The sequence below is a fragment of the Rhipicephalus microplus genome, chromosome 6, assembly GCF_043290135.1.
Source record: "Rhipicephalus microplus isolate Deutch F79 chromosome 6, USDA_Rmic, whole genome shotgun sequence".
NCBI lineage: Eukaryota > Metazoa > Arthropoda > Arachnida > Ixodida > Ixodidae > Rhipicephalus > Rhipicephalus microplus.
Genome location: NC_134705.1, coordinates 96,781,608 through 96,842,555, shown reverse-complemented (window position 1 = coordinate 96,842,555; position 60,948 = coordinate 96,781,608). Strand labels below are relative to the sequence as shown.

General features: G+C 45.9%; 1 protein-coding gene and 3 non-coding genes across 6 annotated transcripts; all 4 read left to right on the top strand.

The window, feature by feature from the left end:
- Window positions 1–21,608: 21,608 nt before the first annotated feature.
- Window positions 21,609–41,744, top strand: LOC119167461 (iris). Of its 3 annotated transcripts, none has more exons than XM_075866242.1 (2): window positions 21,609–21,925; window positions 23,638–25,282. In XM_075866242.1, the coding sequence occupies exons 1-2, from the start codon at window positions 21,893–21,895 to the stop codon at window positions 24,790–24,792; spliced, it is 1,188 nt and encodes a 395-aa protein (XP_075722357.1). In that variant the 5' UTR covers window positions 21,609–21,892; the 3' UTR covers window positions 24,793–25,282. The 3 variants fall into 3 exon arrangements, with proteins under 3 accessions (XP_075722357.1, XP_075722358.1, XP_037274833.2); XM_075866243.1 differs by lacking the exon at window positions 23,638–25,282 and adding an exon at window positions 40,441–41,744 and having other exon boundaries at window positions 21,626–21,925; XM_037418936.2 differs by lacking the exons at window positions 21,609–21,925; window positions 23,638–25,282 and adding exons at window positions 36,038–36,403; window positions 40,441–41,744.
- A 9,604-nt stretch (window positions 41,745–51,348) lies between these two features.
- TRNAM-CAU (transfer RNA methionine (anticodon CAU)) lies at window positions 51,349–51,421 on the top strand. The gene has a single exon. It is a non-coding gene; the product is annotated as a tRNA-Met (tRNA).
- A 1,295-nt stretch (window positions 51,422–52,716) lies between these two features.
- TRNAA-CGC (transfer RNA alanine (anticodon CGC)) lies at window positions 52,717–52,789 on the top strand. The gene has a single exon. It is a non-coding gene; the product is annotated as a tRNA-Ala (tRNA).
- A 383-nt stretch (window positions 52,790–53,172) lies between these two features.
- TRNAA-CGC (transfer RNA alanine (anticodon CGC)) lies at window positions 53,173–53,245 on the top strand. Its single transcript has one exon. It is a non-coding gene; the product is annotated as a tRNA-Ala (tRNA).
- Window positions 53,246–60,948: the final 7,703 nt, after the last annotated feature.

Sequence of the window (60,948 nt, the reverse complement as noted above, 5' to 3'; positions counted from 1 at the left end):
CATTATTGGTGGATGTGGAAGACCCCCGTACATCGATGAAGACGCGCAGTGGTTGCACCATCGGCGAACTTTCGACTGCTGGTACTTCCGCTACGCCACCCTCATCAGTCCAAGCCACCACCTACGTCACACTCCCGCACCTCCGGGATCCCAGCACTTTCTCCGGTGATGGTACGATCGATCTTGACACTTGGCTGAACCGGTAAGAGTGCGTCAGTGCTCATGCTCATACTCATGCTCGCCCACGCTCATGCTCACCAACGTGCTTTTCTACCTGGACGGCACTCCCCGAACATGGTTTAAAGTTACGAAGCCGTCATAACGAGCTGGGATTTCTTCAAAGAAAAGATACGTGACCTGTTTGGCGATTTATCTGGACGTCAGCTCGCTGCCAAGAAGACTCTTATCACACGGGCCCAGTCTTATACCGAATCCTACGTCTCCTACATTCTTGACGTCTTGGCCCTTTGTTCCAAGGCCGACCAGTGCAGGTCTGAAGTCGAGAAGGTTAACTACGTCATCAAAGGCATTGCCGACGAAGCTTTCAACCTGCTGGTTTTTAACAACGTCTCGAGCATCGACACCATCCTTAAAGAATGCTGACGTCTCGAACAAGCTAAAGCCCACCGCGTAGCCCAAAGCATCGTGCGCCTTCAGAACACAGCTGCCACTTCTTCGTGTGACGACGCCTTCCACCAGGCCCTTCGATGTGACAATCTCACACGCATCATTCGTCGTGAGGTCGAGGCAGCACAACCTGTAGCCACGCCATTACCGACGCCTGCGCCTTCCCCGACTACGATCTCTTTGATACAATCCGTCATTCTTCAAGAGCTATCGAATGTCGGCCTACATCCTGTTCCTGCCGTATACTCTGCTGAGCCTTCTTATCGTCCCCCTTCTGCTCCTCGCATACAACGCAATCTGTCCGAATGGCGTACCCTTGATGACAGGTCCATATGTTTTATCTGTCGAAGCGTTGGTCATATCGCTCGTCACTGCCGCAGCCGCTGGGCTCCACCGTCCCAGAAACATAAAAATAATAAATATTACCTTGGCCAGTTCAAAATTTTCAGGAATAAATCCGTGCTCCTTACGAGGCAGCGAAAAAGGAATATTACTCTCGCCTAGTAGAACAAGCTCAGGGCAACTCTAAAAAAACTTGGGAGATCGTAAACGAAGTTGTTGGCAATCAACCACGACAACGCGTGCTATACCTGATTCTATTGATGCACAAACTCTAGATAACTTTAATCATTATTTCACTAAAATTGGTCCGACGTTAGCAATGCAGTTTTCTTCCTCCACTCCTCGATGTTTTTCGCCGTCTTTGCCGAATACGTTTGCGGTACACAACATTAGTCTCGACGAAACTCAAAACACTACTGCTGATTTAGCCACCAATAAAGCCAGCGGGATAGATGGGATCACAGCGAGGATAGTAAAAGACAATATTGACGTCTTAGGCCCTATCCTATGCTATATATATATAACCACTCCTTGCGTACGTCAACATACCCATCCTGTCTGAAAACTGCTAAAGAAGTACTGGTGTACAAGGAGGGTGATCGCTCTGATCCCTCAAGTTATAGGCCTATATCTGTTTTAAGCATAATAAATAACATATTTGAAAGAATTCTAGCAAAACAGATGCGCGTCTTCCTAGAAAAATATCGTGTAATATGTGCCGAGCAACATGGATTTCGGGCGCACCATTCCACCGCCACTGCTGTACTATCTGTATCACAAAAGATTAACGAATCATCAAATAATAACCTCCTTGTAGCAGTAGTTTTTCTTGATTTAAAGAAAGCATTTGATACAGTTGACCATGATATATTACTAATGAAATTAAGACACTACGGTTTACGTGGCAAAATTTTTGACTTATTTTCTAGTTACATGAGCGAACGTCAACAAATGGTGATTATGCATAATCTCACTTCCTCCCTGTTAAATATACACACAGGGGTACCACAAGGCTCCCTTCTTGGACCCTTACTGTTTTCACTGTACGTAAACGACCTACCAAACATATTGACATCGGCGGAGATGCTAATGTACGCTGATGATACAGCCGTTATTTTTACTGCAGACAATATAAGGGATCTCGAACATAAAAGTAATGCAGAACTAAAAAATGTTTGTCAGTGGTTTATAGCGAACAAACTAACACTGAATGCAAAGAAAACTAAATACACTATTTTCCACTCCCGTTATCGAGATATAAGTAATGAGTCCATTTGCATTACAATAAATAACTGCGTGCTTGAGAAGACGAAAGAATTCAATTTCCGTGCTCGGTGTAATTCTCGATAGCCAGCTAAACTGGCAAAGCCACATTAACTCTGTATGCGCTAAACTGGGATCTGGATGCAGTACATATTTAACCGCTAGAAATTATTTTAAAAGTAGTATTCTCCGAATTCTCTATTTCACATTTTTTCATTGTCACCTAACATATTGCATAGATTCATGGGGATGTACTTTTAAAAAATATCTAGAACCCTTACGTATACTACAAAAGCGAGCACTTCGAATAATAAACAATGCTAGATATGATCAACACAGCGCGCCATTGCTTCGTAATATGGAAATCATACCATTCGATAATTTACGACAGCAAAGAATTGCACTTACCGTCCATAATGTCATTTCTTATAACCTGCCCTCTCATAGATCAGTATTTTCATCCTCTTGCCGCCTTACCAGACGTGCCACATTACATAATTTCAATCTTCCGCCTACTAACAATGTTTATGGCAAACGATTGCTACAATTTGCTGGAGTAAAGGTCTGGAATGATATACCATGCCAAATAAAAGAAAGCAAAAGTTTTGCCTGTGCTCTTAAAAAATACTTTCTGCAGAAAAATGAACAGGTACACTAACACACACTTCGTTGTAATCTCCTCTTCGTTATATATAGATTATATGTCTAACAAAATCATACTTGACATGGTATACGTACTTTTACGTATTTGATGTATTGTATACATAGAATCCGTTGTTCGCATGAAACAATGCTGCAAGATACTGCAAATGACTTATCACAAATATGTTTCCTTCTTATATTTTGTTTAGATTTTTTTTCTTTTTTCTTGTATGATTAAAGTGTACTTATAAAATATCTGCTTTGTTAACACAATATGTTCCTTTAAATGCATATTTATTTAGACCCCCTACTAGCCAGTGGCTATGGGTCTAACCAGTGTTGTGTATTTTCATGTAATAAGAGAACTTGAAATAAAATAAAATGAAAAAAAAACAATTATGCACCTCAGTATCATGCCACTTCTGCCCGCCAGTCGTCCCCATCACTTTCTTCATCAACGCCGACCACATTTTCCGCTCCTGCAGCACCTCTGAGCAGACCTCGCTACGATCGGTCACCATCCCCAGCCCGTCGTCAGTCCCGGTCGCCCCCACAACGCCATGCTGCCTCCCCGATCTATTCGCAGCACCTCTGACCGGAAAACTAGGCCGTGCAGCTTCTGGAGGTGGAGCTGCGTTGACGACCTTCGTAAAAAATCCTCGATTAACAATAACAATGAACCGGAACCTATTGAACGTTACTGTCGACAACGTTCGCGTCAGTGCATTGATAGATACAGGCGCGCATGTGTCCAATATAAGTGCTAACCTTCACCGCCGACTTAGAAAAGCTGTCACGCCCGCCCTCAACCGAGCTGTACGAGTCGCCGATGGAGGAACTGCCGCAATTATTGACATGTGCTCTGCGCGAGTGTCTATTGGGGAGAGAAGCACTGTCGTTCTTTTCGCCGTTATCGAACATTGCCCTCATGACCTCATACTCGGTATGGATTTTCTAGCCACACACTCTGCCCTCATAGACTGTTCAGCTGGCTCTCTCCATCTCGATTTATCCCTCTTTTCCGACCCGACCAGCCCACCGCAAACCAGCCTCTGCTGCATTGATTTCAAGCGCCTCCCTCCTAACTCTGTCACACATGTCGACTTATCCTCCACGCCGCCAGTACCTGATGGTGATTACATGGTGGCCCCGATTCCTGCAGTGATGCTTACGCATGGAGTTGCTGTGCCGCATATGATTCTGACGATTAAGTGAAACCGCACCTTCCTTCCACTGGTCAACTTTTCACTCACCACCCAAGTTCTGCCACAGGGTATCTCAATGGCCAAAATTACCACTCTCCAACATGACCATGTCGAGCCCTTCAGCGTTGACGAGCTCAGTCAGTGGTTCCACTTCATCACGTTCTTGGGGCGCCGAGAACGAATGGTGTCATCGGACCTCACGTTTGAGCACGCTGCTGCGCTTTGCCATGTTCTTGAGGGCTATCGTAGCATTTTCGACTTTGCCAGCAACTCTTTAAGCTAAACGACCATTGTCACCCATCGCATAAATACTGGCCATGCAACTCCCATTCGCCGACGCCCCTACCGTGTGTCGGCGTTGGAGCGTGCAATATTACAACATGAAGTCAGCGAAATGCTTGCGAAAAACATTATCGAGCCTTCAAGCAACCACTGGGCTTCTCCAGTCATCCTTGTTAAAAAGAAGAATGAAACATGGCGCTTTTGTGTCGATTACCGTCACCTCCACAAAATTACAAAAAAGACGTTTATCTTTTACCTCGCATCGACGACGCCTTTGACTGCCTGCACGGTGCTACTTCTTTTTCAACTATTGACCTTCGGTCAGGCTACTGGCAGATAGCCGTCAACGAGATGGATCGCGAGAAGACCGCATTCATCACTCCGGATGGCCTTTATCAGTTTAAGGTGATGCCCTTTGGTCTCTGTAATGTGCCAGCCACATTTGAAAGAACAATGGACTCATTGCTCCAAGGGTTGAAATGGTCCACCTTCTTGTGTTACCTTGACGATTTTATTGTCTTTTCGCCCACATTTGACTCGCATCTCGATCGTTTGTCAGCTATTCTGGACGTTTTTCATCGAACCGGACTCCAGCTTAACGCCTCCAAGTGCCACTTCGCTCGTCCTCAAATTTCCGTGCTCGGTCACCTTGCCGATGCCCAAGGCGTACGTCCAGACCCAGAGAAAATTCGCGCAGTCACGAACTTTCCCGCTCCGAGGACCACAAAGAATGTCCGCAGCTTTGTGGGGCTGTGCTCATATTTCAGACGCTTTGTTAAGGCCTTTGCGACCATTGCACGCCCCCTCGCAGATTTCTTGAAGAAAGACGCCTCGTTTATCTGGGGCCATGACCAAGCGTCATCGCTTTTACCAACTTACGACACTGCTTACAATGCCGCCAATCTTGGCTCACTTTGATCCATTAGCCCCAACCGAGGCTCACACAGACGCCAGTGGACACGGCATACGAGCAACAACGGGGACACGACCGTGTTATAGCCTACGCAAGTCGACTGCTATCTCCACGAGCACCACGAGCAGGCAGTCTCTACGAACACGCAATCACTCGAGTGCTCCCGACCAGCTGCGCTGCCGACGTTGCGGACTTTCTGCTGTACGACATAATATTAGTGCACGGTGCTCCCCGCCAACTTCTCACCGACGGTGGCCGCACGTTCTTATCAGCTGTCGTTCATGAAATCCTGAGGTCTTGCCATACCAAGCGCAAATTTACTACTTCGTACCATCCCCAGTCAAATGGCCTCACGGAGCACCTCAACAGGACCCTAACCGATATGCTTGCCAACTACGTTGCGCCAGACCATCAAGATTGGCACATTCATTTGCCGTATGTGACGTTCGCCTACAATTCATCTCGTCACAACATTGCCGGCAATTTGCCTTTATATCTCCTATATGGCCGGGACCCAACTTTACCCTTAGACACTTTGCTACTTGCGGCCACTGAATATGCTAGGGAAGCCACTGCCCGCGCCGACCATGCGCGCCAAGTCGCCCGTATTCGTCTACAGGCTTCACAGGCACACCAACAACAGCTCTACAATTCTCACCATAGGGACGTGCACTTTTCCCCGGGTTCTCTCGTGCTCCTCTGGTCACCTACTTGGCGTGTGGGACTGCCTGAAAAACTGTTGTCGGCCGGTACGGTGCTTCTACCGCCGGGGGTTATGATACAAAACAGCCGCTAAACACGGCTGCATGAAAGAGGAGGACGAAGTGAGTGTCGTTTGATGCTGGACTGGCACCATCTTGTTCGTCGAGTTTTGTGCGTTGTAAATAGTTTACTAAAGAAGTTACTGGTAACATTATCTTCGCCAAGATCCCGTTCCCGTTACTTTGACTTGTGTACCAAGCACGTAAGTGTACCTATTTCCGAAAGCTAAAATATTGCTGGTAGTGTTCGCGTAATGTATCTACATGTGTGTGTATTTGTTGTCCTGTCTTCTACATTTGATCACGTCTTCGTTAAACTTATGTGTCACCGATTAATTGTTCCGACAGTGTTATCCGCACTGAATCGAAACTGTTCTTTTTTTGTGTATGGTTGGGAAGTCATGAAGTAAGTGATGAAATTGGCTAGACTTTTCAGTTTTGCATGTAATAGGCAATGTTCTACTTCCGTATATGCATTACAACCACGCCCGTCAAAGACTTCAAGTACGCCGTCCTTGATTTCACCGTAAGCCTGTACACTCCACATGAGGTCTGGAATAAAGTGTCAGCTACAGCCAGGAAACTAGACGAAGATGGTCTTGTTTCTTAGCACTTGATACATGGCATAGCTTAATCCAGGACATTGTTAAGAGTGCACAGTCAGCTGTCGCCAAAGGGTGGTCTCGAGGGAAACACGCTTTCTCGCCGTTCAGAATATCGGCCACCTAAACTATATAACGTAAGCTGACCTTTTGGCTGGGCTTGAGAATATAATTAGTACATCGTTGGAGTCAGTCCAGTAAATCAGGGTCAAATTAAAGATAGATGATTGTTCGGCACATGGAATAATAACAAGATTTGAAATCAACAACAGACAAAGAAAAAGAAAGCATGGGAGTCACGATTTTTAGTCTTTAACAGTGGTGTAGTATTTATGTCATACATACTAAACGATAGTTAAACGCTGCATATCATCTCCCCTATAACTTCGTCGATTTTGTTGTCTGTTCATTTCCTCAGGTTGTGCCTAACCAAAAACCAACTTTGAATCATTCCTCTTTTTTGAAAAGTAATATGAACTCACCCGACAGCACGTGTAGTGGCATCACAGAGTGGCCGAAACGAAGTGCAAAACGTTGTACACATCTGGGTTATAATATTGTAAAGTGTTTAAAGAATGCACCCATGAAATTTAAAATGGCGCGTCTCGGGAATTTCGAAAAAGAAACTATAGAGAATTCCTGTGGCTGGAGGCGTCGAGTGTAGCGGAATGCCAGTAGTCGTCTCATGCCTCCCTGCTTGTGTCGCTAGCATCTTTCGCCACTGTACGTGCTGCTGGAGAAAAAAAAAGCAATTCCAGACGCCAGCACACCCCGCCAAGTCGGTGTCAGCTGTCGCCAGTTTGTTCCCATTGTTCACAGTGTATTCCCCACACTAACCCCCGTATTCACAAACGCTCCTTGACTCGACTTTCACCCTTCACTTGACAGAGTTAAGCAGTGTGCTACTGCTCAGCTAAAAATGACGCTGCGCGACTCATGAATCACAGCAGATTATCCCTGATATGCAGTGACTAGCCGTTCTTAGAGATGGCACTGCCATCGACTTTTCAAGTGAAGGTGAAGCGTTGAGTGAAGGGACGTTCTAGAAGCAGGGGTAAAACTCGACGTCACTTGCAGGACTCATATTTTTCATGGACACCACCTTGTCATCAGGCAGAACAGTAAGCAGCGATAAAGGCGAAGCGGTTCAGTGTCTGTAGTTTTGCAAACTGCGGCAGCAGTTGATACGGATCTTGTATTGCACACGTCGAAGTTGGCGCCCGAGTTGCCATGCCATGTCGCACAAAAATTGCGAATCGCTTGAAGCAGTGAATGTGTTTTCGTTTTGTCTCGTGTTTGGTGATTGTTCTTTTTTAATTTGACCGATGTTGCGTAGGCCACATAAGAAAAATGGAAGAACAGCATTTCCCAATTGCGTTGATAGGAGACACGTATATATGCCGATACCACATACTTTTCCTGGACCGGTTTAACTCGTATGTTGTCGTGATTTCGCTTCTTATTCGTGGGTATTCAGTAAAAGGTCGTCCACAATCGATGCCTGGAATATTTTAGATGCGGAAGCATCTTATACTCGCGCCTTGTAGTGCGCCGTCTGCGCCGTCTGCGCCGTCCGCGCCGTCCGCACCGCTTCTCGAACATTCGACAGCTGACGCGCGCGCATGCGCCGTCGCGCCGTCGCCCACTCTTCCACCATCTGTGCATCCCTTCCTCCTCTACACACCGCGCGCGCTTCACTCCTCCACCATCTGTGCACCCTTCCTCCTCTACACACCGCGTTCGACATCTACAATTCTCCTGATTCTCCAGTGGACGCGCATGTGGCGTCGCGCTTCGAGAACATTCAACAGCTGACAGTGCATGCGCCGTCGAGCTGTATATATACTCAAGGTCGGCACTCGCTTGCTCAGTTGCCGCTCGTCGGTTGGTTTGTACGGCGCGTCGACGTCCAAGGTCGCGGTGAAATGAATTCCAACGAATCCACAAACACAATGATCGACGTTCCTTCGACCAGCGCCGCCCTTTCGCATACGTGTGTACGTGTTCACTCATTTAACACCCCCTCCTACAACCACGTTAACCAATTTAGCCATCGACCCAAGTAAGTCGCAATTTAACACCCCATTTCACAACCACGTTAACCAATTTAGCCATCGACCCAAGTAAGTCGCACTTTAACACCCCGTTAACCAATTATATGCTCCGCATCCTCCTCAGTGTTCCCCCGAGGGAAGCTGCGGGCAATTTTTTTCCTCTAATTTCTTTTAACTGCTCACACATATGTATGCCGACACGAGAAAACACTTTGTCCATGCTTCTGTCACGTGTGACTTTTATCGCAATAAAGAAATGAATAAAACAAAATAGGTTGTCTTGGTGGAACTGGATTGTAACCCTACCTTCAGCGGTGCGAAGGCGAGACTTCTAACCTAAGGGCTACGCATCCACGCGTGCAGAAACTGAGTGTATCTGATTCTACTATTTCCATGTATCTGCGGTGGAAAAAAATCTTGAATACAACACTTTCTTTGAAGGCTTCTTTCAATGTGACGCTGGTGGGAGTGCTTTTCGGAAAAATATGCAACATTGTCATTGAAGACCGCTCACGGGATTCGCGAACACTGAAGCGTTAATACGAACAAAACGTTTTTATAGGTACGTCAACTCCTTTCTGCCTTTTATATATTAATAAACACGCAAAACATTGTGCAGTTTCTAATTTATAAAACTTACAATAAACAAATTAGTTGATCCATAAAAGAATCTTTGGAACATGAGAGTTTTTTTTCTTCTCACGACTTCCTTAAAACACGTGTTTTGAGTGATCTGAAAGAAAGAAATGCCTTGCCAGATCCCACGTACAGTGGGAATTGATGATATGCGAAGCATAGAGGAGAAATGTTGATATGTCATTTTAAAATCAGCACGACATTCAAGGTGAAAATAAATGATCCCGTACATGGCTTCTGTGCCACGATTATCATGTTTGAATGTTTCTTTTACCTTTATCTTCTATTCACGTCACGTGATACCAAATTTAGTATATGTGGAGCTGGCGAAACGGCCGCGAGCACGCTATGAACGTACTATGTTGTCATGTTCTTACATGACACGCGTTTCAGGATTATCATGTTTGCACCAATCATAGATTTCATTTATTGACATCACGTAACACCACATTTAGGCTACGAGGAGCTAGCAAAACCGCCGCAAGTGCATGATGAAGGGCCCAATATACTCCAATGTAGCGTTGATGCGCGCGCACGCGGGGCACAGCGACGCTACGTTAGCAAAACGCAAGCACTCTGTAGTCTGACGCCAGGCATGACCAGCGTCCATCAGCGCGTCCGACAGCAACCAGCGCGAAATGCGACATGCTGCATTTCGCATCGATGCGTTACCCAGACATATAGTGAACTAGAATATCATATTCTACTTCACTATACCCAGACAACACTGCGTCCCATTCTTTTCGTGACGGAAGGACGCTGGACATGCTGAAACGCGCATGAGTCAAAGCAACGCGGTGCGGCGCGCGCTTGCGAGTATATGGCAGGACCGGCGCCTGGCGTGGCAACACTTGCGTGAAGCGACGAAATGAACGCCGGCGAGCACGCACCCAGCGTTACGTCGAAATATATTGGCGCCCTGATTGTGACATGTAGTCATGTTCCCACATGACACGCATCTCATGATTATTATGTTTGCACCAGTCACATACCTTCGTCATCCATTGGCGTCACGCAATACCAAATCTGGCAGATGTGAAGCTGGCGAAAGAGCTGCGAGCGCATCATTAGTGTGGCATGCAGTCATGTTGTTATATGATACGCATGTCGTGATTATTATGTTTGGATGTGACATTTACCTATGTAATCCGTTCTCGTCACGTGATACCAAGTTTGGTATATGTGAAGCTAGCGAAACGGCCACGAGTGCATCATGAGCGTAGCATGTAGTGGTGTTGTTACATGACACGCATCTCATGTTTATCATGTTTGCACCAGTATCATACCTTCGTCATTCATTCACGTCCCGTAATACCAAATTTGGTATATGTGAGGCTAACGAAACGGCGGCCAGTGCATCATGAGCATGGCATGTAGTCATGTTGTTACATGACACGTATGTCATGATTTTCATGTTAGTGTCTGTCACTTTTGTTCGCCATGCAATTATTACTCATGAATGCCTTTTCTAGTATAAAAACATACATACAGAATTTTGACGTGTTGTTTTGGTGCCTCAGATGAACGCAATAATTGATTTTAATTGACAATCGCACAAGTATGAACGCTGAAAGTACTGGTGGCCTCTGTGGATAAGGTTGGCCGTTAGGGTTATTGCTACAGCGGACAAACAGACAGAACGACAGACCAACAGAACAAATTTTTACGTCGAAGTACTCCAAGAACTATCGTCTCTAATAAAAGATGTTGTTGCCGCTAAAACAAGGCAATGCCGCGTGGTCGGGCCCCTATCAAAAGGCACCACTGGCTCTCGCCATCCTTTCAGCCCTCCTGACTAAGGAACTTTCTTTTTTTTCCATGCGAAGCAGCTTTTCCTCGGGGATGTGTTCGTCCTTCCTTCACACAAGTGCTGCAGTAGATCCTCGCAAATGTTCTGACAGTTTATCTTAATAGGAAGACTAATGCGGTCGATAACATTGTGTTCAACTACTTTGCACGGGAACTATTTCATTAACGCGATCAACAGGTTCTGACCACGCCCAATGCTGGGCAAAGGCCTCTTTCATGATGAGACGCGGGCGCTTCGCGAAGTGATCGGACGCGACCCTCATCGGCTCCGTCGATTTTCGGCTGGAACCGGGCTCTTTTCAATGTGGCTGCTCTAAAACTTGTGCGACTGCATCTGCAAAGTCAGCAAGATTCTGGAGACACCGATCTTACCCAGGTACACCCGATTTTGGGCCACTTCGAGCAACTTTGCATCACAACGTAGCGAACGAGCTAAGCCTCACGGCTGCGGCTCCGCCGCTGCTGGATGCGGAGACGCCGCTTGGCCAACTCCTCAACATGGCGCTGCCTGAACAACGTGGCTACGACCCTACGACTTTGTCGTGGTCATATATCCCGACAAATTCATCAGACGACGGCCCATCCACCATTTCGGCGGAGCAAGCTGACATTTTTCAACTCGTCGAGGGTCGGTGTCGCCGCCAAAGAAACGCGGAAGGAGCGACTGCACTGAAAACTCCTGTGAACAATCCAACCACTGGAGACACTCGCGCTCCATCTCCTAAAGCTTCACAAAAGACTTCACCAGTCTCCAAGTGGACGCCGAAACCAACGGTCAGGATGAATCCTGGCGACTACGTGATCGTGCTCAAGCCACGCATCACAGTAGCCCTCAAGGCAGCGTTTCAACAAGGTGAGCTCGGCGCTGCCATTTCCCAACTCATCGGAAGGCAGCACATGAATGACATCACCATTTCTCCCAATTGGGAGCAAAACATCATCATCTGTGGCACGCAGAATAACGAGGTGGTTCAGAAACTGCTGTCGGACTATCAAATCAACACCAGCAAAGGACCGCTGCCGCTTCGCGGTCACCTCAAGCTCACCGGTGACGTGTGTCCCGGCGTGATTTCTGTGCACAACCTCCAAACCAGTGCGTCCCTGAAACATAGTGTGCAGTGGCGTGGCGGTGAACTAGTCTATGCGCGCAAGCTGGGCAACTCCAACGTAGCTGTGTTGACTTTCGCGGGAAGGAACGTTCCGCGTTTCGTCCACTATAACGCAGAACTGACTCCCGTCAGGGAGTACAAGAATACAGTGCCAGCGTGCTACCGCTGTAGTGCACTGGGGCACCGGGTGGATATCTGTCCCAACTCGGTCACCGAAAGATGCAGCCTTTGTGGCCAAAACGTGGGTGATGGTCCTGAGGGGATGGCCCCCCACGAATGCAACAAAACGTGCATAGTTTGCGGGGGTCCGCACCTCACCAGCTCTCGCGAATGCACTGAAAAATTCATCAGGCTTCAGCAACCAGGGTCCAGGACATCGGGGACCTCAACAAAACCAAAGCGCCGGTCAACTGGCAAAGCGCCAATTCCTAGCAAAGCATCAACGGCAACGCTACCACCTGGCGCGGCGGAATCTCCAGCTTTCGGTGCTCCATCTGGCAACGCTGCACGCAACCAACCCAAGGTAGGCAGTTGGGTGGAGGTCGCCTCCTCTCCCTCCTCTCTCTCCTCTCCACCTTCTTCTGCCACAAGCACTACCGAAACACAAAAACTCAGGCATGAGCTCGCCCTTTTGCCATTTCAGAATGAAAAACTAGCCAGCTAACTTGACTCGCTCAGAACCAATCTCAGCCCTCGTTGAGTGACCAAGAGGAAAATATAACCGACAGGGAGATTCCTACTACTGTAGAGAGTCACGTCGCGGCCCTGGAGATTCAGGTGAATGCAATAGAAACACAATTTGCCGACCTCCCCAAAATTATCCACGACACCATCGCGCGTCATATGGAGACTGTCATCACACAGGTGACACAAACAGTAACTCACATTATCCAAAAGTGGATACAAGACAATCCACGCATCCTTAAGCGCGTAGGGCCCATTAGGGACGTTAATCGCCCCTCAAAATTTAACAGAGTGACTCCAGATGAGTCTGACTTTTCTGAAGACTCCATCACGTCAGCACAGGGTGCTAGTGAACTGAGTAATCTTAACAACACAACCCCACCCTCCATCTCCGAACATGGCCTCCAACCCTAGGTCACGAGCCAGAGCAACTCAGCCGTTGTTACTAACACAGTGGAACTGCAGAGGTCTCAAGAACCACAAGAAGCGGGCTCATTTCCGCCTCTATCTTGAGACCTTTGAGTTCCTCGTTGCCGTGGTTGCCCTTCAGGAACCCGGCACGGACGTCAAACTCACAAATTACACTACATTTCAACACAACCCGGAGACATGTATACTTGTTCACAAGCAATATACCGCCCAGGAAGTCACACTCCCCACAACACCGCCTTTCCCATACACGATGGTGTCGGTGCTGCCTATAAGGCGATCTGACCCACCTGTTCATATTTTAAACATTTACTGCCCCCCAAAGCTTAAGAACGTCACGTTCAGCGCAACTTTCACACAAGCTATGCAGGTGGCAGGAAGGGACCCCCTCCTGATCGTCGGTGACTTCAATGCCCCAAGCAGGTTATATGGTTACCCACGAGAGGGCACGCGTGGAACGAAGCTTGCGGAACTTCTTTCTACACTTGGACTTACCCTCCACACTGATCCCGCCAGACCAAAACGTGTAGGCAACTCTGTTCAACAAGAAACTTGCCCGGACCTCACAATTACACGCAACATACGCCATGCCGACTGGCTGAACACACAGGACACTCTCGGTAGTGATCATTGTGTATTTAACACAACCGTGTACATGCGTCCCTTAAAACGCCCACTTACACAAGCTCATATCCCAGACTGGACAACTTTCCGCACCACTCTACCTATCGTAGACCCTCTGCAATCGGGATACGACACCTGGTCTAAATCACTGACGTCTGCACTGAAACAACACGAACGGCTGATACACCTCACGGAAACTCAAACGGACGTGGACAACCACCTCCTTCATCTTTGGAAGGCCCGCCGCAGCCTCACCAAACGATGGAAAAAACAAAAACATAACAGACGCCTCAAGAAACTCATCCTAGAACTCACGGAGCAAGCTGCGGAATATGCTGCTCAGCTAGCCGACACTAACTGGGTGGTCAGGTGCAACATGACTGCACGCCAGATGTCTGGTCGCAACACGTGGCGCCTGTTTCGCGCTCTCATCGATCCAACACAAACACGCATGGAAACTCAACGTCACTTACATAAGGTCATGCACAACTTTACAGGAACGACAACACAGCTGGCAAACACGCTCAGGGACCGATACCTGTGCACCACCAAGGACCCCCGGACGGCCGCATACTCTTACGCAGGCAAAAAGAACACGCAGTTGGACACCCCGTTCCAGCTCCACGACCTCCAGTCGGTCTTACGCAAGATGAAGCGTGGCACTGCACCAGGGCGTGACCAGGTTACGGTCAAACTGTTGGCCAGTCTTCCCGACGCAGCCTACGCCACGCTCCTCAAATACATCAACGGCATTTGGGACGGAGAAACTCCTCTCCCTCTTGAATGGAAATCAGCTCTCGTGACCTTCATCCCGAAGGCAGGTAAACCTATTGACGTGGAGAACCTTCGCCCCATCTCCCTCACGTCTTGCGTCGGCAAGCTGATGGAAACGATGGTGCGCGACAGACTCTCCGAGTTTCTAGAAACACAGCACACTTTTGCGGACACCATGTTTGGATTCCGCCTTCAGAAGTCAGCCCAAGATATACTTCTACAGCTCCACCATGACATATTAAATCCTGTTGAATGCCCCCACAATGACAAGGTAGTCCTGGCCTTCGATCTTAAAGGGGCATTCGACAACGTGAAGCATGAGGCAATCCTTGACCACCTCAGTCAGGCCAACTGTGGTTATAAAACATTCAATTGTGTTAGACAGTTTCTTACAGACCGTCAAGTCTACAAACGCATACAAGATGAGGAACATGGGCCTTACGTCATCAGCTCGAGGGGAACTCCTCAAGGCGCGGTCCTCTCTCCCCTTCTATTTAATATAGCCATGCTTCATCTTCCCCCCAAATTAGCTTCTCTACCAGGGATACATCACGCTCTTTACGCGGATGATATCACGATCTGGGCCACGCAAGGTAACCTGGGTCACATGGAATCATGCCTGCAAGCAGCAGTGACTGTAGTCGACGACTACGCAACCTACTGCGGACTCCAGTGTGCCCCGGCTAAGTCAGAATTTGTGCACGTACGTCCCTCCCCTCAGGACACAACTCAGCTCCATATCAGTCTTCCCTCGGGACCGATCCGTGAGGCCAAGGAGATCCGCGTCCTTGGCCTCTTCATGCACCACCAACGCAAGGCCGACACCACAATAGCCAACCTTCGCACGGTGGGAGACCAGGTGGGCCGTATTGTCCGCCGGGTCTCCAACAAGCGGGGCGGATTACGAAGCAGGGATGCAATGCGGCTTGCCCATGCTTTCGTAACGAGTAGAATACTCTACTCGACTCCCTACTTGCACCTACGCAAACACGAGGATGATCAACTCGAGGTCATCCACCGTAAAGTTATCAAGCGGACTCTCGATCTCCCTATCATCACGTCCAACCAGAGACTTCTGGCCCTAGGCGTGGTGAATACCTACCAGGAACTTCGAGAAGCCCACCTCGTTAACCAATACACGCGCCTTGCACAGGCCCATTCCGGTCGCCGCCTCTTGGACCGAATACACGTCAAACACGATTACTATATTCAGGAAAGGGTGAGAGTGCCAGAACCTTGGAGACGCGCCCTCCGGGTCCGACCCCTTCCCCGCAACATGTCCAAAGAAAACCACAGTGGTCGCCGCCAGGCGCGCGCGGAAGCGTTGCAGCGACACTTAGGTCAAGAGGAACACGTGTGCTACGTGGACGTTGCCGGCCCGCACCGTGGGGGGTGGTATACGGCCGCAGTCATACACAACGCAAACACCGTAAACGGGCTCACTTTCCAAGCCTACAGCAACACAGACGCGGAGGAGATTGCCATCGCTCTGGCTCTCACCTATTCCTCTTCTAAACATATCACCACCGACTCACGAGGGGCCTGTCGGAACTATCAACTAGGGTGGGCTTCGCCGCTTACTCAGCGCATACTGGAACCTAGCTGCCGATACGTTAATCTAACTCCGCGAAATCTGGTTTGGGCACCTGGTCACCAAGGACTCAGGGGTAACGAAGAGGCCGATCAGGCCGCCCGCGCACTCTCTTCCCGGGCTATCTCCCTGTCTTTGGAAGCCTACTCGCAATCAGACAATTCGGCCCTTTCATTCAAAGATATTACCAATTACTACAAGGAGGAGCACCGGAGCTATCCGGACCCTTGTAAGGGACTGCATCGCGCTGACGAGCGCCTCCTTTTACAACTGTTTACCAATACTGTACTGTGCCCGGCGGTGCTAAAACATTTCAATTCATCCTTTGATGGCACGTGCCAGTTCTGTGGTGAGGTGGCTGACACCTTTCACATCGTCTGGGCGTGCCAGTCTAATCCATCTATCCCCCCCAACCCCAATCCCACGAGAGAGGACTGGGAGGCGGCCCTGCTCGGCTGTCAAGACCCGAGGCCCAAGAGGCTCTGGTTCAACGGGCGCGGGCGGCGTTGCTTGCCATTGGAGCCCCGGAAGAGGGGTTCCACCTAGTGCTGTGAGGGTAGGAGGCCAATAAGGCCCCAACCCAATCACCTCTCTGTAACCATTTAATGGTTATTGAATGTTTTCACCACAACCACCACCCCTCCCATGATCCACCAATCAAGCCGCTCTTGTGCTTTCTGCTCCCACGTTATACCTGACTTCAAATGACCCACAGCGCTGTTATGTCTGAAAATCACCAGGCCTGCGTGGAACGCGCAGCACAGTAACAGCGAAAGATAAAAGAGCGGCCTTTCACAGCCTTTTATAAACAGTTTCAAGTGTGAATACACTTTATAAGCAACCCCAAACCATCCACCGCCATCGGCGGCGTCCGCAGTCTTCTCTCTATCTTTAAAAGAAAGAGGACTTGGCGGGCCGCAGCGCGACGCTCTACCGAATAAGCCACGGACGCGACGCTGATATCAGTGTCAGTAACGCGCCTTATACCCCCTCCCCCTTCGCTCGCTCCTCCGCTCTCCTCGCTCGCTGCAGCTGCGCGCGCACCCCTCTCTCTCGCGCGCCCGCCTTCTCTCTCAGTCTCCTGTCGAGAGCGGGTCGTGAGTGGGGAGTAAAGTTAAAATCCGTTGGCATTCGCCAGTGAGTTAACGTAAACTCCCCCGTGTGATCAAATTGCGATTCCCAGGAACCATTACACCATAAAGGCACCATAGTGCGATTAATATATATAATAGTGCGAATTAATAAATACCCCTCATAGCATCACCCCGTGTATTCGCACTTATCCATGTTCACCCTCGGGGAAATGCTTGGGAGTTTTTTGGGTAAATGCTTTAAGCACACTTACTGGCTACCCACTACGTCATAAATAATCATAATTTATGCTTAGTAGGCCGGCATTCACTACGCTATCCTTCGTCATTCTTCGGCCAAGAGCGGTATACGCGAAATACTTTCAACGAATTTTGTGCGAATGTGTTTTATTAAGTGAATGACGATGACGAAGAATTACACCTTAATTAGAGATGTGCCATGCTTAATATGTGATGAATAGCAAGCTTTTGTAACGGGTTGGAGTATTGGACGACCCACTCGTTACGCCATTCGCATTGTGTGACGCCTGGTTGTTCCTTCGCTGTTCTAAAACGCTTTATTGCTGCATATTAACGAAATAACTTTCCCGACATCAAGCCTGGCTAAGGCAAGTTTGCGAACTCGTCCCAAGCACCAGCATGGCGCACCCTCGGAATCAGTTGGCTTCAAGACGCACATGAGAAAGTGCGTCTTGCAAACTATACGGAATCGCAAACCACTCAATGAAAATCAGACACTTGCTTCCCCCTGGAAGCGTGGACGACATGACGACTTTGATTCGTCATCTACTTCAAAGGCCTCTAGAATGTTCGATTTTCCCGCAAGTCAATGCACCATTCTAATATTCACTCGGGCAATAAGAAATGAACAAGAATGAAATCGAATACACTTCTTTCCCTTATTCATGCCCCGCCGCGGTGGTCTAGTGGCTAAGGTACTCGGCTGCTGACCCGCAGGTCGCGGGTTCAAATCCCGGCTGCGGCGGCTGCATTTCTGATGGAGGCGGAAATGTTGTAGGCCCGTGTACTCAGATTTGGGTGCTCGTTAAAGAACCCCAGGTGGTCGAAATTTCCGGAGCCCTCCACTACGGCGTCTCTCATAATCATGTGGTGGTTTGGGGACGTTAAACCCCACATATCAATCAAGAATGAAATCGATATGATGTTGCGCTTTCGAATAAAAAAAAATCAGCAGATCCCACGTGTCTGGCAATCGACGTTATGTGAAGCATGCGGCGGGAATTTTCTTATTGAGCGACACGTCATGAAATGACGCAAAATATATGTACAAATGTTGCACGCACAGACATCTGTTGAAGAGTTGCAAATGTTTATATAACCAGTTGTGTGCACTTGCGCAACGATGCCATCTGAAACATGGCTATTAGCAACACCAGAAGCTGATACGAAGCGCTGATGCTCACGACAATGCTGGCCATGTACACTGCTAAATAAATCAACCTCAGTACATGACAACTAACCACAATTGACGTTAACCCGACGTGACGGCTGTATCATAGGAGTACATATTGCTACGTGTGTTTAGAAAAGATGCGGACCTAACCTAATCACTTTCTTTATCCGCTTTTTCTGTGTATGGCACTTCATCCGCTTTTTGTGTGTTGGAGTGTATCCGCAAGCCATCTTGATGCCCGGATGTGCTGCAAGATACCGGATTGATAAGGGATCGACACACCCACCGGCGGGGATTCGGTCAGCCACCGTTCGGGCACACTGGCTTGCTTCTTTTCTTTTCACTGTCGCCGAGCAGTGTTTCTTTAGTTTGCTTTCGGGCGCAAGTCAGCCCCAATAAAGTACCCTAAGTTTTATTGCCACCGGGGTCTGCCTTTCTGCTCGTCTGTGCACCGACTAGCTCAACGTCACCTACGTGGCAATATGCGATGTTAATAAAATTGGGTAGGCAGCACTGCAACCAGTGTTTGAGTTTCACGAAGATTGACTTCTATTTGAAACATAGTTCCGACACATGGCGTAGCTTTGTGGTGAAATGCTTCATTGCCATGGGGAATGCTGGGGTTTCATTCCAGCTGGAACCCTGACATTTATTCTTTGCATTAGTCGCATCGACGCTACTGATGTCGGGCATTTACTAACGCTCGCACGTTAAAATTGCCCATGTGTGTCCTCGTCGTTCCTGGGTGCACACGAAGTGTCAACCACCTGTGGCACATACCAGCGGCACATACCGAACCATGGGTATGTACCACTGTCTGGCGGGAAGTGTATGACGACGTACGCGACGGAATTGTGAGGTTATTGATGTCTTGACCAGCGCATCATATTTGTGAAATCACCTTACCCTTCCATGCTATTTTTGGTTCATGCCAAGTTAAGGAGGTGACCATGAAAGCACCCAAACTTAAGCGGCTAAATAGATAGATACGCTCATAGTCGCCGAAGTTCGCTAAGAAATGCTTCGCATTCAATACCGTACCAAGGCTGAAAGACTTCTGTTCTCATCCTTCTACCCAATGAGGTCGAGGGGCTGTCTCAAGGGGAAGATCGCCTCACTAGTCAGAAGCTTTCAGACTTGATGAAGAACCTCAATCTTTGTTTGGACGTCGAGCTCTACCTACGGAAGTTTTCTTTAATTATTTAATTAATATTTTATTTATTTAAATATTTATTTATTTATTTATTTATTTATTTATTTATTTATTTATTTATTTATTTATTTATTTGTATACTGCCGACCACATTGTGGTGCTTGCATGAAGGGCATACATAATTGTGCAAAAAGCTAAACATATAAACATAAAAAGTAAAACTTGTGCTTGCCTCTTCTAGCATAGATGCATGTTAGCGCATTAGAACAACGGTGCCGGTTCTGCCTTGTGGAAAGAGGTCGTACATAAAGTGAAGCGTCAAGTTCAAGCTGGAGCGGACGATTGACTTTAAATGACGCTGACTGTCATGGTAATCAAAGATTCTCTAATGCCAAAGACGTGAGTCCACGCGGAATCAACACGACTGGGAAGCTGATGGCTTGGGAAGTCTTCCACAAGATCTTTGTGGAAGTCAACAACGAAGGAACCGAATCTGCAGCGGCCACTGACATTAAGCTTTATCAGCTGAACCTGTTATTGAGTCCCGATCACTTTCTTGTCGACCACCTGTTGATGTTTCCGATACACTGCCACGATCCCGATACAGTGCTCTTTATGGGGTCCGTTAGCTGCTTTAAGCAGCGAAAGGAATGGAGCGAGAGAATGGTCAATGAAGTGCATAAGGCACAATTAAGGGTCCAATAAGTGGTGCCGACTTCACATATTCCGTGCAATCGTCCATATTGTCATATTCTTGTTGCTGCAGTGTTCCAAACTTTGAGGTAGAAATAAAAAATCGATATGACGCTTGCCTTATCTCTTTTCATATCTCTTCTTACTTCTGGCCCAGGGGTACCTCCGAGAGACATACTGGCACTGTAAATGGAAGTGCCCGTTGTGCAATTGAAATGCGGCGCACATTGCTAAGTATAGCGCTGCTGATGGACGAGATAATGTTAGTGCTTTAAACTTCATAACAATGAACTACCAAAAATGAACAATTCAGCCAAGCATGACGTGAGGACGCTAAATTTACTCTTTCAACCGTACTATCTAAATGGCGATATAAATGTATAACAGTAGAGCGGACGAAAAGACAACTCACAGCTGGCAGGGACCAAACCTGCGAAATTCGGACTACGCACCCGATGCTCCACCGAGGTACGCCGACGGTCACCCACTCGAATCTCGTCCACCTTATCAGGTATTTATGGGCATGCAAACCTGGGAGTTTCAGCGTCGCTCACTGCCACGACGGTGAGTGTGGATATCTTTTTTTTTTTTTTTTCAGCCGGCGCGACATAGTAGGTAATCTTCTGATGAAAACTCTAACGAGCGGACAGTTCCGAAGTAGGGCATCGTGATCTGGCTCAATTGAAGTAGATGAAACATAATCCAATTGATGCATGGGACGTTGTAAATTGTGGAAAGCGCTCAACCATACGTTTGAAAATGTCGCGTCTGGGGAAATCAGAAAGCCACTAGAGGACTTTTGGAACCATAAACGTCAAATAGCGAGAAGTTTGGGGAGTCGTTTGAGGGGAGTGCTTTCTATCCCCGAGAGATGTCGCCAGCATCTCACGGCTCGCTAAGCATGCTGCAAGCGAAAGGCAATGCCCGACGCCGGCACGCCCCGTTCGCCTCTGCCCGCCGTCGGGCTGTTTACGTTGTTGCTTGTCCGTTACTCAACTCTACTCAGTAAGACTCTCGACGTCGCTTGCAGCACTTGGCATTACCATAACCACTAGACACCGCAGTGTCAAGGAGCCTATTGGTTAACAGCGATAAAGCCGAAGGGGTAGGGCATCTTTGGTTTCGCTTACTGCGGTAGCAGTTGATTCGCGTCGTCTCTTGTACACGTCGTAAGACAGCGCCAAAATTGGCGCCATGTGGAACAGCAATGCAAGAGCGGTTGAGGCGGTAAGTGGGCTTTAGTTTTGTCTCACGCATTGGCGGCTGCTTTTTACGCCACCTAAGCAAAATGACAGAGCAGTGTTTCCGATGATTCTGCACATTTGAGAGACCTATAAGCCGACCACGGATTTTTCAGCCAGACCCGCTTATATCGTACTTTGTTGCCGTGATCTCGCTTCCCACTCACCAGTATTTTGCCCTCTGAAGAGAGCTAGAGTCGTGGTGTGTGACTTTTTTGTTCTCGTTTCTTTTCAAATGCGCACGCACTTATATGCCGACACAACGTGAAATATACCTGTCCACCTGTCACTCTGTCATCGCGATCAATCAATGCATAAAATAAATGCATTTATGCAATAAATACATAAAAGTTTCTAGGCGGGGATGAATTCGAACCCGGGTTCCCACTTTACGAAGCTGATTGCTTTAAATAATGGGATACACAGCCATACTTGCTGAATTCAATCCTCATGTTTCCCTTAAATATTATTTTCATTGTATTTACTTAGTGTTGTAGTCACTATTCGAACATTCGTTTTTCTTATGTATCATACCCCCTCATGTGATAACCAAACATTGGCCTTGAAGGAATAATAGATCACGGTTATTAATGCGTTGTACCCGCGCTGAGAATACGAAATCTTAAATATGGCACATTATATGAAAGCATCGTTTAATGTCATAGTAGAGGATATTGAAGTTCGCACGAGGGGGCCACAAGGGCGTCCCTCCCCCCTCTTCCCCACTTACTCACCTATACAGCGCAGCCCTGCTATTATCTGCTCTGCTTGACAAAATGTCTTATCTTCACGTACATAGCCTTCAAGGGGCATTCCTGTAGAACACAATATCAGCTTAGGCTTATTTACGCATTATTCTTTTGGGAAACTTCGTGACCATTAAATTTTGCCATATTAGGTCATACAAAAGTGAAAGTGGAAGCCGTTTAAATCATGTTTTCTTTTTTTTTCTTGCTTATTGTTAGTTAATAATCACCATTCTGATAGCAACTGAAGAAAACAGAAAGTGCATAGACTGTACTACTTACAAATTTCTAGTTGAAGCCACCGGTGTTGTTTTAAGCGAAACATCCACTGACGAAACATTTGGCACTCAGTTTTTAGCTGCCCTTCAGTGACTTTGGTGTTTTTTTTTTCGTTCACTGATTAGAAAAAAAAAGAAAAGCAATAAATATTATATGTACGATTCTTACCACTTTGTGGCAGAGTCGTAGTGTATTATCAGTTTAAAGTGTTAAATATAAAGGCAGAGACGTACAAATGCCATCTTCACCTGATAATTAAGAGAACTACCGTTAATGTCTGCGCAATATTTGTATGGTCCTGTCCAAAAAGTAGAATCATTCTGTTGGTGCACTTTTTCTTGTGGCAGCAATTATAGTCCACGCTGATAGCTTTGATATGTGTAGTACCACGTAGTACTAAGATAAGTAGTGTTTGGCAGCCAGCACTTTCCTACCGCGCTCATCGGCTGTTTTCCGTTAGTGTGCGCTAGCGGTCATAAACCGTCATTACGTGTAAGCTCAAAATACTGGTAACCAACAAAACCAAGCAGCCGATTTCTTGGTGAACTCTCGTAAATAACCGCGGTACTTACCTCCGAAAGCCGACATTTTGTATTTCAGTGACGTTGTCACAAACGATCATGTTTCAATCGTCACTGCTTTCCATAATGCATCGCTTCCAATGTTCCCGCAGATGGAAGCCGCAAAGGCTACAAACCCTCTCGGATACTCGATTCTACACTTCTCCGTCGACCTTTACAAGCAACTCGCTCGGAAGAGTAATCACTCTAGTGGAAACATATTCTACTCCCCCTTCAGCATCTCAGCTGCCCTCTCTATGACTCTAGCAGGGGCGCGGAACACGACCGCAAGGCAGCTTGCCGATGCCCTGCACGTTGATAGCGAGGAGATTCACGTACACTTCTCCGGCTTCTTCTCTAAGCTTCCTGAATACGCCCCAGACGTGAAACTGCACGTGGCGAACCGGATGTACTCGGAGAAGACGTTTCCGGTGCTTGACAGCTACCTCTCCGTCCTTCGAGACTGCTATGACAGTACGATCGAGTCGGTTGATTTCCGCAACAACTTCGATAACGTTCGGAGACAGGTCAACGCCTGGGTCGCGCAAGCCACGCAATCAAAGATCCAAGACCTCCTTCAACCAGGAAGCGTGGACAGTTTGACTACCCTTATTCTGGTGAATGCCATCTACTTCAAGGGTCTCTGGAAGTCGCAGTTCAACGTGAACCACACACGCCTTTCAAATTTTCACCTGGACTCGAACAGCAAGACGTTGGTGGACATGATGTACCAGAAGTCCGATTTCAACATGGCTCACAACATGGCGCTGGAGGCGACCGCTCTCGAAATACCGTACCATGGCGGCAGGACTTCAATGATCGTGCTGCTACCGGACAAAATCGATGGACTGTCCACCCTGGAGGAAGCTTTGAGTGCCGAGAAATTGGCACAAATTTTGATGGACCTGCAGAACTGTACCGAAGTCAAGCTGTACCTTCCTAAGTTTAAGTTCGAACAGGCGATATTCCTCAAGCAAACGCTCGCAGCGATGGGCATCGAAGAGCTATTCAGTCTTGCATCTGCCGATCTGACCGGCATCAGCGCCGACGGAAACTTGTGGGCCACCGAAGTTGTCCACAAGGCGTTCGTAGAAGTCAACGAGGAAGGCACAGAGGCTGCAGCGGCAACCGCCGTTGTGATGGGCTTCGGATGCAGCGCTAATATGGTCATAGAGAAAAAATTCGTCGTTGACCATCCGTTCATGTTCCTCATACGAAGCCGCGATCCCGACATCATCCTTTTCATGGGATCTGTTCGTCGACTGTAGGTAACACCTGAAGAGGCGTGACAACTCTAACAGGTGAAGCGAGAATTTTGGACCGACAGCTGGCAGGACTGCGTCGTCAAAAGGAGGACCAACGTTATAAATGAAGGTCTATAACTGTTTTATTGTGTAAGATGTAAAATAGAATTGACTGTAAGGATGTGTTTTAATGTCTTCCATCACTTCTTATGCTTTTTTTTTTTGACCCCGTGTACATGTGCTTTAGACTATGTGTCTGTCATTGTTCCTGTGACTAAACCATTTTGTATGGTATACAATTTTTCTTTCTTTTATTCTAGTGAATGGGCATGGCGTTCAAATATTTGACGGACATGCCGTTAATCTTTACTGCATTTTTGTGTAGTGCCTTGTGTTCAGAAAATGATCAGATGTTATTTCTCGTTATTTGATTCAGCTGGTGTTGCTTCTGCAACAACTCCATACAAATATTATGGGCGCCGTTTCCTGAATAAACGAATTTCTTTATAATGAACCTGTCCGTTGACAAAACTACGTGTATCACATATTTCGTTTTTGTGCGTCAGAAATTCACAGCCGTTTTGCCTGAAGGCTTAAGCTGCCTATTATTTTTTACTGTTTAATTACACAAGCGTGCAAGTTTTCAAGTGGTTGCGGAAAAATAGTATTTTTCGGTAGGGGCATGCCAAAAGTACGAATTAACAAATTTGAATTAGGTGGCTTTTAAGTATACGCCAAACAAATCGAGGCCAAAACGACAATTTCAATTTATTTGAATAAACCATGAACCTGCAGGAATTATCAGAGTTTGAATCATCGCGAGCCTTCTGTGTATGCACTTGGAAATATGCAAATGGAAATGCATGTATTTTCCAGCTTACTTTGTCTCAACAGCTTTGCCGAAAATTCGGCCTACTGGTGAACATTCGGAAGCCGCATGGTGGCTGACAGGGAAGAGATATCTTTTCTAGGCAAACAATATGCATTTCAATGAGTTTCTGGTGTGTTTCATATGTACCTTTTAGACACCAAAGGGCGTCGACAATGCATTCACTGCTCTTTTATACTTGACGTGACGTAAGGCACGTAAACAAGTCTGCCTGGCCCGAGCTATCTGCATTTTCTGGCCGTGTGAGTCACACTCATTTGTTGCAACACAAGAAAGGTGAAATTATCGAGGCTACACGTGGGATGGGAACAATATTTTACGATGTCTACACAATGACAGATGGGCGTACATGAACTGATAAGCCCGAAGTACTACTTCCCTGGATTGTTTCTATCCCTTGATAGGCGCGCCTGGTCGTGATAAGTGCAGCGGATGCAATGACAGGACGCACGCTTCAAAGACTCGGCAGGTGCATCGAGCTTTTCAGACATCGGCATTGCTTCTATCGTGCACGTTGTGTTTCGCCGTAGAGCAGTAAACCTTTGTGAAGTGCGTGCGTCTTTCTTTCAACTCATTTTTTTTTCACTTATGAAACGTTCTTTTCTTTATACTTGTTGGCATTCGGGCAAATAGAGAAAAAAGTGGGTTTGCGACGTGATACTCGGATATCTGGAAGCCAATACGGTAATCAATAGTTATTGTGTGTCATTTCAGCACCTATAACAATGATGGGCGCGCCACTACAACTACGAAGGATTCACAACGTGGCACATACCTGAAATAATTACACAATGATAGTGATGATGTTGCTGGTGCGACAAGTTTGCCCTCTATGTATTGTTGCCGCAAAAAAGGTACCAAAGTATCCACTCTGTCTCTGGTCAGCGACATATCGTTGTTAACTGCAGAAATTTAGGAGTCTTGTCGGCGAGTTTTTGAAGAAGCAGCGGAGCGTGACAGCGACGGGTTCGCTCCGCACTCAAAGTATAGTAGTTTTGTAAAATTTGTCAATTTTAAACCACTGAACTTCGTCGTGGCTTGCCCCGCTGTAGTGATCTAGTGGCTAAGATACTCGAGTACCTTAGCCGATTGGCTGTTGCCCGGCAGATCCCGGCTGTGGTAGCTGCATTTACGGTGGAGGCGAAAATGCTGTAGGCCCGCGTGCTCAGACTTCGGTGGACGAGAAAGAACCCAGGTTGTCGAATATTCCCGAGCCCTCCACTACGGTGTCTCTGATAATCATATGGAGGTTTTGGGCCGTTAAAACCCCCATATTAATCTATCAATCATCAACTTCTCACGACTTCACAATTCATTCCCATTTCATTTCAGAAAGTCAGTTTAGTTAGTATAAGATTAGTGCACAAAATTAGGTGTGTTTATGTGAAAAATGCGACCGCAGTCATAAAAGAAGTCAAGACACCTCAAACGCGCTTACTGCTGTTATGTGAATGACACCTGGAGAAGTAGAAATGTGTTTTTTGTCTTTTGTTTCGACAGAGCGGGCTCTTCGGCAACAAAGCATTCAATTTTATCGCAGTTAATGAGCAACAATGGCCTAAATAAATTACTCAGCAGTCAGGATGATGTATATTGGCGTAAGTAATCAGAAGTTTTGCCGAAGCTTAAGGGTGCCTAAGCATGAGGGCTAAAAGGACTCAAACAAGTTGGGTGCGGATTAGAAAATGAATTAATTCTACCGGCTACATTAGGCGTAATCTGCATATATCCGTATTGACCAAAATAAATAGCAGTCTTTCTCATACCTCCGCGCATGACAACGTGTATAGTTCGTGAGGTTCAGTCCCCACAATCTTATTCTATAAAACTAACTTGCATCATTCATGAAACAAAACATTGTTATGAGCATGTGTACAAAATAAGCATACAGAACTGTATAACATCAGCATAATCTGCTCAATGTTGATATCATGCTTCAATAGCCTTCATGGCATTCTGCTACCGATAACGTGCTTTTGGCGTCCTCTTTTCATTTTCGCAGATATCTGAAAAAATGGCCGCCGATTTTGCGTTCGAAGATTCTATCCTCTATTTCTCCGTTGACCTGTACGAGCAGCTGGGATCCAAAAGTTCTTCGAGCGGAAATATCTTTTATTCTCCCTTCAGCATCGCCACCACTCTTTCGATGACTCTGGCAGGGGCACGGAACAACATTTCCAAGCAGATCGCCGACGTTCTTCACGTGAACTGCCAGGAAGTCCACAAGCATTTTGCGAGCTTCATGTCCGAGCTCTCGTGGCCACACTACACGTGACCAACCGAATGTACTCGGAACAGACGTTCCCGGTCCTGGACAGCTACATTACCCTTCTTCGCGACTCGTGCGGCACCGCGCTCAAATGTGTTGACTTCAAAAACAATTACGGTAAAGTTAGGCAGCAGCTCAACGCTTGCGTCGAGCAAGCCATGCAATCGAAGATCAGAGACCTGCTTCCTCCTGGAAGCGTGGACGACTTCACGGCTTTGGTCCTCGTGAACGCCACCTACTTCAACGGTCTCGGGAAATGTCCGTTTGATCCTGAGTGCACGCACCGTTCAAATTTTCACTTCGACAAGAAGGCCAAGACAGACGTCGGCATGCATGATGTGCCGGGAAGATAATTACAAAATGAGTCGCAGCGACTAACTCGCAGTGACTGCTCTGGAGATCGCGTAGCACGGAGAACGGACTTCCATGGTTGTGTTTCTACCGGACGACGTCGACGGACTGTCTAAACTTAAGACAAGTTGACCGCCGGGAAAATCGCGAACCTCTTGAGAGACTTGAAGGAACGTTCGGATGCCAGCTAGGTTGTACCGGCAGAAGTTCAAGTTAGAGCAGACCGTAAACCTAAAGGAAACGTTGAGTGCCATGGGAATAGAAGGCTTTTTCTCTCTAGTAGCTGACCTCTCTTGTGTAAATGCGAAGGAAGGTCTCATGGTTTCCGAAGTGTTCCACAAGGCATTCGTGGAGGACAACGAGAAAGGCCACCGTAGCAACCGCCGTAGTGGTGCTGTTCATATGCGCTAAGGAGACCGAAGACTTTGTTGTGAATCGACCCTTTATGTTCCTTATTCGCAGCCAAGAGCCAGAACTCGTTCTATTCATTGGAACTGTCCGTCAATTTTAAATTGATCACGAAGAACGGCATAGTAATCATGAAAAGATACAGAAGGATAGGCTAGTTGTGGCCGTCATTGAACATTTTTGACACAGTGCTTCGACGACACAGACTAAGAGAAAAGAAAGGGCACACCACAGCACGGAATCGCAACTGAGTGTTTATCAAAAGCATACAAAAAGGAAAAAAAGACTACTTAAGCTGCTCACCACCAGGTGACCTCAGTAAAACAAATGAGAACAGCAAAAGAAACAGCAGCCATAATCGCATCTTGAAACGGCAAAAAAAAAATAATAAATCCGCAGATCCCACCTTCGTGCGTCGATTCAGCGACACACAGAAATGGCGTTTTTTTTTTTTCACTTGTAAATCCCGTGCAGATTTTTTGTTTGTTTGTTCGCTCCTTGGTGACTAATCCAAAAACTCCACTTGAATATTCGGAGTGAATCCATGCTTTTCAGTACTAGCTTCAGAGCAAGGCGTGTATCTCTCACTGCTCCACCGCCAAGTCACGGATTCCGGCAGAAATACGACGAGCAGCGTACGTCACTTCCGTTATTGTGCGTAGGCTGCGCTTTGCAAAATGGCTGCGTACGCTGCTGTGCAGGAACTTTTCTCGTTCAGCGACGAGAGCAGCTCAAGCAGCAGCTCGTACAGCTCAGACAACGAAGAATTCGAAGAGCGGGAAGTGCTGTGCGAAGCCTTCTTTCGAAAACGTTTCTCGGAGACCCACCGCGAGCATTCCACTACTGTCGGGTTCAGTGAGAAAGTTTCACGGCTACGTAAGTATGAGGAGGTAAGCATAGAACACCACTTTTCGTGATACCGCAAATACCTAACTTTATCTTTTTATTGTTTGCTTCTATGCAGTTCCGTGAAGCCTTTCGGGTCTCAAGTTGTGTCGCGGAAACCTTCATCCGTATATACGTTTGAAGGGTCGTGCTACTACCCTCGTAGTGATCGTTGTGGGTAGTGACATGACTCACAACCAGAGAGATTTCCATGTGCTTGTCCATATTTGTCAGCGCAAGACAAAAAAATGGTACCCTTGCCTTTCCGTAACCGCGTAGTCGAAATGCCCCCTATGCAGTGGTGACAAAGTTGCCATGGAAATGGAGAGAGCGGAAAAGGAAATCATTTCGGGGACCAGTTTAGTGGCGATAACGTAGATAAGTTTTAGAACGCCCCCCGCAGGGCGTTCGCCTGTTTCACGGCAAATCTGGCTTGGTGCACTCCGAGGGCTCACTCCAGGATTTCGGCGGCCGCTCTGGATCTCCCAGTAAAAAATGCCGTAAGGAAACTGAAGCCCGTATTTTGTCGTGTAAAATTCGGATGGCGACTACTAATCGTTAAAAAGTGCGGCACTCGTAATGCTCAATTACTACAAACAAATAATTGTTCCTATACCTTTGTAAGAACGATGACGGTAGTTTTAATGACAAAATTCGCCTGAAATTCAGCGATGACATTCCCCAATTATTTTGACAGGTGCAGAAAGAAAACAGTTCACTGCCACTTGAACAAAAATAATTTCTGCAGATAGAGATAGAAAGAAAAACGGAAATATTTTACTTGTAAAATATATTAACGGTTATCACATTACTTTGAAGCGCCTTCGAACAATGGCAACCAATATAAGTGAATGCGATCCCATAAAACATTTATCGAATATGTTCGATTACTTTTAGCAGAAGAATGCCCCGTCGTGGCGGTCTAGTGGCTAAGGTACTCGGCTGCTGACCCGCAGGTCGCGGGATCATATCCCAGCTGTGGCGGCTGTATTTCCTATGTAGGCGGAAATGTCGTAGGCCCATGTGCTCAGATTTGGGCGCACGTTAAAGAACACCAGGTGGTCGAAATCTCCGGAGCCCTCCACAACGGCGTCTCTCATAATCATATGGTGGTTTTGGGACGTTAAGCCCTATGGCACATATCAATCAATCAAGCAATCAACGATTAGCAGAACTGTTGCAACAAACTTTTTTCTACCATTCAGGCAGAAAAGGGTAAACTTGTTGTACATGAAATAAAATGAAGAAAATATATGCTTTTTCAAGAACTATTGGCTGACAGTACACTATGAGCACATATCTGAGTTTTCATTGTTGCAAGCTGCTTGTCTTCGGGATGCATTAACACCGTTGCGTATGTCACCATTCCCTCACACTACGAACACAGACGCTCACTGTACACAATTACTGATATGCTAACCATGTTGTCATAGTTTAATCTTCTCTGCTTGGTTTCTCTATAGGGAGGATCAATGGCGACTTACCCGCATAATTCTCAGTGCCCCATATCAAAAAAATAACCCACAATACAGCTGGAGTTTCTTATTTTTAAGACATTTCTTTTTGCAAAGATTCCCCACACTTCTTTAGGTGGGTAGTCTGAGTATTATTTTCGCGCTGTATTGCAGGAACGTCCGAGACTGGTCGCCACGCTTAAAAGCCGACACGTTTGCAAAGGACAGGCGGGGATGCGGCAACTCTACTTCGTTTATTGGTCCATAATTTATTTTAACTTAACATGGATAGATAATTCATCGTGCCAATTTCAGTTCTTCAAAGTTTGATTGTTTAATATGTGAAGTTGAACGTCGCAAAGCCACCGTATGATGAGACACACTGTAGTGGAGGACTCTGGAAATGTTGACAACCTGGGGTTCTTTAAGGTGCACCTAAATCTGAGCACACGGGCCTACAACATTTCCGCCTACGTCGGAAATGCAGCCGCCGCAGCTGGGATTCGATCCCGCGCCCTGCGGGTCAGCAGCCGAGTACCTTAGCCACTAGCCCACCGCGGTGGGGCTACTTCAAATTTTGAGGTGTTTGAATATATCGACTAAAAAAGTGCGCCTTCCGAATGGAATCTTATTAGCCCCGAAAAGTTGGAGTGGCGCCGCCTGGTGGGAGGCTTGCATGACGTCAAGGCAAGGACTCTTCGAATCCTGCTGGGGCGCGCGTATACATAACGCAAACTCGCTTCGAACGCAATTGCGCTGTCAGCGTTCACATTTTACTTCCCTCACGCTTAAAATAAATGACGGAGGCAGCATCGATGATGTTCCTGGTAAAACAATGAAAAACTAAACATTTTTTTTTTCAGTAGAATCGCCAATGGTGCCTGGGCTCCAGCGTATACACGCTTTGATGAGGTTTGTTATGGTGACACGCTGCTAACATCGAAGATGGGTTCAAATTTAGGCCACGGTAGCTGCATTCCGATGGGAGTGAACAGCAAGACAATGCATCTGCACCAGAATAAAAAAAATGCAAGGTGACCACAATTACTCTTCAGCGTGTCTCGCAATCATGTCGCGCTTCTGAAATGTGCACGACAGCATGCTTGCATTTCAGGTTGCGTTGTTCACGGGTGATTCCTCTAAAACGACGTGATTGTTTCGCTTCAACAATTCGTATCTGTATCGGACGTATCGGAGTAACTGCTGGCAGACCTTTTCTTTTTGTTTTTTCGCTCTCCCGAGTATACGGCCACGCGTTAAATTTTATTTTGTGTAGTTGGTAATACTTAATCACGTTATTTAGCTTCGTGTCTTGGGAAAGAATAATTTTGGCGCTCCCTTTCACTCTATAAAATGAAGTGGAGGTGAATTGCCAAAAATGCTACTGGTTTCAGATAGTGTCTACGTGCAGCATCCTAGCAAAGGTGCTGTCACGCAGTTAAGATACCAGTTTAGATTGCTACCTAATGAATAAATTTTTCTCACGGTTGATCCCTCCAGAACAGCATAAATCTGTATATGAACTTGGCGTGCGAGACCTATCATTGCTTCACTGAGGCAAAGGGCGTTTCATTTTTACGTGGCCCACGGAGCAGCGTGCGCCATCAAAACAGTTCATTTCGACCTTCTGGCGTTTGTTTTATGATTCATATCAGCAGTGCTCACGTGAAGCGAACATGGCCGTTTATTAAGTGGCGGTATATCGAGTTAGCTGTTCGCGTAAATCAGGGTATGCGACTGCATAATACTGACGATTGACGAGGAGAAATCTGTACATGAGATGCGAGTACGCCGACATCTCAGAGTTCCGAAAACCATTCTGTGGTTTGCAGCGTTACTCTTTTTTTTCTCACTATTAGAAGTGATTGCGTATGAAAGACAGATCCATCAAAAGTCTCCTGCATCACAAAGCGGAATTCTGTCTAATGAGCTACATTATTTGCAGAGGCAGACATATCTTGCATCGTAAATCGCAACGCTGTGAGTAAACTAGAAACGTCCCAATTTCATTTGTAATATTTGCACACAAATGTTTAATCGTGTAGTCTATGCCAAGTTCTAATGAAGTCAAACCCATTTAGCACGAATATTTTCTTAGCGTTGATATCGTCGAGTACGTGCATGGTGAAAACAACTAATGTCTCGCTGTCTGCACCTTCGTCTTTAAAGTGGATCCAGACTATCTGCAGCTTAGTTAATTTTTAACAGCAATAAGTACTTTTGCTTTGCACCTTTGGTATTCTACTACTCTAAATTAAGAAAAAAATCACCACCGCATCGCTGTAGAGTGGGTACATGACGGGCTAGAAAAGAAACGACCGTCGGCGGCGGAGCAGGAGAGTCCGTGCCGTGACGTCACTTCGCCGCGACTGCAGCGACGCCAGTGTTCGTTCTCGGGGCTAATACCGAACTTTTCCTATTAAACATACGAGGTTTGGAATATTCGCACACCCCTAATTTTTACGGCAAGGCTAATGTACACTACATTTGGATAACTTGGAATAACTGTCTCTTGAGAGATGCACAGATCATCAGTGCTCGTCGTCTTATTTATGAACTGCTGAGAGCAGCCCTATGGGAGGGCTTGGACAGGGGCACAATATAAATGTTTTCACACATAATTATTATATGGTGCTCCGAGTTCCTTTCATGTCAATTAGGGTCTGTCTGTATTTATGGAGGAATTGTAACACATCAAACAGTTTACAAATAGCCGTTCTGGTCGCATACCTTGTCGTTAAATTTACTGGCATATTATAAGTAAAGATTGCATATATCGTGCTCACATAATGTCACGCTGACATTTGCCGTTCATTTAACAGATGATAAAATTCCTGCACGCGTAGATGTTGCCGAGTCGGACATGGTTACTTTTGTAGCGATACCTGTCATGAGATCGCAAAGGGCCGATTTTGGCGGCGCCACAGTTGTCCGTGTCTGTATCAAGCGAGAACTTCTATCTAGTCATTCAAGGCTTTCAACCCATTACGAATGTCTCAGCCATAATTCGTCATCGTCGTCAGCCATCGCATCAACAAAGTGGCCAATTCAATGCATTTGGTATGAGTAATCAGGGAAGTATAGAAGAAGAAGTGTACGTGCTGCTTTGCAGCTGTAGCTGGTTTCTCGCTTCTCTTCGGGATAATTGCGTAATAGATGTTTGCCAACTCGACAAAAAATTGTGATTTATGGCGTGATGGTTGCCTTGTAAGTGCACTTGTATTAGTAGCCCGGAGATAGTTTACAATTGGCCCTATGCTCCGGCTTGCGCTGCGGCTGTGCTACGCTTTCCACGCTGGTTTGGCTTTTTTTTTAGGCAGCAACAGGTGTGTCTCATTAGTGCGACAACTTTGTGTATGTTGGTAAAGACTTTTATCTAGCCATCATAATCATTACTAGCAGGCTTACCTATATATATAAATTATATTTACACTCTCATGTACTCGCGTTTTATTCTAAAGCAGTGCCGTTCATATATCATTTCAATATTTATTTATCAGAAGCGCGAATCACTCAGGAGGTTGCATTGTCCTCCCCCGCCGACTCTTCCAGGGAAGTTGTGAATGAATATATTTAACGTTGTACTCTGTTCCAATAAAATTGAGCCTATTGGTTTGCGAGCATTCACAACTCGTATTCGAAAGTATACTATATGAAATGACACGAAGAAGAGCACTGATGACGTTAAACATTGGTGTTAAAGCAAATTACAGGCTAATGAAGTCAATAGTAAGCTAACTCACTCAGACCCGGATCGAGCCGTGAATTTGAGTCAGAGCGACTCCGGGTGAATATTAATTCGGTGAGTTTGAGTTCAAGTGAGTCGCTGGTTGAAGAAATATTTTGTGAGTGTGAGTACGAGCTAGCCCGCCTGAGGAAAAATTTGGTGAGTCTGAGTTCAAGCAGGTTCGAAGCTCGAAATATGTTTCATAAGTAAGTATTAGTGAAATCTACAAGTTTTACGAGCTATAGTAAAGATGCATACTTTGAATGGGTAGCGCATAAGACAAATACAAAAGACAGACACGAAGACACAATCGCCGAATTCAAACCCCGTTTATTCCACATGTAAGAAAACATATATAATGTATTTGTGTCTTATATGTATTAGAAGTTACGTGTAAGTCTTGAATCGAAACAAGTCAGCTTATATTCTCGGCAGGAGGAGGCCGCTGCCGCAAAAATGTTTCTCAATGTGAATTCCGCAGAACAAAGCTGTTCCGAAAATTCCTCCTTGAGTTTTCGCGAGCTACTGATATATTTTCCCAGGCCGCATACACGCCAAGTCACTTAGATGGCGAATCCATCGATTCAAAGAACCTCCATTACTCACGCCTGAATGCCAACAAGCACGTCTCAGTGCATAAGAGAAACGCGCTAGCTTTGCAATAAATTCCGCCAGCAGCTTGCGCCAGCCACACTCCGAAAACGGGCCGCGCAGTTGGACGATTGTGCTAGAACTTCGGAGGCCTTATATTAACCGCGTACGTATTATACTCCTGACTGTAGAAATTTAAGTACGCATGGGTGTGGTACACGGTCCGGTGTACCACCCCGTGGCCATGCGTCGGCCCTCCCCTGCGCCCCGTCTCGTAATCATCTCAGTGTGGTTTCAGCACTTAAAACCTCACAAATTATTCACGTTGATGTGCAATCTTTTTCGTGATGTACTACATAATATCGCATTGTCTGAGCACTTGACAAATGCACGCTTGCACGTGCCAAGATATTCTTATCTTTGTTTACATGTACTGGTCCCTCCCGCCGGACCCTGCATTACCTTGAAATAAATAAATAAATAAATAAATAAATAAATAAATAAATAAATAAATAAATAAATAAATAAATGAGTTCCAAGAGAAAATTTCATCTTTGGAGAAATTTCGTCGGGGAACAGCAATGAACGCTGAATCCGGCATGCGCAGGGAAATCTAAGGACGGAATCTAGGGACAGCTCCTGGGTACCATCGTTCCCTGAGGGGCGGTGACCCATTTCCACATATTCTCCACGCGTGTTGCAACCGGAACGCGACCGCCCGGTCTTCGCCGCCTGTCTAGACCGGCGTCGTATCGCTCTTCCGCTCTCAACAATACTTCAACAGTTTCGGCAACACTTCAACAGTTCAGTGATCGACTTGATTGCGGCCCCGTGAAAGGTTATCTGCCACATTCGTGCCGTCACATAGACGAGCCAGATAAGGGTGTGTAAAAGTCGGTGCTGTGTTCTTCCCAATCGATACGTGTCTCGCTGAGCGTTTTCGTATCATCGGAGTGCAACGTTGACAAAAGCCAGTCAACGACTTCAAGACCGCTCGTCAAAGTTGTCAAGTTTGTCGAGACGGAACACAACTGCACTGACTTCGAAGGCAGCGAGCCGAGGTGCGTGTTTGTTTTGATTACGTCTGTGTGTATTTCTGAACATCGATACGTGTTTGTTTTGATTACGTCTGTGTCTATTTTGGAATATCGATTATATTGACTGGCACGCGCTTTCGTCATATTGCTCAGTGTAACACCAAGACCACATGTGAGCCTGCAAACTCACTTGCATTAAGAACTATCGAAACGACAGAATCCGTTGCTTACGAGTCTCTAAGTAGACGCTGAGAACACCATTCAAGTATATTTTTACGGAGTTCACCAACATTTTCCAGCACCTTCCGAAAAATGTTTTTTTTTTGAATAGTGCTTTCGTAAACAACGGATTCCGCCGTTTCGATCGGTTTTCGGGGCATACTAGTTTTAGCTAGTCTTCTCGAACTATACATGCTATGAACCCTGGGGAAATACGAACCGCACTAAAGGTGTAACATTTATTTATGACGGCTGCTCTACGCCTTTGTTTATACTCGTAAAAAACACAAGAGGGCTTCAATCGTCGGATCACTGGAGTTGCTTTTTACAGTGTGCCATTGTATCAAAACGACATGTGTTATCTCGGGTATGTTTTGTACCGCCTATCAAACAGTCAACTGTCCGTTTCGAAGCCACCATATAAATTGGCCACTCAATAGGAAACATAAAACGGGTGTTCATCATCATACTGTCAAGCTTACGAAACCTTGTGGGACTTAATCAAGTTAGCGTCTGAGCAGGCTGTTTGCATACGCGTTGGCAATCTTAGTGACATTGCTGCAATGTGCTCACGGTATAGCACCTGCGGGTGGGCGGCATATGCGCTCAAGAAGTACGGTAATTCTTGTTCGAATAATAATGCCACCAGCAAGCCCCGCCGCGGTGGTCTAGTGGCTAAGATACTCGGCTGCTGACCCGCACGTCGCGGGTTCGAATTCCGGCTGCGGCGGCTGCATTTCCGATGGAGGCGGAAATGTTGTAGGCCCGTGTGCTGAGATTTGGGTGCACGTTAAAGAATTCCAGGTGGTCGAAATTTCCGGAGCCCTCCACTACGGCGTCTCTCATAATCAGTGGTTTTGGGACGTTAAACCCCACATATTATCATCAATGCCACCAGCAATTACCATTTTCGCTCTGTCAAGAAAGAGCGTGGGATACGGCGGGACGCGTGAAATTATTTCGCTGCTTTTGATACGCTGCAGCGTCTGCACACTATTCAACCACGCCTTCCTACGAAAAACGGCTCAGCTTTCAGCTCGCTTGCGTGTGTTCACGCACGCACCTGTATTCGTTTTGAAGCAAGTAGACAATGACTCACGCTGCCTTTTGTGACATCACCGGTGCCATTGTTTGGCCCACGCTCCGCTGCAGCGGAGCGCAAGTACGCGTGTAGGCTGGCTCTGGAATTCGTGTTCGTAAGACTGCGCCCAATGCTTCGCCTGACTCGGGCTCTGATTATGTCTAGGCGGGTGTCGTAGGATCGTCGTCACTTGCGGGTTTAGTAAGCTGCAGAGTGCGTGATTGGAGCTTTCACCAATAAGGTCAAGGTGTGGACTAGAAAGGTCCGCCAACAAGCCCGCCTAATTCTCTCGTACACCTGTATAAATGTCCAAGCTAATGTGACGCTCTACTTGAGAGCTGCATGCTAATGTAAACAAGAACTCGTGGGTTTGAAACGAGCTATTTTTGTGGCGCCTGAATGCTGACGTTAGTCGATATTTCTGTTATGACACCAATCACGAAAGTGGAATTACGTTGCTTTAAATCGTTCGCGAAGTTCGCGTGCACTCGTGCTAAAAGCTCGCTGGGCATGGCAGTACTTCAGTTCGCATAGAAGTTCTCAGCATACTGAGTAAGACCGGCTCCTTTAAGGGTAACGGGAAGGAGATTATTGTTTTGCGAAATCATTTCCTCGTACCTTGAGTCTGAGGAAGCAAGCGCCGCCTTTCGACATCAGACAGCAGATTCGAATGTGTTGCTCTAGAACCCCATCAGGGAGCGCTAAGCGCGCTGAAAATAAAGTATCCGAACATCGAGCGCGCTGAAAGCAAGTGAAGCTTAGCTGAAAACGAAAGCCGTGCTGAAGCCTCGTGCTTTCTGTTTCGCATCCGGTTGAAACCTCGACAACTTTTACACTTCTTCAGCGTTTTTATGGTAGTATTGCTCTCTTTATTTCGTATTTATTGTGCATTGGTTTCAGCGTCCACCCAGTGTTTTTAATTCCCGCATTCATGCACAGTGATTAACTTTTTCTGTGTGCTCAAAGAGTTCGTGTTAGCTTCATGTTGACAATCGTTCATTTACATAACCCACATAGTTTGCTTATTTGCACAGAGCAACGCTGACACGATAGCCGAGCTATATAAACCACACAGGATTATTCGGTTGAGGCGTTGTGAAAATCCGTGCGCTGTTACTACATTCGCCTGCCACCCAAGAACATATGTACGCTTTGATGCAAATATATACATGAATATGTAGAGAGTACATTAAATACGAATGCCATATAGTCTCGATGCCAAGAGGTAGTTGTTACAGGAAATACATAAGCCACCTGTGAATGAGTTGGTTTTTCAGGCAATTTTCAAGTGAAACGCAGTCTCGAAGAAAACGTTAGTCAAAAAAAAAAAAAGAATCGGCTATATCGTGATTAACTAAGGGTGACGAGTCACTATTTGGTTTCATTCACGAAGCCCATAAGTGACGTCCACATCGCTGTTTCAATGATGCCTTGAGGTGGAAGCCTTGAGTGTCATTAAACAGTCCCTCCGGCGAAACACGGCTGGCCAATGGACGAAGACAATCTACGTGAGCCACGTCACGGATGACGTCATGTCGGGACGTCGCAATGACGTGCACTGAAATTAGCAACGCGATGATGTCATGACCTGACATCGTTGCTCACTTATAGTTGGGACGATCCGGGAGCTGGCGCAACACTACTGAACTGAAAAAAAAAAACTGAGGAGGAGGGGGAGGGAAAAAAACAATGTAATCGGCTGAGAGGGTGAAGGTAATTTAAAACACAATGTATATGTATAGAGAGTTAAGCGAGTTGGTATGAATGCATTTTGAGAACAATTCAGCGCGCGCACACAATAGAAGAGGACTTAAATAAGACAGATATGCAACTTGACTGTTGCTTTATCCTGGTTGTTCTAGATATCTCGTTTGCAAATTGTCACGATATGTGCCTTTCTTTTTTTTTCTTTTTTGTTCTCACACATGAGCTCTAGAACTGGTCCAGGCTTACATATGTGTACTTCCTTTTCACAAATAGAATTAGTCGCGAATTCATGTTCGTTTGTCTTCTTTCCTTAAGTCCTCTTCTATTGTGCGCTCGCTAAGTCGTTCCCGAAAAGCGATTTAAAGCGCGTCGTTCACGCTGCCACTTGTTTGCCTTCAAGAAGTATGGCCCACTGTTGTATAAGTTAACGTATTTCCTAGTGTGCAGTAGGTTTTATTTCCAACTGTAACGTACTGTTCCGTAGCGCGTACGGGACAATACAACTGAAAAACATGGAAAGGCTTTAGACTCACTTGCTAATGTATATTTGCAAATAGTAAGAACGATTGCGCACAAAATGTGCAAGAAATAGAAGGTCAAGGTAGTCAGAAAATAGCCATGGAGCGAACCTGAAGTTTTGATCGGCGTATGGGGTCGTAAAGTAGCTGATTATGAGAAAGGTAGCCACCAAGAGAAACTTTGACCTCTACGTTATCATCTTGCATATGCACTACCTAACGCGACATGCGCACCAAAGCCACATATACTTGAGCATTTGCGATACCCGCATTGTCCTGTAGTGTGAAACTTTCCAAGCGGTTGAAAACTTTCCACTCCTATAGGATTCTCACCTAAAGCAATGCATTTTTTTTTGCATTGCATTATGATGGGAGTAGTTCAATATGACACATGTCATAGCTTAAGTTTTCGATTTTCTCACGAGCTCGATTGTTACTTGAGTGCATTGTGTTGAATTTCTTCGCATATTTGAAGCCGTGAGTATGTTATCGCTTACTCTTGTCAATCTTACAATCTGGATTCACCTTTCCTGCAGATGTCCGAGAAAACAACACCTAACCCCTTGGGAGATTCGCTGCTGCAATTCTCCCTCGACCTGTACAAACAGCTCAGCTCAAAAAGTTCCTCGTGCGAAAACATCTTCTATTCTCCCTTCAGCATCGCCGCTGCTCTTTCCATGGCCCTGGCAGGAGCGCGCAACGCCACTGCCAAGCAGATCGCCGATGTTCTTCACGTGAACAGCGAGGAAGTCCACAAGCATTTTGCCAGCTTTATGTCCAAGCTCTCCAGCTTTGCACCGGACGTGAAGCTGCACGTGGCCAACCGGATGTACTCGGAACAGACATTTCCGGTCCTGGACACCTACCTCGCCCTTCTTCGTGACTCTTACGACACCACGATTGAATCAGTCGATTTTAAGACACACTGTGAGAAGGTTAGGCAGCAGGTCAACGCCTGGGTCGAGCAAGCCACGCAATCCAAGATCAGAGACCTGCTTCCATCTGGAAGCATTGACGACATGACAACGTTGATCCTAGTTAACGCCATCTACTTCAAGGGCCTCTGGAACTCACAGTTCGACCCCAAGTCTACGCGTCGTTCCAACTTTCTGTTGGACAAGAACAACAAGAAGGAAATCGACATGATGTACCAAAAGAATGATTACAAAATGGGTCGTAGCGAAGAACTCGGTGTCACCGCATTGGAGATACCGTACCGAGGCGGAAAAACTTCCATGCTCATCCTTCTACCCAACGACGTCGAAGGACTGTCTCAAGTTGAAGACCGTCTGACCAGTCAGAAGCTTTCAGTCTTCATCGAGAACCTTCGTATTATTTCGGACGTCAAGCTGTACCTTCCGAAGTTCAAGCTAGAGCAGACGCTCGACCTCAAGGGAACGCTGACTGTCATGGGAATCGAAGACTTCTTCACGCCGAAGGCGGACCTTACCGGAATCAACGCCACTGGGAAACTGATGGCCTCGGAGGTATTCCACAAGGCATTTGTGGAGGTGAATGAGGAAGGAACCGAAGCTGCAGCGGCTACTGCCGTAACGTTGATGACATATTGCGCACGAATAGACGACACTCGATTTGTTGTCGACCACCCGTTCCTGTTCCTAATACGCAGCCACGATCCAGACGTAGTGCTGTTTATGGGGTCCGTCCGCCAGCTCTAAGCAGTGAAAGTAGAGACTGAAAGACTAGTGAAGCACATAATATGCAAAGAAGGGTCCAGTAATCTATGCTGTCTTTATATTCCCCGCTCAATGTATTCACTTGTTGTTACTATTGTGTCCTGAACTATTTAGTCGAAATAAACGAGCTATGCGGGTTTTCATATGTGGATTATTTCTGTTGGCTCCCACCCAAAAGGTCCATTCCACGGCAGACATTAATAATGCTGTGCATACTGTAACGAGGCGTCGCTGGTATATAGGCAAGGTAATCTTAGTATTTCAAGAATCTAGGTGACTTCGAGGTTAACGAAAAAGGCACGGAAGCAGTGGCGGTGACGGCCGAGATTTCGGAGGAATGCTGCCTGGTCTCTCGCAAAACACGATTCATAGTGGACACCCCTTCATGTTTCTGAAAATGGACAACAATCCAGAACTCGTGCTTCTTATGGGTTCAGTCAGTGAGCTGTAGGATGCTGACGAGTATGTCATATGCTTTTCTTGTGAGAGACATTTTGTGATAGTTCAAGTTAGCGTTTGATAGTTGTTCATAATCAATAGTTCGTGTCAATTACATTGCCGCAGGTCTCCTTTTTACGTGTCTATTCCTTGTGTGACTGTAGCTTTAGGCTGTGAACATGTGCACGTACGCTCAATAGTGCACGTACGCTCAAAATGAACATGTGCACCAGTCCAGATATGTAAAAAACTTTACTTCCCCTTTTCAATGACAATAAGCAAATAGAGAAAAAAAAATTGCCCGCAGCTTCCCTCGGGGGAACACTGAGGAGGATGCGGACCATATAATTGGTTAACGGGGTGTTAAAGTGCGACTTACTTGGGTCGATGGCTAAATTGGTTAACGTGGTTGTGAAATGGGGTGTTAAATTGCGACTTACTTGGGTCGATGGCTAAATTGGTTAACGTGGTTGTAGGAGGGGGTGTTAAATGAGTGAACACGTACACACGTATGCGAAAGGGCGGCGCTGGTCGAAGGGACGTCGATCATTGTGTTTGTGGATTCGTTGGAATTCATTTCACCGCGACCTTGGACGTCGACGCGCCGTACAAACCAACCGACGAGCGGCAACTGAGCGAGCGAGCGCCGACCTTGAGTTTATATACAGCACGACGGCGCATGCACTGTCAGCTGTTGAATGTTCTCGAAGCGCGACGCCACATGCGCGTCCACTGGAGAATCAGGAGAATTGTAGATGTCGAACGCGGTGTGTAGAGGAGGAAGGGTGCACAGATGGTGGAGGAGTGAAGCGCGCGCGGTGTGTAGAGGAGGAAGGGATGCACAGATGGTGGAAGAGTGGGCGACGGCGCGACGGCGCATGCGCGCGCGTCAGCTGTCGAATGTTCGAGAAGCGGTGCGGACGGCGCGGACGGCGCACTACAAGGCGCGAGTATAAGATGCTCCGCATCTAAAAAAGGGAGGCGACGAGTTGCTACGCATGGTAGTCCACCAAAACTCGCTCATCTCAAGCCAGTATGGTCTCCTGCACGTCAGGTTTTAGGCTGCGCATGGCAGCCTTCCTCTGCTCCTCGTTATTTAATACTTTTCGGAGGGACAGGGGAGGTTTCCCTTCGTTTCGAAGCATTATTTATAGTAAAAGAACGAGTCGAGAAAGGAGTACGTGAGGTGAATAAAGTGAGGACAGGGAAAGGTGTGAGTCTGCGGTTGCCGTTCGTTTACTTCGCGTCTGCGCGAGGATTTAGTTACTCCAGTACGAATTTCTGCATTGAATTAGATGCTTTCAATCGAGTCAGGCTTTGAACGCCACCGCGACTTCCGCAGTATAAGAATAACTTACATGGACGGTACAGTACCCTACGTAGCCAGGTACATAATGTTTTGCTGCTTTAGAATATAAGTAATTAGCCAAGCCCATCTTTGCTGTACACAAATGACGCGTGCTGCGATGTTATGCGGGGGCTGTAAAGAACTGTGATCGTGTATTTGTTGCTGCCTGGTCTGCACTCTAAATACATGACTTTTAAATGCGCAGCCTTTCTTAGCGAACTTCGGTGGCTTTGCGTCTACACTCTAAAAAGAAAGAGCGAGTAAAAAGGGGGCCTTTTTGTCCCACAACAATAATCGTCATCTATATTGCGTTCCATCCTTGCGCTTATCGCCCCGCGCCCAATACATTCCGGTCACGATCGACATGCCCATTTTCAGGGTTACATTGCATTCTCGATAGGGAAGTGGCCAGCACCGAGTTTTCAAGAAAGGAAGCGTACGCAAGCCTGATGACGATTATTGTTGTGGTACAAAAAGACACCTTTTTTGCTCGATATTTTTAGAGTCTATCTATCTATCTATCTATCTATCTATCTATCTATCTATCTATCTATCTATCTATCTATCTATCTATCTATCTATCTATCTATCTATCTATCTAGCCACCTACTACTTTTAGCTCTCCTGGCCATTTGGATAATGGTATCGACACCAAACTTGGTATGACCTAACATGACCGTATGAAGGACATATTTGACTTGCCATAACATAAAAATCGTGATATGTAGGTCATGAATGTCATGATTTACATTTCATGGTCCTGCAGCTCTTGCAGTGGTTTCGTTCATATGGTATTGCAAAACCGGTATGGTATGATATGATTGCATGGCGAACACAAGCGACAGACCCTAGCATGAAAATTATCACATGCGTGTCATGTAACAACATGACTACATGCCAAGCTCATGATGCGCTTGCGGGCGTTTAGCTAGCGTCACATATACCAAATTCGGTATTACGGTACTTGAATGAATGACGAAGGTATGTGACCGGTGCAAACAGGATAATGATGAGATGTCTGTCATGTAACAACATGACTACTTGCCACGCTCATGATGCGCTGGTGGCCGTTTCACTAACTTCACTTATACCACAGTTGGTATTACGAAACGTGAATGGATGACGAAGGCACGATACTGGTACAAACATGATAAATATGAGATGCGCGTCATGTAACAACATGACTACATGCTACGCTCATGATGTGCTCGCGGGCGTTTCGATAGCTTCCCATGTACAAAACCCGGTATTATGCGACGCGAACGGACGACATAGGTAAATGACATATACAAACATGATAATCACGGCATGTGTGTCATGTAACAACATGGCTACATGGCACACTGATCATGCGCTCGTGGCCGTTTCGCTAGCCTTACATATGTGAAATTCGGTATTACGCGACGTCAATGGACGACGAACGTATATGGCTGGTGCAAACGTGATTAAATTAGATGCGTGTCATGTCAGAACATGACTACGTGATACAGTCAAGGCGCCAATACATTTCGACGGGACGCGGTGCGCGTGCTCACTGGCGTTCATTTCGTCGAGTCACGCCGGCATTGCCATGCCAGGCACCGGTCCTGCCGTATACTCGCAAGCGCGTGTCGCGCTGCGTTGCTTTGACGCATGCGCATTTTAGTGCGTCAGGCGTCCCACAGTCGTGGAAAGAGGAAGACGTAGTGTCTTCTGGGTAAAGTGAAGTAGAATATGATATTCTAGTTCACTATATGTCTGGGTAACGCATCGGTGCGAAAAGCAGCATGTCGCAATTCGCGCCAGTTGCCGTCGGGCCAAGCCGACGGACACTGATCGCGCCGGTTGCGCCTGGCGTCAGACTATTATAGAGCGCTCGCGTTTTGCTAACGTAGCGTCACTGTGCCCAGCGTGCGTACGCGTCAGCGCTACGTTGGAATATATTGGGCCCTTCATGATGCCCTCACGGCTGTTTTGCTAGCTCCACATACACCAAACTCTGCCTTACGTGATGTCTATGGATGACAAAAGTATATGACTGGTGCAAACATGATAATCTTGACACGCGTGTCATGTAAGAACATGACAACATACCACGCTCATAGCGTGCTCGCAGCCGCTTCGCTAGCTCCGCATATACTAAATTTGGTATCACGTGATGTGAATAGATGACGAAGGTAAACGACACATCCAAACATGATAATTATGACGCGGAAGTCATGTACGGCATCATGTACCTCCACCTCGTAACGTTGTGCTTATGTTAAAGTGACATATCAACTTTCCTCATTCGTGCTTCGCATATGATCGATTCCCACTGTACGTGGGATCCACCAATTTTCGTTTTCCTTCACCGATTCTCCGGTGTGAGGTTACAAGCTGGATTTATATTATGGTTATTACTCCTACCTTTCCTCTGTATTCACCATCTCGCTCTCTACGAAGCGAAGCTCACTCTAGCGTATGTATATGAGAGCCAGTCAGAAGGTGAAGGTTTCTACTAGGTTCTTAAGTTCTGAAGATGTTTCTTGTGTCAGCTAGGATGTTTCAAAGAATAGATATAGGACACAAAAGCGTCATGCATTCGCTTACTTGCGCAACGCTGTTTGAGAGTCGCTGTCAAAATCCACCTCAATTGAGCCACGCTACACGATGTTTCGATACCAAAGCGAAAATATATAAGCAAGATGGAGTTTTTTCCTCTTTACTTATGTCGTTTCTTCATACTTTTGTGCCCTTTTCATTGTTCATTTCGAGCAAGTCACGCATAAAAAGATACGTTACCATCCCGATTGTTCTCGTAATCGTATACATTAACGTCACAGTGACCACCAGAAGAAGGCATCGTCCTTGCTGCTTAAAACAATAGGGGGTAAAAACAGTATATGCTACGAAGAGTGTAGCACTAAGGCGGATACAAAGACAACCAGGAAAACTGGGGGGAGGGGGAGAGTATACAGTTAAAATCCGGAGTATATGTAAGGAAAACGAGATGCACTGATTTGTTGATTAGTTTAGTGCACCTTACAAATGTAATCGTTAAGAACAACCTAAAATACACACTTATCATCATCATCAGCCTGTATACGACCGCTGCCGGACAAAGGCCTCCCCGATAATCCGCCAGTCGACCCGGTCTTGTGCTTTCTGCCGCCACGTTATAGCTGCGAACTTTTTAATCTCATTGGCCCACTTGAATTTCTGTCTCCCCTTCGTGCGTTTGCCTATATACCCTGGGAATACATTCAGTTACCATTAACGACCAGCGGTTATCCTGGCTACGTGCTACGTGACCAGCTCAAGTCCAAATTACTCACTATTGCGTCTCAAAAATCGAAACTGTAACGTGTCAGAACAATATATATATATATATATATATATATATATATATATATATATATATATATATATATATATACCAGAAGAAAAGACTTCAGCGTACTAGAAACCATAACGAGAATGATGTCGTGACTCTCCAAAGCGATAATTTTTGCACGTTTTTTTTTTGTGCAGCAATCAGCGTATAGTGTGGTCCTTTACAGGAGTGTGAGGACCACAAATTGCATTTTCTCAACTTTTCACATCCCAAGTTATCTCGCATTTATTGTCGCAACGGTGTCTGGATCTGGCTTCTGGCTCAAGGTCAATTGAAGATCACCGGCCGTGGGAGATAAAAGCATATTATGCTTCAAAATGCAAATTGGTCTTGTCACATTCGTGCAATCCGTGTACGCAAAGGGAAACCGTAACTTTATTGAAAACATATTCATCTTAATGTGTAATTTATTTTCTGAGGCATTATCAATAATATCAGAGCCTGATTGTAAGCTGGCTTTGACTGTTTTTTTACTTTTTTGTCAAGTTTAAGGTGTGACGGCGACAAAGGACACAGGAAGAGTGCACACACAGATCTCCCAAGTCTGCTATTCTCCCATTCGCTCCCACAAAAAGTCTACGCGAAAACGTCTACAGCGTAGCTGAACCGGCATTCATAGAAAGTGGCGCCCCTATATGGCTGGACGTTTCTTACAGACGAACCTTAAAGTCCCAAGAAAAAGAAACATCACAGCATATCCACGTAGCGAATGATGTCGAGTGGGCGAAGCTCTGGAGGTACATCGGAAATCCATGAATCTCACTCGCATGCGTTCCAGAGTTTCGAGGAGCCTGTTCCAAGTGTACTTCCGGTGGTAGAAAGCGTGAGGAACGCCTGCGGGTTGCCCATCTGGTGAATCACGGCAAAGAGCTGCTGGCGGCGTCCTTGCCAGTATTTCACCGGATTGGGTACGCCTGTCATGAAGGCTCGGTTGAGCCACTTTGTCCATGAACTAGCGCCCGCCGCTATCAAGTTGCTGCCCCGTGGACGAGCTGATGATGATGGATGGATGGATGGATGGATGGATGGATGGATGGATGGATGGATGGATGGATGGATGGATGGATGGATGGATGGATGGATGGATGGATATGGCTGTACCCTTTAGATCGGGCGGTGGCTAGCGCCACCAAGCCGTAATACTTAATGAACCAAAAACTATATTTATTTTTTTTCCTTAAAAAGTGAGTTTGAGGATTCGTACTTTGCAGTGAAGAGTTTAATTTTCACTCGTGCCTTGACTTTAGCCACCAATCAGATAACCTCCTTCTAGTTAAGTCTACCCGCTTAAAGTCTATTTTGCTGTGAGAGCGAGCGCCGCAGCGCCATCTAGTGAGCACTCCCAGTACCACGGGTGGCTAGGACAACAGCGGGCAAGCCCACACCCCTATGGAGCTTCGTCCCTAAAATATCTAAGGAAATTTGATGAATCCATAGAGTTTCTTAATATACACTAGAGGGAACTCTGGCGCTATTGCCTAGGGGAGCTGCAACGCACGGCGCTTCAGCGAGCATGGGAATGATGGGTACTACACAGATTTGTCTAATCTTCGTACTTATGGCCTGCTTCTGGCTCCGTGTGTGTTCATGTGGCTTGAAGCTGTTTTCTCACGAAATAAAACTCAACAAATGTTCAGCGGTTGCGCTTCATCCCCTTATTCTTTAAGTCTTACCATTTCGAATCGACTTACAAAATTGAAAAGGATTCTTTTTTTTTAAACAAAACCGAAACCAGCGATGAACGAAGCCGCAAGCACTATTTGTCACTCGGAAGTATGAAGACTATAGGCAAATCTGTGTACATCATTCCCATGGTCGCTGAACGATTGCAGTGCCAGAGTCCCCTCTAGTTAATTTTAGAGAACTCCATGGATGAACCTAACCGCTGTGGCATGTATACGTGTGGTGTTAATAGGGTCACGACACAGTCACCCACGAAATTGTGGTTATCGACAAAATATATCGGTAGAGTGTCTATCGTCCGTGTACATGCTTGAAAAATAGACTCTAAAAAGAATTTAGTTGCAAAATAAACCCCATACGAGACCGTTCAACAGCGGCAACCACCATTTTGCCGTGGTGTGTGTGGCATCACGTGCTTTATGGAGTAAAAGCGTTGTCCTTTACGTAATTTTCATCCACTGCAGACATTTCTGTTCTGGACGCCGCGCTAAAGAAGCTCTAATAGCTCTATTGCACGTGCAGTTCACCTCGAAGCAATATCGGCTTGTTCCGTCAAGTACGCAACTGTTGAGACTCTCGGGCCGCTAGCGTGCCCAGAAAAAATGCTCGTTATAAATGAACTTCTCGAGCAAACGCCCTGAGATTTTGTTGGCAGCTTGTTTGTGAACACCCAAGGATTAACCCGCATAACTTAAACTATGAGCGAATGCTGGGAGTCGTGGCATCTTTAGGTGTAACAACACTTAGCGTGCTCGTGTAATTAAGTTGGCGTTTGTAACGTCGACGATAGTTATAGCGCGAGAACAAAACGACGACACAGAGACAAGAAGGACACGAAAGACACGAGCGCTCGTGTCTTCCGTGTCCTTCTTGTCTCTGTGTCGTCGTTTTGTTCTCGCGCTATAACTATCGTCATGCCATACCAACTAGCCCAAGCGGCCACACTTCTATGTAACGTCGAAGATGCGAGGTCGAACAGACGGCATAAGTTCACTGCTTGTACGTATACTGTACACCTACGTGAGCAGCAAGCGGACGGCAGCTAATATTCGCACCGAAGACACTCCATCTGGGGCAGCTGCGGAAAGCTCAATCACAGACACCGGGTTACGACCCGAACATTATTTGTTGATTTGCATGTACATGTCAACCACACAAATATCGCCCAGCTTCCCGGAGAATTTCCGGCGAAACATTTATTCGTAGGCACAGTCCGTGAGCAGCGTCTGATCTCAGAAGCTGGTTTGAGTGTTTTTGTTTCAGCGCCGTAAAGACGGAATATCAAAAAGAGCGCCGCGATTGACTAGGAATATCGAAAGAAAGAAAGAGGGAAATTAAAAAGAAAGTAAGAAAGAAAGAAAGAAAAGGAGAGAAAGAAAAGGTGAGAAAGAAACAAAGAAAGAAAAGGGGGAAAAGAAAGAAAGAGAGAAAGAAAGAAAGAAAGAAAGAAAGAAAGAAAGAAAGAAAGAAGGAAAGAAAGAAAGAGTCGGAGAGCACAATCAGCGTAAGCTGACTGAGCGGCCTTCGGAGAGCCCGCTGTGAGCTCTCCTATACAAAGGACGCGTATACTGCTATTACACAGCTGCGAGTACTCCACAACACCGTAAATCCTCATCATGCATTATGTGGAGTTGCCTAGTTACGTGCCTCTAGAGCATTGTGCTGGCGCAGTGGGTCATGACAATGGTAATAAATACTAGCATGTGGCTGAACCATTCGTGATGGGTGGGAAGCTTGAAACCACGCGCACTCGTGACGCAGTCCACATCTTGTGATGTCTGGCACAATTGTGCGCTCTCACCACGCAATATTCCCGCCACGTTGCATTTTTCAACGCGTTTCCTCTGCATAGATGGCGAGAACGTGGGATTCGCCACATTTCTAATTGTAGCACACACGATTGTTCTTTGCACATATTTGTACAGCAAAGAGTTCTCACAGCCGGCTTCAACCGCATCTGATATATATATATATATATATATATATATATAATATTAATGAGATATAACAGACAGTAATGCCAAAGAATGTACAGGGGAAGTTTTATTAGAGCCAATGGAAGTTTAATAAGAAGAAAGAAAAGTGGATGAAAAATTACCAGCTGTGTGCAGGAATCGAACCTACGACCTACGAATAACGCGTTCGATGCTCTAACCACTGAGCTATCACAGCGGCCGTCCCTCCATCCACTTTTTTGGGGTTTATATGTGAATTTAGAAGGAGGAGTGACAGTCAGCGCCATCTATAAGCCAAACAACGAGTGTGAAAACACTCTTATTTGCATGTTTGGCGTCACGTAGCACGTGAACTTATTATGAGCGGGCAGCTGATTAATTGTCCCTCTTATACAACTTAAACACACCAAGTCTGCCAGTACGAGACCCTCGTTAAATGAAATAAGGGAGAGAAGTGTATACTTAAGGGCTCGTATTTCCGTGTTTTAACACAATATTAATGAGATATAACAGACAGTAATGCCAAGGAATGTACAGGGGAAGTTATTAGAACCAATGGAAGTTTACTAAGAAGAAAGAAAAGTGGATGAAAATATTACCAGCTGTGAGCAGGAATCGAACCTACGACCTTCGAATAACGCGTTCGATGCTCTAACCACTGAGCTATCACAGCGGCCGTCCCTCCATCCACTTTTTTTGGGGTTTATATGTGAATTTAGAAGTAGGAGTAACAGTCAGCGCCATCTATAAGCCGAACAACGAGTGTGAAAACACTCTTATTCGCATGTTTGGCGTCACGTAGCACGTGAACTTATTATGAGCGGGCAGCTGATTAATTGTCCCTCTTATACAACCTAAACACACCAAGTCTGCCAGTACGAGACCCTCGTTCAATGAAATAAGGGAGAGAAGTGTATACCTAAGGGCTCGTATTTCCGTGTTTTAAAAAAGTGGATGGAGGGACGGCCGCTGTGATAGCTCAGTGGTTAGAGCATCGAACGCATTATTCGAAGGTCGTAGGTTCGATTCCTGCTCACAGCTGGTAATTTTTTCATCCACTTTTCTTTCTTCTTATTAAACTTCCATTGGTTCTGATAACTTCCCCTGTACATTCCTTGGCATTACTGTCTGTTATATCTCATTATATTGTGTTAAAACACGGAAATACGAGCCCTTAAGTATACACTTCTCTCCCTTATTTCATTTAACGAGGGTCTCGTACTGGCAGACTTGGTGTGTTTAGGTTGTATAAGAGGGACAATTAATCAGCTGCCCGCTCATAATAAGTTCACGTGCTACGTGACGCCAAACATGCGAATAAGAGTGTTTTCACACTCGTTGTTTGGCTTATAGATGGCGCTGACTGTCATTCCTACTTCTAAATTCACATATAAACCCCAGAAAAAGTGCATGGAGGGACGGCCGCTGTGATAGCTCAGTGGTTAGAGCATCGAACGCGTTATTCGAAGGTCGTAGGTTCGATTCCTGCTCACAGCTGGTAATTTTTTCATCCACTTTTCTTTCTTCTTATTAAACTTCCATTGGTTCTAATAACTTCCCCTGTACATTCCTTGGCATTACTGTCTGTTATATCTCATTATATTGTGTTAAAACACGGAAATACGAGCCCTTAGGTATACACTTCTCTCCCTTATTTCATTGAACGAGGGTCTCGTACTGGCAGACTTGGTGTGTTTGTGTTGTATAAGAGGGACAATTAATCAGCTGCCCGCTCATAATAAGTTCACGTGCTACGTGACGCCAAACATGCGAATAAAAGTGTTTTCACACTCGTTGTTTGGCTTATAGATGGCGCTGACTGTCACTTCTACTTCTAAATTCACATATAAACCCCAAAAAAGTGGATGGAGGGACGGCCACTGTGATAGATCAGTGGTTAGAGCATCGAACGCGCTATTCGAAGGTCGTAGGTTCGATTCCTGCTCACAGCTGGTAATTTTTTCATCCACTTTTCTTTCTTCCTATTAAACTTCCATTGGTTCTAATAACTTCCCCTGTACATTCCTTGGCATTACTGTCTGTTATATCTCATTAATATTGTGTTAATACACGGAAATACGAGCCCTTAGGTATACACTTCTCTCCCTTATTTCATTGAACGAGGGTCTCGTACTGGCAGACTTGGTGTGTTTAGGTTGTATAAGAGGGACAATTAATCAGCTGCCCGCTCATAATAAGTTCACGTGCTACGTGACGCCAAACATGCGAATAAGAGTGTTTTCACACTCGTTGTTTGGCTTATAGAAGGCGCTGACTGTCACTCCTACTTCTAAATTCACATATAAACCCCAAAAATAGTGGATGGAGGGACGGCTGCTGTGATAGCTCAGTGGTTAGAGCATCGAACGCGCTATTCGAAGGTCGTAGGTTCGATTCCTGCTCACAGCTGGTAATTTTTTCATCCACTTTTCTTTCTTCCTATTAAACTTCCATTGGTTCTAATAACTTCCCCTGTACATTCCTTGGCATTACTGTCTGTTATATCTCATTAATATTGTGTTAATACACGGAAATACGAGCCCTTAGGTATACACTTCTCTCCCTTATTTCATTGAACGAGGGTCTCGTACTGGCAGACTTGGTGTGTTTAGGTTGTATAAGAGGGACAATTAATCAGCTGCCCGCTCATAATAAGTTCACGTGCTACGTGACGCCAAACATGCGAATAAGAGTGTTTTCACACTCGTTGTTTGGCTTATAGATGGCGCTGACTGTCACTCCTAGTTCTAAATTCACATATAAACCCCAAAAAAGTGGATGGAGGGACGGCCACTGTGATAGCTCAGTGGTTAGAGCATCGAACGCGCTATTCGAAGGTCGTAGGTTCGATTCCTGCTCACAGCTGGTAATTTTTTCATCCACTTTTCTTTCTTCCTATTAAACTTCCATTGGTTCTAATAACTTCCCCTGTACATTCCTTGGCATTACTGTCTGTTATATCTCATTAATATTGTGTTAATACACGGAAATACGAGCCCTTAGGTATACACTTCTCTCCCTTATTTCATTGAACGAGGGTCTCGTATTGGCAGACTTGGTGTGTTTAGGTTGTATAAGAGGGACAATTAATCAGCTGCCCGCTCATAATAAGTTCACGTGCTACGTGACGCCAAACATGCGAATAAGAGTGTTTTCACACTCGTTGTTTGGCTTATAGAAGGCACTGACTGTCACTCCTACTTCTAAATTCACATATAAACCCCAAAAATAGTGGATGGAGGGACGGCTGCTGTGATAGCTCAGTGGTTAGAGCATCGAACGCGTTATTCGAAGGTCGTAGGTTCGATTCCTGCTCACAGCTGGTAATTTTTTCATCCACTTTTCTTTCTTCTTATTAAACTTCCATTGGTTCTAATAACTTCCCCTGTACATTCCTTGGCATTACTGTCTGTTATATCTCATTAATATTGTGTTAAAACACGGAAATACGAGCCCTTAGGTATACACTTCTCTCCCTTATTATATATATATATATATATATATATATATATATACATATATATATATATATATATATATATATATATATATATATATATATATATATATATATATATATATATATATATATTTGTTTATGCTTTTTTGCAACTCTAACCCATACATTGGTGTTTTTTTTTTTGACGGAACTTCAAATGTCTCGTGAGTATTAGAATGAGGCGTCCGGGGATGTCGCTAGGCCTGCGATGATAGCTTAAGAAATGCTATAGCCACATAATTATGCAGGGAAAACAAAAAAAGGATTAACAGTGCATGGGCCACAATGAGTGTGCAGTGCGCAGACTATTCTTGTCTTCGACGCTGCCTATACTTTTTCAGACAGCTCAAAAGAACAGGCACCGTCGGCCTTACTCGAAGAGCAGCGCAGGCTCGAGTACATGCTCAACGCGAGTGCAGGAAGTCAAGCAGCCGAGCTTAAACGAACTCTTTGGCGTCCAGTGTAAATATATCCCTCGAAGGAATTACTGCGTCCTCAAGGCGGACGTCTTAAAATTCTCGTCCACTTCGTGGTGGTCGCCTGGTGCCAGTAGTGCAGAACACCGACCCAATAATAGACCTGTAAAGAATAGGACGCTCGGTTGCCCACGTACGCAGTTTGGTAGTGCGACTCGTAAAGGTTAGTAAACTCCTCTAACCATGCAGCACGCAAGACAAAGCCTTTATGCGTGTATATTTCGTTATATTTTAGTGCCGACCAGCCTGCAAATACTATCAGTCGACAGTACTCGAAAAGGAGGACGTTAGTACGCCAAAGTAGTACCTTACATTCACCGAGGGAGAATTGAAATTCTTGCACGTGAAAAGCATACCAGAGGTACGATTGTTCTCGCGCTTTTCTCTTCCCCTGTCTCGCACTTTTTTTTTGCTCGGATGTTTTTTCATATTCTGAGGTCAAGCCAGAAGTTTTTCAGGGCGGCTCAAGCAACCTTTTTATCCCCTCTGCAGTGATGGGAGCGACATTTTGCTTTTTGGAGCAGATTCTGGAGCAGAAAAAAAAAAAGGTGCTTTGGAGCAGCCTTAGGTGTCTTCGGATCCGAAAAAATGCTATAGCTTATGGTTGCTATTGGTGTTTTCGAATCAGATGCATGTTCCTAACGACTCCTGAAGTCCACATCATTTAAAGATCTAATAAATATTTATATTCATTATTAAACATGCCGTACGCTAGTATGCAGCTAGTATGCAAGGAGTATATATAGTTGGCTTAATTCATAGGGGAGGGGGTGAAGAGAGTCCGGACTTTTCTGGTGTTCAGGTTGTGAAGGAGGGCCCCTTGTAAGTGTCCCACTTGAGATTTAGCTTTAGCAAGTGATATAATTGAGTGTACAGTCAAGTATAGGTATAGTGCAATCAGCTTTTTAATATGATTTTATTTGTTGTAGGCCCGTGTGCTCAGATTTGGGTTCACGTTGAAGAACCCCAGGTGGTCGAAATTTCCGGAGCCCTCCACTACGGCGTCTCTCATAATCATATGGTGGTTTTGGGACGTTGAACCCCACATAATAATCAATCATTAAAATGCTTTTTATTACCTGTGTTAAATGCGCCTCAGCTGTGTGAAGTATGGAAATCGAAAAAGGTGAAAAAAAGATACTGAATATAACAATACAATTGCTCAAGCTCAGACCCCATGCTCCTTTTTTTTAATTTTTTTGATAGCATGCTGTATTTCCTATATAAAGATACAACCAAAATTAAAAATATGAATTGGAAACCATGGCCTTATATGTGTCACCCCTTGAGATTTTTCCGGATTTATGCCACTGACTAGCATACTAGGATGATAGTGTGTACAGCTTGCTTTTGGTTTTACTTAGGTTCACGGGATGCTTCATTCTTTTTAGTTTGCCAACATCCTTTCGGAGCAGCTTTGGAGCAGTTACTAGCAATTATTGCACTTTGGAGCTGCAATTCTCTTTTGGGGAAGTTTGGAGAAATTGGAGGAGCGCTTCCATGACTGCCTCTCTTTATGTTCGTGCATATGTTCGTATGCATTCGTGCAAACACATGCAAAATTCAAAACGTTTCAGGGGGGAGAGGGTTGAACGCCACCCCCTCACACATTGAAGATTCCAGGTCATATGGCTTCATATGTGTAGTAATCGTTAAAAAAAGTTCATATGGGTAGTAAACGTAAACTTACTATTCAGATAAAGTACTCGATTCCTGTTCTAATTTGTCGTAACGCATCATTAACTTAGTGATTACACCACCCGTGCATTCACGTGAAGCTTTTTCAAACAATACTCTTCGAAGTGAATATGCCTGCCGTAGTCGATTATCGGGCTATAAAAGACAAATGCTTCGAGCATCGCAAAGCTCCTGATGTTCACTGGATTAATGCTAACCATGTAACTAAAACTCTCGCGGCTTGAAATCACCATGCACAGTTGGTTTACCAGGGGTAAATTTCAATCTGCCAAATTCAGCCGTATTCAAGAAACAGTGCAACAGTGAACAACAGTAAAATAAAGGTCGCTGGGTCCCTTACGCGTTCGCGTACGACAATTTGAAATCGAGAACAATCTTCTTTTCCTACTCAGTTGATCTATTTTCGATGTATCGATCTTCTCCCGCCACCATTCAGAAAGTTTCTTCAGGTGACACGGTTGTAAACTGCCGCCAGGGTCAGAGGCGTTACAAGCATTTTGCAAATCACAATATTATGTGACGACGTAGTAATAATACGCCACCACATAACGATGATGTCTCACTTTTTGGTGATCTATGACGGCGTAATGACGTCACTTGGTAACGTCATCACATGATGATTTTTTTTAAATCACTTTCGCAGACACACCCGGCGCGGTGCGCCGACGGTCAATTTTCACATTTAACCAAGTCCCTTGGACTTTAATTTCAAAACCAACTAGCCCAGACATTGAACGTTCTGTAGTGGCGGTGACACTTCCATTCAATCAGTGAGGGCGCAGTGGCGCTCAGGGAGAGCTGAAATAATGGCGTATTTGACAACCGTGGCATCACGCTTGTGAGATCAGGAAATGTCCATGAAGGCATTGCACAGTGCCAAGAGACGCTTTGACGGTCACCAGGACGAGTACACATACGGACACGCGATGCTAAATCTTCGCAAGCGGCTGCCGTTTCTCCTAGCTCTCAAGATAGCCTGCAGTCACGAGAGGGTTGGCCTCGCAACCGAGAGGCAGCAAAATGTGGCACAGGAACAGAATGAACACGGCGGTTGTGAAAATGTTGACAATACCCACGGGGCCCGCGCCAAGCAAGCGAGCTCACGTTCCGTGGGGCGCGTTGACCTGGATATAGAGTGACACGTGACGCAGACAGCGCATCTACTTCCGCAAATGCGAGCGTGAGGGGGCGTGCGCTGTCTGGCAGTGACTGCGCAGTACACGCAATGTTTGCGAATCTTTCGCCATCTGGAAGCCAAAAGGGTAGATTTATCCCTGAGCTCTACGAGCTGGTTGGTCCGAAAGGGAAACTGAGAAGTTTTGTACTTCCTAATTTTCTTGGTTGGAATCGTGAATGGCCGCTTTACAGCGGTAGGTTATCGCTTCAGGTCTGCCTTTACGTTCACCCGACCACCCGTGTGTATTTATAGAATTGTCTGCGCGCAGCAAGACATCAGTATACTAAAGCATAGGCCTGGCCTGAAACCATGGCTTCAAGCTACTTTCATTAGCTGTACAAAAGCCCCTTTCAACAACACTGCGAATTATAACTACCACCTAATTATATCCATGTTGATTATATGATAGCACGTTCTCGAGCCACGACTTGAGCAAGGCGACTTGCCCTCGTCTGTCTGAGACACCCCTGGTTTGACTATAATTGATCACTAGAAGTGCCTGCCTCTCTTTTGAAATTCATTATTGTGTATTCACAAGTGTCTGTGGGTATCTTAAGCAACCGTAACTCGTGCTACGGAAAGGCTACCCAATTAAAGTGTTGCAAGGACATGAAACATTTTCAGGAGATACCATGTTGCAATGTTCTCCTGACCACCTCTCTCGCTAGACGAGGACCCTTGCATTCTTCGCAATAACATTCTATAATTAATAATAATCATTGTTGGAGTTTAACGTCCCAAAACCACAATATGTTTATGAAAGACGCCGTAGTGGAGGGCTCTAAAAATTTCGATCACATGGTGTTCTTTATTGTGCACTTAAATATAGGCACACGGGTTTCAAGCAATTTTGCCTCCATCGAAAATGCAGCCGCCGCGGCTGGGATTCCATCTCGTTACCTGCGGGTCAGTAGCCGAGTGCCTTAGTCACAATAGACCACCCTGGCGGCCCTCCCAATAGCATTCTCTCCAGTGGCTCATCAAGGAACGGTGCTCTTTTTTCAAGCTGCTTGCTTTTCTCTCTTAAAGCTGAGTACGGTACGGGCAGGGCCTGAAACGTAAGCGAAGTGTTATGACAACAAAGGGCTATTTCATTGACCTTACTTCAAGTCGCGAAGTCTATGTAAGTGTAGACACATAATAAAGTTCAATTCGTTAAAACGTTGACATCTCACCGGGCTTCCGATAGTGATCACCGTGCCTTAAAATCACGCTGACAAATAAAAAATCTTCCTTTCTGTTTAACCTCTCGAATTATCAATGCTAATCAGCAATCAACGCTGCACATTATGGAAGAGCATCGTTATTTAGTGCTTTTTTTATATACAACGTTGCGACTTCATTTTTTTAACTTTCTTTAAGTGGCACCCGATCCTAAGACTTCAGCTACTAACAACAGTTGTAGAAAAAACCAACTCTCATAATTCATTTCTCCCTACACTCAACACTATTTCGAACTCGACTGATCAAGCTTAGGATGCTTCAGGCGAGGCCATATCTTTCGCGACGTTTCCTAAGAGGATCGACAGAGAGGCTGATCTGCAATGCCCGGATATGGAGGAGTTCAGCACTCTAGAACACGGGCTCTGGCTGTGTCCTGCGTTACGGGATATCACACAGCAGCGAGCAAAACTGGGACGGAACCACTACAAGTACCGCACTTGAGATCCAGTCAACCACAATGTGCAGGGCCCCTTGACATAAACAGATGAGAGGCATAACCTCCCGAATGCGACATCGGAGGACCCATCGACGAGCCGGGGTCCCACAGATCTCCCCAGCTAATCCTTCAGAACTTCAAAAACGTGTTTTGTCTGTTTTTTGCTACCCGCAAATACCAAAGGCGCATGTTTAGATCCACCTGCCACGGGGGTCCAGTGGTCACTCAGTTTTGACTATGGACGAATGCTAGAGGTCTGCGTGCTTAGATGAGATACACGTTAAAGAATCCCAGCTGGTCGAAATATTCGGGGCCGTTCATAACGGCGAGAATGGCATCGTCACGGGCGAACAGTGACGTCACCACGAGGAGGAACTACGCACGAGGAAGTGGAAGAGACACGTCACCGCAGCGGGCATCGCCGGGCGTATAGGCACACGGCGAATAGGAAACTCTGTGGCCACGTGCAGCACGCCAACGAATCACGTGGTGGTGGCACGCGAATATGCTCGAGTAGAAAATAGCGAGTGGCACCATTCCAGGCGAAGCGAGCGTGGTGGCGTAGTTGAGATGAAGCGTACTCAGAGAGAAAAGGTCGTTCAGCAACAGGTTACGGCCGCCTGCTGGCGTTGGCGCCTGTGCCCTGTTTGAGGTCGCACATGCTCTAATCGAAACGTGTGTTGCGCAGCCTTGGAATACGCAATGATATTTATTTTTTTTATTCATTACAGTCCTGCCGGTCTGATCTTAGGACCTTAGACAGGAGTGGGTACAAGTGAATACAAAAAATAGTCACATATGGGTATATTCCGGAAATAACAAGAGCCTCGGTTAGCGAATGCACGAAACGAAATGCCACAAATGAATATAAAAAACAATGAAAAACATTAGGAAAAAACATAAAACGAATTCGTACAAGCAAGGCAGCGACATATTTAAATGACTACGCAACATAATAACTAAGTACCAATATCAATAAGTAAGCAACATACCTGAAAACATTGTCAGTGTTCATGTACAAGTACGTCATAGCTATGGATTTGAAAGGGCCTTAAGGTAGAATAATGACAGCAGCGGGCATTCCACCACAGCTTAGGGGCGAGAATTCCAACTGGTTACAGTTCTCGAGAAAAATGGTACTGGAAAATATCAGTGCGACTAGCAAACTCGGATAATTTTTCAGTATAAAAACTTTATTATATCTAGTTTCACAATCCAAAACAGCGATATGATTATAAGGCGCGCCATAGTGATGGGCGGCGGCGATTTCGACTATGTGGTGTCGTGCACTCACATCGCACAGAACGCGAACCAGTATCATTTCGCCTCCCCCAAAGCGTTACCGCCGCGACCGGATCGAACCAGGCACGAACCTTCGAGACAACAGCTGAGGGCCATAACCATTAATCCACCGCGGTGTAATGGCTTCGGAAGACTAACATCGTGACATGATGAGAACCAGAGTAGAAATGCATTTTCTCCAGGATTTCGCTTTAAATCTTCTGATACTTTGAATAACGATGTAATCTTTACAAGCATTGCAACTCCTTTACTGTAAGTATTTCGAAAGGATGAACTTTGGAAGCTACTTATTGTATAGGTACGACTACGTGTGTTGTAGTGAATGCACCGAAACAAGGAACTCCTCAGAAAAAATTTTCTTGAAAACGGGTCGTGGCAGTTACTGTAGTGATGCACTGTTTACGGCTTCGTCACTGCTGTAATTTGTGATGGAAGGGTTAGCAAGAATGCTAGTTAAACCGTATAGTCAATATTATTGTCGATATATACCAGTATAAGATATTGTCCAATATCTAGAGGGCCAATATATCCAAAGGCCGCAGGATGTGTCGGCCCCCATGCCTTGTGGTGGCCTCAGCGCTAGTACATGAAGCATCTTGATGTCATAATTCTAAGTCTCCGAATATGGGCTAATGTCTTATCAAGTCTACATCGATAGACGCCAAAGATGGAAGACAGCGAACGTCGAGAAGATGGCGAAACTATGGTACAATATGCGGTAAGAAAATGTACTCTGAAAAGATTGTCCGGAAGAAT

What these genes read in the sequence shown, in the direction of transcription:
- LOC119167461 (XM_075866242.1), top strand. Translation starts at nt 21,893, where the DNA reads ATGTGGAACAGCAATGCAAGAGCGGTTGAGGCG. An exon ending in ATGCAAGAGCGGTTGAGGCG is followed by an intron (nt 21,926 to 23,637) that starts GTAAGTGGGCTT and finishes ATGTTCCCGCAG; the next exon opens with ATGGAAGCCGCAAAGGCTAC.